The 71,156-nt window shown below is 49.5% G+C and overlaps 1 protein-coding gene across 1 annotated transcript; it reads right to left on the bottom strand.

Annotated features, from left to right (window-relative positions):
- Nucleotides 1-20,234: 20,234 nt before the first annotated feature.
- EHD3 (EH domain containing 3) lies at nucleotides 20,235-47,387 on the bottom strand. Its single transcript, XM_058682961.1, has 6 exons — nucleotides 46,467-47,387; nucleotides 37,608-37,784; nucleotides 34,264-34,361; nucleotides 26,339-26,751; nucleotides 25,518-25,682; nucleotides 20,235-22,457 (listed from the first exon to the last, which is right to left on the bottom strand). Exons 1-6 carry the CDS (start codon nucleotides 46,691-46,693, stop codon nucleotides 21,930-21,932), a joined length of 1,608 nt encoding a protein of 535 aa, XP_058538944.1. The 5' UTR covers nucleotides 46,694-47,387; the 3' UTR covers nucleotides 20,235-21,929.
- Between the last annotated feature and the right edge of the window lie 23,769 nt (nucleotides 47,388-71,156).

Below are 71,156 nucleotides of genomic sequence, written 5' to 3'. Positions count from 1 at the left end.
CATTTGGGGTGTTCCACAATTTGGCTATTGTGGACAGTCAGTAAGAACATATGTGTACAATCCTGATGACATTAAAAAAAATTTATTTATTTTGAGACAGAGAGAGAGAGAGAGCAGGGGAGGGGAAGAGAGAGAATACCAAGCAGGCTCCACGCTGTCAGTTCAGAGCCCAATGCAGGGCTTGAACCCACAAACCATGAGATCATGACCTGAGCTGAAACCAAGAGTTGGACGCTTAACTGACTATGCCATCCAGGCACCCCTCCCCTCCCGATGACATTTGGAAGATGACTTTAATGCTGTGTCTTTGTGTGTACTTTGCCTGGATGCTGTGAACCTCTGACATGTACTTCAGAGGTTAGGGGCCCAATTTTAGTCACTGGTGAGCCAGGACACTGGCAACAGTAGGCAGAAGAAGCTATATATTGAATATCCCCCATCCTGTTGAAACAGCTCCAAGTCAGCTCAAGAAGCCTGGGAGAGCGGGAGAGCACCGTCTGGTCGCAAGCACCTTAGGTTGGGGTCAGAAGGCAGGCCAGTTTTTAAGTGGTGGCCCTGCCACTCCCAGGCTGGGCAGTAGCTTGTACGTCTCTCAGGGTGTGCCGTGACCCCTGCTGGCCTTCCTCATAGTGCTGTTGAAAGGCTGAAGGACCTGTCTTCTGGAGGGGCTTCTCAAGCAGTCAAGGATCACGAATTTGTGCTCTATTATTTCCCTGTTAGATGATGTGCAAGCTGACACTTCTGAGTCACCCTCTGTACATGCATGTGTTAGTCACAAGGCGTTATTTGCAAGTATTAGAAAATGAACATGTTCAGAAGGCGACTGGGTAGCCCACAGAATTGGAGAAATGAATAATCGGGCTCACAAGGGCAGGGACTGCACAAGAACTGGGTCATTTTTCTGCTTTGCAAGGCTCCACTCAAGGTTCCCGCTCCCAGGAGAGGGTCTGGATGATGGGCTACTCACTGGACCAGGGGAGGGCAAGACTTCCTGACTGAAAGCTCCATCAGGCCTGCCCCCTGGGGGGGGGGAGGAGGTGGCTCTCCAAATGCAAACAAGGGAGCTGTTACCAGAAGGAAGAGGAAGTGAATGCTGGGAGGCCCCAGAACCTCAAATGTCCACCAGAGACAGTCTTCGAACGGTTTGTGCAGAAGCCAGCTGGGGCTCTGGTGCTGCCCTTCTGTGCCACGTTCCGCACGTGAGGTCCAACAGCTCTGCCCGAGAAGTTCGGACCAAATGGCATCTGGCAACTAAAAATACCCTGGGCTCCGGGGAACCAGCAGAAAGAGGTCTTCCGAAGCCAGCCAAGGTCCTCGATGTATGTAGGAAACTATTAATCACACCCTGTGATTCTTCTTGGCAGGAGTTGTCTTTACACTTTAAAAATAAATCAATGTGAACTGAGGCCCACTGGCCCCTCCTTTCTTTAATTATCCATGCCGGAAATAGTTGGTAACCCCCCCCCCCACTGTCCATGCCCCCCACCCTCCAGCAGGGTGCCCTGCTCCATGGGAAAACAAGAATTTCTTATCAGGTCAACAGGAAATTCTATTTTTATTGATGTTAGAATTAAAAACACCAAAGGGAGAGAAAGCACTCTCCTATCCGAGGCGGGCACTAAATTTATCCCCTCCCTGAGGCGCTCCCCTTCGAAATCGTTAACTCCCAGCGCTCAGTCCTGGGTTTGCTCCCAGGCACGGTGACGCAGGAGATGTGACATCCTGACTTGTTTTTTCCCTCTAACCTGGGGCAGCAGTGCTGCCATGAAGGTCACATGTGGCCGCAGGAGGGCCGTGCTCCATGCAGGCCATGGTCAGGCCTGGGGAGCTACGCCAGAGATGCTCACAAATCTGCTGAGACAGCTACCTCAGAGGTCCTGGCCAAGAGTGGCCCTTCAGCGCCAACACTCCCTTCCCCCAAACAGTTAGGAGAACGGCATTGGTTTGCTGTGAGAAACCAGTCTCAGGAAGATCAGGGAAGGAAAGCCAACATTTACTGAGGCCTGACTGTGTGCCGAGGATGTACCTGGCAGGGCCAGGCCTTTCGATCTTCCCAGCAGCCGTCAAGTCACATCAGCACCTTCCCCATTTTACAGAGGAAAGAGCAGAGACTCAGAGAGGATTCTCGGGCATTGGAACCTGGGTCAACTCGATTCCAGAACCCACACTCTTTTCTCTTTACCACCAATATCTTGTTTAACATCCTGCTGCAGTTCAGAAGCCAAGCTAACGGACCCAGTGGCCACTAGTGGGGGCGCTGCTGGCTGGGGGAGGGGCAGCCCTGCAGGACTCCTTTCTCTTGGAAGGGACATCTGTCTGCTGTGCAGGGAGGCTGCCTCCGCTTGGCTTTCAGTGTAGCACAAATAAGCACCTCCTGCAGAGGGTGGTAAGAAATTCTCTCAACATGCAGCTTGCTTGGGCTGAAAGTCACGTGACTCCTTATAACGCTGCTAATGTACCCTGAGCCTTTTGTCTGGGATTGGTATAAACCAACATCTTATTTGCTTGCCGAGTGGCACTTTTTGGTCTCTTCTGGGTTTTGTTTTGGTTCAGTTTGGTTTTGGTTTTAGCGGTACAGCTAAAAGAATGTTGCATAACACCTAGGCTTTAACTCCACCTTGGAGGCTGGGATCTTGATGGAATTCACTTCTCATCTTGGGGCTTCAGTTTCCTCATCTGTAGTAATAAGAGGCTGTTACAGCTGTGCCCTCAATCCAGAGGCCACGAGTCACAATTGAGTACCCTAAATATGACTCATCTAAACTGCGATGTGCTGTAAAATGTAAAACACACGCTGACTTTCAAAGATAGCGTCCCCCGAAAGAATGTAAACTTTCTCAATAGTAATTATATTGATTACCTGTCAAAATGATATTAGTTTGGGTGTAATGGGTTAAATAAAATGTATTATTCAAATTAATTTTACCTGCCTATTTGTTTTTACTAATGTGGCTATTAGATCATTTGAAATATATATATATGTGATGAGAGTGGTTCTCACGGACAGGTCGAATTACACCTCCTGGGTTCCTTTCCATCTGTGGTCTGGTCAGTTAACTTGTGCAGGTTCAGGTGGAAGGGGAGCTTCACTGAAGGCTCTTGAGGAGGCAGGGACCCCCGCCTCTGGCTCTTCCTCCTCTGCTGTTGCTCCTATGTCCTCCACGTTGCTGGCTCACAGTGGAAAGGGGCAAGTCCACAGCTGCCAGTGTCCTTGTGAACCGGTGTCTGTGGCAAAATGTTTGCTCTGACAGGCACTGCACCAGCTCGCGGGATCTCTGCCCCCAGTAAGAAGAGGTCACCCGTACTCTGAGATCCTTCCTGCTCTGGGGTTGACCATCCCCTTAAGAATGCGAGGCATGTGGCTAATGGCTGAGCGGCAGCCCCAACTTTGCCACCGTGTTCAGGAGTATGAGATAGTCTGCCACATGTTAGAACCATGATAAGTGTCTTAACTGCCAAAGAATTGGTTCTTTTTGCGCAGAGATGACCTAGAGAAAGGAGATCAAACGACAAAAGAAAAGGGCTTAAGAGCTAGTCCTGGACAGAAACACAATGACCCAGTTAAAAGGCTGAAAGTCTTAGGATACTCAAGAATGGGGGTGTGATAAGAAAAGACAAAAGAAGCCCCCTCGGGACGAAGCAAGCCCACACCTCTCCTTGTAGGGCACACCTACTGCCAAGAAACCGGTACTTTTTCAGCATCAGTTAAGGTCTGTGAAGGTTCATTCAGGAAGGGACAGCTAACGGCAGGGTCTGGTAGATGAGACCAGCAGAAGCTCCTGCCTGTGGGCAACTGTGTGAGGACCTAGAAGGTGGGAAGGGAGATTTGAGGGTGGGTCAGTGCCTCTGTGTGGCCTTTGCCCCACCTGGAGAAAGCAGTGTTGGTCATTCCCACGGGAGAGCTGGGATATGCCGAAGACCACTGTGGATCACATCGTAAGTGCCTCCTCTGTGCAAGACATGTAGTGAATGCTGTGGGGAAGATCATGCATACAGAGGGGCACATAGCAAGGCAGACTCAGAGGGGTTTTTGTCCCATGTTCTCATTCTAGAAGAGGAGAAACTGAGGCCTGTGAGCAGGAGTGACTTACTTAGGATCACATAGCTACGTCATGGTGGGGAGGGGTTGGGATCCCAGACTCCTGTTTTAGGTCCTTGTCTCACGGATCTACAGGAAGGTGTCAGGAAAGAAGCATTGGACCAGAGGTTAGGGGAACCTAGTTCTAGATCTGAGTCTCTATTAATGACGGGACCTTGGGCAAGTCCTTTCACTTCTCCCAAGCCTTAGTTTCCTTACCTGTGAAGCAGAGAATGGGACTAGGTGGCCTCTTAGGTCTCCAGTTACGGCCATCAGGACAAACTAGATTTTGCCGTGATGACAAACACCCTGCAAATCTCGGTGGCTCAGGAAACGAGGCGACTTGGAGAGCCAGGAGGAGGGGCGTGTGCCTTATCATCTAGGCCCTGAAAGTTCTGAGCAGGTCTGTGAACTTGTAAAGCAGTGTGGGGATGGCACCAGCAGTGCCAGAGAAGGGGTGGGGGAGACCAGGTAGGAGGCCACCGCTATCCTTGGAGCAGGAGGTGATGGGGAGGGGGGGTTGATAGTTGACGGTGTATAAGGAGGAGGAGGGAGAAATAAATATAAGCAGGAGGTTTTGAGTTCATATGACTAGAAGAAAGGGGTGTTATCTACAGATCGAAGGAAATCAGGATAGGGAGCTGGTCTGGAGTGAGGGAGGTGGGAAGGTGCCCTCAGCTCTAGAAGGGGGGGTCTGTTCTCTTCTCCAGGGAGGACAGAAGGCAAGGGAGTGTGTGGAGAGCCCTAGACAATTGTCGAATGTGCAGGTGGGCTGAAGCCGTCCCCCTGGGTGTGAAATTTCAAGCCAGTTTTCCCAGAACCCCCAGAGGGGATCCTCTAGCTGTCCAGCTTGGGCTGTCTGAGCATGTGCAGATGCCCTGAAGGGCACCCTGTGACTTTCCTGAGAGGGAAAAGGGGTAAGTCCGAAGGCTTGGGGGGGCTCCCTCCTGAACTCTAAGGTGAGAAGCAGGCTGAGTGACAGGAAGGATACTTCTTCCCGGTCTAGAATCATGGTCAAAGGGATGGGCAAAGTGCCTTGACAAACGAAGGGCAACCCCATGCATCAGATATCCCTTCTCACTCCCGACTGGCCATTTTGTGCATTTTGTCCAGATCTCAACTTGCCATTTCTAAAGCAATGGCCCTGAGTTAATCTAGAAAAGATGTTGACACACCCTCTCAACCTCTGCTGCTCGTGAGGATCCGAGACTCGGAGGATAATTAAAGTAATAATGAAAAGCAAAACAGGAAATTCTTATCTGTTTTGGCAGGAAATTCTTTAGCTGCATGGAAGGTGCTGCTCTGGGGGTTGGTGCCCTCCAGGAACTGTTTGGAAATGATTTATGGTTCAAGATGGTGCCAGTCCTTTCTCAACCCACCACAGTAGACAAGGGAGGGATAAGCTGGACCCTGGGAAGCAGAGCCTGCCCTATCTCGGAATGTGCGTTGCTGTTGATAACACGTTCATTGTCTCCACTCATAAGTTATGGTCCTGTTTTCGTCTTGCCCCTGGAATGGGACATGCCAAATTCAGGCAAAATAAAGATGTTCCATTTCAAACTTGTTCCTTAGTATATATTTATGAGGAGTCTGAGGTAGTATGACTTAGGCGGGGAAGGTTTACATTTATTGAGGACACATGAGGTCCACGTACTGTGACCCTTATACACATGTCGTGTTGTCTTCTCTAATTCTGGGTGTTATTTTCCCCAATCTCATGGATGTGAAAATTGAGGCTCACTGACATTAAGTAATCTGGCTTAAGTCACATAAGTAGTAAAGCTTAGAACCAGAAGAAATGATGCTTTCGGTAGACTCTGAATTATCTGAATCCACTGTGTCCACGGCACCTGATGTTATGGGCTGAACTGTGTCCCTTCCAAAATTCATATGTGGACTCACCCCCAGTACCTCAGAATATGACTGTATGTGGAGATACGGTTTTCAGGAGGTAATTAAGGTTAAATGAGATCGTTAGTGTGAGTCCGAATTCAATGTGACTGGTGTTCTTATAAAAAAGAAGCCATCGGGACACAGAGAACACAGAGGAAAGACCATATGAAGATACATGGAGAAGATGAGCCAAAGAGAAAAGCCTCAGAAGAAACCATTGCCCCTTGATCTTGGACTGCCAGTCTCTAGGACCGTGAGGATATGAATTTCTGTTGCTCAGGCTACCCAATCTGTGGGACTGCATTATGGCCGCCCTAGCAGCCTCATACCGCTAGTCTCTTTCTGTGTCTCATTACCTGTTGGGCGTTATGTCCCTCTGTTGGCTCCTTGAACACTTTTTATTGCACTTTTATCTCAGAATTTGCATCAGGACAAGGCCAGTGTTGAAAACAGTCTGAGGCTCATCTTGAGCTGAGGATCACAGAAGATCTGTGTTCGCGCCTGCCTTGTCCACAGGCCCTCGGCTCTCCCCTGACATCTGAACAAAGTGTTGCTTGTGGTCAGAAGATCTACATTCCCTTAGCAGGCCTGCCATAAACTGGCAAGCTCTTCTACTCTCTCAGCAGCTTTCTAGATCCCTATTTGTTTGCTTGGCAAAGGTTTTGTTTTTAACTGATTTTTTTTTAATATTTATTTATTTTGAGAGAGAGAGAGCAAGCTTGTGCATGTGACTTCAAGCAGGGGGGAGGGGCAGAAAGAGAGGGAGAGAGAGAATCTCAAGCAGGTTCTGCACTGTCAGCACAGAGCCCAACGTGGGGCTCGAGCCCACAAACCATGAGATCACGACCTGAGCTGAAACCAAGAGTTGGAGGCTTGAGTGAGCCACCCAGCTGCCCTGCTTTTGACTGATTTTTAAGTATCTCCCTATTAAAGGACACACATTCTCCAGCTCACCACAAGCCAGTAGGTCTATTGTCTTAGAGCTCTCTGCTTGACTTGTCTCCATTCAGGTCTACACCACGTCTGGCTCCCACAGCCTCTGTTATGGGATTCTAGGATGGTTTAGCACACAACATATACCATGTGCTTGGCCTCATAGGTAGCAGACTTCTCACGGCCAGAGCACAGTCTGCCACCATGACACGTTCTCTGTGACCAGTGCTTTGCCCCTGGTGTGCTGCCATCTTGTCTGTCTTCACACCTCTGACTTACTTCAAACTTCTGTCTTCACAAACTTGTCTCTGCTCACATTGTTTTTATACCTAGGTTAGCATTGACTGGGTTATAGGCTCTGCACAGGTCTGACTGACCTTAGCGATTCCACATTTGTCCATTAATTTATTCATCCATTCAACAGATCTTTATTGCTAGGCTTTCCAGTATGTCTTTTTTAACTGATTATTTCCTCCTGTGCTGCCAACTTATTTATGGCATGTCTAAGAATTTACAATTCCTTTTTTTAAGGTTTTCATTTTTTTTTTTTTTTTGAGAGAGAGAAACAGAAAGCATAAGCAGGAGAGGGGCAGAGAGAGAGGGAGAGAGAAAGAATCCACACTGTCAGTGCAGAGCCCTATGCGGGGCTTGAACTCACGAACTGTAAGGTCGTGACTGGGACTGAAGTCAGACGCTCCACCGACTGAGCCACCCAGGTGCCCCAAGAATTTAGAATTCTTTATAGTGTGTCTAAGAATTTTGTTTATCCTTCTCATTCGATTAGGCTGGCCCTGGGCAGTAGGTGTTAAACCCATTTTGCAGATATAGGAATGAAGGCTTAGACATCTTGAATTACTTATCCAGAGGCACATGGCTAACAGCAGCACAGCCAGGGCTGTTCCTGATTTTCTAGACACCTTGTTTTCTTCTAACTCCTGCAGGTATAAAGGGGAGAGGTTTGTCAGCTTTGGAGAAGTTCCTAAACTCTGAGAGAAGATTCACTACACAGGAATTGTGTGCCTAACCCATGCTCCTGGGAAGCCACTGTAGAAAAAAGTGGGTCCCAGATGGGAGAGGCTGAGTATGACACAGTGTCAAAGGGAGATTTCAGGATGTGGGCTCCATAGGGATGTCACCAGATGGGAGGGGAGGAAGGGTGAGGGGACATTCTAGAACGTCTTTGGGCATGCTGCGGGCCCGGGTGCTTCCTGCCCCTGCAGCATTTCGGAGAAGCCTGGCCTGGGACCTCGGCTCCCAGGAGCTGTATTTGTCAGGAACTGAGGAGTCACAGTGAAAGCCTGAGTTAGAGAGTTGAAGAGTTGGAGAGCAGAGAGCTGGAAGGTCAGTGACCAGAAGGCTCTAGATAATTCAGTGAGCCAATCAAGAGCATGAAATGAGAACTAGCATAGACACCCAGACTTCACCCTGCGCCAAACTCATTGAGCGATTGAGAATGTGTTTCTATAATTCATACACCCACGTGTCCTTTGTGCACCAGGATGCTTCTCGGTAGCATGAAAATGGGCGTATAGAGAGAATTCATTGTCCTTTTTCGGTTAGCCTTTCTGCCTCTTCCAGGATCCTATAAATCTCTCTCTCCATCCCCATACTGTCCTATTTGCATTTTGTAGGATGACTTATTTATCTGGGTTTGCCTGGGTCTTTGCCAGTTTTAGCACTGAAAGTCCCACATCCCAGGAAACTTCTCAGTTCTGGGAAAACCAGGATGGTAGGTCACCCTAAAGATCTTTCCCTCCACTGGCTCCTTCCTCACCTGCGAACAGGCCCAAGACTCCTCTTCTTTAAACAATTCTGCTTCCCCTTGATGTCCTATTCCACTCCCTTTCACCTATGGATTGCTAGACTTCTTCCACATGGAATCCATAATCTCACTATGTCCCTTTACTTTCCAGACAACTCCTGAACCTTCCCTATCGAACTTCACCAGCCCTCATTCTTGATAACCACTGGGTTCTGGGATCCCATTTTCTCCTTCTGGCTCTGAAGCTGCTGCTTCTCTGTCTCAGGTCTAGGGCATGAGTGCTCCCTCTGCTCTCTCTTTGCCTATTTGCAACACCCCTACAGGCTCAGGTCTTGGCCCTGTGCCCTCACTGATCTGCACAAATGCCTATACAGGTCGAGCAGGCAGGTAAGGTGATCTATTAGGCAGACTAAGTAAGGATAGGAAGAACTGGAGATGATGTGCTCCATCTAGAGAGGTTTTCACATTAGCAGGTTTTCATGAGAATTGGCCACCCTTGGTTTGAGTGCACAACTTTTTTTTTTTAAAGTTTGTTCAGTTTTGAGAGACCGAGCCAGACAGAGAATGAGCAGGGAAGGGCAGAGAGAGAGGGAGACACAGAATCAGAAGCAGGCTCCAGGCTCTGAGCTGTCAGCACAGAGCCTGACGTGGGGCTTGAACCCACGAACTGTGATATCATGACCTGAGCTGAAGTCAGACGCTTAACCCACTGAGCCACCCAGGCGCCCCTTCAGTGCACAACTTTTGAAGTTTGGCTATTACATGAATTAAGGAGAAGGAGACCTTATCAACCAACCTGGGAATAGAATATTTCCACCCAAAAGCATAGAAGGAAATATGGATATATCTTTGGCAAGAACTCTGAGTTTTTGGAAATCTCCTGTCCTTGACTTGAGAGAAGAGTTCTTGTCCTTACATTGGCATGAGAAGGCTCTCTCTTCACCTGCCTTTGTACCCTCCCCACCCCCAACCCCTGACAAGTAATCAAGTTCCTAATCACAAGGCTCTCACAGTACAGCCAGCACCCTGATGGGGACAGGTAAGAACCAGCTGGTCAAATCCTGGGAGCTCTGTTCACATGGAAAGCAATTCTCCTAGTTGATAAAGGCCTTTTCACTCATCGCAGGCTCATTCATTTTTCCGTTGGAATTCAGGGGCAGAACAGTGCACTCCAGTGAGTGATGATGGTCGGAAACTAATGAACAGGTAGATCACACCAAATTGCAGACATGAACAAGGTCAACAGCTTGGTTGGTTAAGCTATTTTTAGTATCCAGTGTTAAAGTCTAGAAAGGACTTTGAAGAATAGTTTGTCTATTCTTTTTGTCTCTAGTGGAGCTGTATGAAAAAAATCTCCAATTTTCTATATTCTAATTCCTATTTCTCTGAGTTCACGCCCTTTTCTCCTGAAAAAAAGACAAAAACAACAAAACAAAACAGAAAACCTCCTTCATTCTTTTATTAAGCATTTTTTTGTGTTTAAAAAAAAACTATATAGTTGGATATAAAACAGGTAGAAGGTATACTTTTTATCCTTAAAAGTCTCCAATTACAGATGGAAAGACAAGGCATACATAAGAATAACAACTCTTGAAAAGACTTCCTGTTGCTTTTCCTAGACTTGCCATTTAATGGACGTCAACTTTGAGCAAGTAACTCTGACATCTCATCTGAGACTTTTTAAGTTTCTTGCCTGTCTAATAGGCGTCATAAGACTGCTTACATTACGAGGCTGTTCTGGGGTCCAGATAGCCTGGTATACAGTAAGTACTTAACAAATGTTAGTGATCATTAATAACTTTAATTCTTACAAAAGTTCTGGGGGTAAAAGCATCATTGTCTTTATTTTATAGGTGAAGAGCACTAATATTTAGTCACTCGGGGCTAATATATGGTAGATTTGGGCTTCCAGCTTGGGTCTCTGACTTCCCCATGCAGGGTAATAGAGCCTCCATAACACCAAGAGCTTCTGGAAAGTAAACTAGAAGGCTTTTGTGCTTGGGGAGGTGAATTTCACAACTGGTCCAAAAGTAAGTGATGGTTATAGAAGTTGAGGTTATGTAGGTTTCTGGGTAACTGGAGTCTCCAGTGGGGAAAGGGAGCCACTGACATCAGGCACCAGCTTGCCTTCCAAGATCTGTCCTTGTCGCCTTTGCCTGCCTCAATTTCAGAGGATAGAAGAGGCACAAGGTTTGAGTATGGGAGAACTGGAGAACTCTCCTCTAGTGGCCAGAACCTCAGGCTTCCCAGCACTGTTGTGTGTCCCACACAGCCCTGCTGTGCTGGAAACTTCTCTGGTGGCAGACCTCCCGGGACTCAATTGTCCCAATTTGTACAGCACCAAACACCCAGCCTCAGGTTAGTCCAGGTGGTTTAGGAGGAAACAACAGGCACAGGAAACTCTAGCCTGCCTTCTGGTACCATATAGTCTGGTTGGCAGACAAAACAAAGACACTTGAGACCCTTAATAAGCAGCTCAGCTTTTTGTTATTAGATGCTGACTTTGTGGGTACTATCAAGTTCAGGAAAGGGAGAGCCACTGTGGACTTGGAACCGGGGCTGAAAAGAGGGGAAAGTGGTGACAGCCAGAGCGGGCTCATTCCCTGGCCATTTTGTGTGGAAGTGTGTCCAGCAGGCAGGGCCGGGAGGGAAGGGTATAGAGCCATGCCTTGGCCCCAGTGCTACAAAGAGGGGAGGGGGAGGAAGGCGATTGCTATTTATTGAGCACGTCTTCTGTGCAGTTCCATTGCAGACATCCTCCAGTTTTATTCTCGGGACAACCCTGTGACAGTGGGTTAATTATCTGTAGTTTACAGATGGGGTTCAGAGAAGGGTTCAATTACCTGCCCAGATGATATGCCGCAGAGGCACTGGTAATGCGCTTGGTGGCCTTGAGAGAGGACTGTTTCATAATATGTAAACATCATCCTGAATCTTCAAATTGCTCAGCTGGAGGCACTTTTCAAAGTTGCTTTTCCAAAGCCAGAATTGCTTAATAGAAGCAGGATTGGAAGGTTCTGTTACGGCATTTTGCAAAGTTGTTCCTGAGGACTCTCCAGAGCTTTGGTACCACTTAGAGAACCAGGACAAAACTGTTAACACACACATGCACAAATAAACACACACAAGGCACACACACAGATGAACACAGACTCTCTCTCTCTCTCTCTCTCTCTCTCTCTCTCTCTCTCTCACACACACACACACACACACACACACACACACACACACACACACACGCTGAATCCCTGTAGACACTGCAGTACTCCCAATACATACTTTGCCAAAAATGTTGGATTAGGGCCAGAAACTACAATAACTGAAATAACTTTGTAAGAAACCCTTGCAGCCTTGCGGGCAGTGGGAAAAGCCAGGGGAAGGGCATTAGAAGGATTCTCTTACTTTTCTTGCTTGTTTAATGTTCACAGAGAAAAGAAGCAGTCTGAAATTGATCACCCTCTCCAACCCAAGCTCTTTTTTCATTAAAAAAAAACACCAAAAAAAAAAAAACCAAAAAAAAAACAAGACAATGGTTTGAGACACATGAATGATACATTTGGTTTTCAAAGGAAATTTTATTTTTGCATTGGGAGACATTTAAAGACTTTTTTTTAGACTTATCTAGAGAGTTGCATTTCCTGAGCTGTAAAGGAAAATTCTTTCCCTTCTCGCAACTTATCTCCTTTTCTTTCAACAACAAGTCATCTTGAGTAATTTTTTTTCCATGCCCAGACCAAACGGGACCCACACCAAAGAGAAGTGACCTCAATTAAAGAACCAAAGTGGGGTGCTGAGAAGGGGGTCTGGGGACAAGGGAAACCCTGTGTGCCCAAGATGAGTTGCCCTTGTAAAGATAAGGACATTGCAGATAATTAATTAGATGAGTATCTATTTACATCTTCTCTCTTTTCTAGACCCAAATTCCTCCAACTCGAAACTCAATCCCTCACAATACCCAACAATCATGCATTTTATTTTGCCTACATGAGATAGGAAAGAGCCAGGGAACCCAGCTGGTTGACCCCAGAGTTCATGCTCACAATGTGTCTGTCAACACTGCATAGAGGTATTGAGCTCCACATGTACAGGGAGGGCCTGACTTCTTTCTTCCTTTCTTAAAATTAATAAACTATTTTCAGAGAAGTTTTAGGTTCACAGCAAAACTGAGCAGAAAGTACAGAGTTCCCATTATACTGCCTGTCCCCACGCAGACACCTGCTCCCCTCTCTCAGCACCCCACACAGCATGGTCCATTGTTACATAGGATGAGCCTATGCTGATGCATCGTCATCATGCAAAGCCCACAGTTGACATTAGCTTGCTCCTCGTGTCCCACATTCTATGGGTTTTGACAAGTGTGTATTGACCCTACTTTCTTTTCTGATACAGTTCTATGTGCCTGTTGATAAGGCAAAGTATTGTAATAACCAGATAGTGACTGCAGGAAGATATTGCATCCAGAAGAAATAGGTCCTGACATGTGGGTGGCCAGGACAGTCATAAGGTGACAGAACTCCATTGGTGGGTGTCTGAGTCTGCGTGGACACGATGATTTCCAAGGGCCCATGCAGCAACAGGTTCTGCGGTTCTACAACCTGGCCATCCACAGTCAGGAACAGACCTATGAAGCCGTATTCCATGGGGGCGCTGCTCCCCCATTCTGCCCACTCTGCCCAACAAATCTTTATCATAATGATCAGTTGGGATTCATGGTGTCCAGGCTTCTATTTGTTTGATAGTATCTTTAAAAAAAATTTTTTTTTAATGTGTATTTATTTCTGAGACAGAAACAGAGCATGAATGGGGGGAGGGGCATAGAGGGAGACTCAGAATCTGAAACAGGCTCCAGGCTCTGAGCTGTCAGCACAGAGCCCAATGTGGGACTCAAACCCACGAACCATGAGATCATGACCTGAGCCGAAGTCAGACGCTTAACCGACTGAGCCACCCAGGCGCCCCTGTTTGATAGTATCTTAAGAGGATTGTTTCTTGCCACACTTTGCAAAGATGATAAAATGATTGAGTGTATGGAATAAGATCTGCATGGCTTATTACACTATTAACTGTGTATAGCATATCATTGTTTATATAATAAGCTTCATATAATATGCAATATGGCTCCAGTATTAAATCTGATTCCCATCACCAGGGCTTTTATATCAGATGTAGGAACGTTAAAGCATCTATATGCAGTCATCTGAGCTCCCGCTTAAGGACCGCCTCTCCACCCGTTTTGTTCCTCAGGACGCATCCTTTCCTCTAATGCTTACTTCTTGAGAAGCCGGGGCTGGAGTTGCGGCCCAGGAAAGAATACTGTCTCCCCCGACTACTGACTTCTGTCTCTCTCAGAGCTGTGGCACGTCCCAGAATGCGAGGGATTTGCTTTTGGTAAGAAGGGCAGAAATTACAGATTGAGGATGGCTTGCAAAATGGTGTCATTCTGCGCAGAGTGAGAGTCTTGAGGCCTCTCACTCGTAAACAGCCTTCTGGCTGGAGCCACCTGAGGTGTAATTCCGAAACTATCTCTGGCTTTTCCCATGGCTCCAGCTTCTCCCAGTAACTCAAAGCGGCCTGCCAAGTGGGGTCTGGTGCCCCGTGGCACTCATTCCCTGGCAAGGCCGCTGCCCCTATTTACATGGTCAGCTTACTAGTCCCCGTGAGGCCATCCCGATCTGATTTGCCACGGAGGTATTGGCTGTTCAATTATGCCAACCCACATTTATTGAGGAGCTCCTGTTTGCCGGGCCCTCTGCTGTAGGTTGGGTGCCCCGGGGGAGCCAACTCTGAGATGGAGTTTAGCATGCAGGAAGTTTGTTAGAGAATGCTCTTGGGTTCAACACTGGGAAAGAGGAGGGGAAGGAGGCAGAGTGGGCGGAGGCGGTCACCCTGCTGCCGTGTGGTCACGAGGGCTCAGCTAACCCGCTGGGAGTTCCGAAGCCCGGATGGCCCAGCACAGCTATTCCAGGTTGGGGGATATTTCCTCACTGACCACTCAAGGATGCAGCTGTCCCGGGAAGAGGGTGTGGCTCCCACGGAAGCAGATTTCTGCAGCCGAGAGCAATTTCTGGGGTCAGCCGGAAGTTGAGGGCTGGCAGCTAGCAGTACTGCCTGCGGCGGGGGCAATAAACACTCCAGGACGACTTAGGGGGTGCGGCGAGGCGGCCACAGGACCGTGCTCGGCGCTCTGTGCCCTTAAGGAGCTTATTGTCTGGATGGCAGAGTTCAGTAATGCCAATGACAAAGCTAGCAGGCGGTGGCAGGCAGATGGAGGGGAAGAGGGTGGAGGGAGACGGGTCACATCTGCTTGGGGAGAGTATTTGGTCTTTTAATTTTTTTAATGGGTATTTATTTTTGAGAGAGAGCGAGACGGAGCACAAGTGGGAGAGGGGCAGAGAGAGAGGAAACACAGAATCCGAAACAGGCTCCAGGCTCCGAGCTGTCCGCACAGGGCCCGACGCAGAGCTCAAACTCATGGACTGTGAGACCATGACCTGAGCCGAAGTCAGAGGCTCAACCGATTGAGCCCCCCAGGCATCCCTTGGGGACAGCATTTGAATTGAGTCTTGGAAAATACTGCCTCGAGTTTTGTCATTACCCTGTCCAGGTAGCCTGATTGAAATGGTTGGTGCATGAAGTGGGGCTTCGTTTACACAGACCACTGAGCCCAAATCCCAAACTAGACGTGAAGTCCGTCCCTGGGACTGAGGAGTGCCGTCTGGTCCAGTGCTGCGGCTCAGAGGCGGTTTGCTTGCTTTCTCTTTATCTCAAGAAGTTCCAGGAAATGTCGCTGAAGAGTTCAGGGCTGCTGTTATCTCAGGCCTCACTTCCTGTGGCCACTGGACACACCAGGGTATCAAGAGGACAAGCTGCATCTGTTCTGGGGCCTAGGCAGCGACTCTGCTCTGGGAAAAGAGTGCCAGCTGACCTCCCTGGAGTGAATTCTGTCTTTTCGTTCCGCGGCATGTTCCTGAGGAGTAGGATTTTCTGCAATGAGGGGAATTACTGTGGAGCTGTGGAGGCATTTAGGAAGCAGATAAGATCCAGAGGGGAAGGCTGCATGTGAGCAGGTGCCGGCGTGGGGTCGTGCCCCAACACCTTCCTGACCCTGACGCTCTCACCTTCTGCGCTGCCACATTGCCAGGAACCTCTCTCACTGGGCTCCTGCTTCACTCCTAGCTGGGATTAACCTGTGCCCAGAGTCCCAGCAGCAGCAGATCCCACGGTCACACGAGCAGACCCTTGGTTCCCCAGATTGGCAGAGCGAGACCCAGAGCAGACCCTTGCGAACGGTGCGTGTGTATGTGTGCGCGTGTGGGGGTGTCGCTGGCCTGCACAGGACAGAAGCCCGGTCAGGAGAAGGGAGGTGCTCTGGCCTCCTGGGATGGGGGTGGGAAGGAGAGCAGGAGCAACAGGGAAGAAGGTGGCAGTGGCCTAGAAGGGAAACCTGGACCGAAGTCACATTTTACCAGTTTCGTCATTATGCCAATACGTGTGATATTTTCTCCAAGGTGAACCGAACCCCGGTCCTGCCCCAAGATGGGACTGGGGTGCAATGAGGGTCATCTCTCTACACTGAGCTGGCCTTTGCTACTTAAACAAGGATTGAGAAATGCTAGGAAAAGACACTGGCTGGCAGAAAAGGAGCCTTCACCTTACACAACAGCGTGATCCGGAAACTTTGTGGAGGAAGAGGTTTGCCATCTGGGTTGTGTATTCAGTGTGCCCCGGGGTCAGCTGTCACCTGTGAAATTCTCCGGTGGCCTGCAAGGGAGTCCATCATGTCGCCACCCTCCCCTGCCAAAACCCACCTGGATGGGTGCTTCTTGAGCATCCACAGCCCGCTGTCAGCACGAGCTCACGGTGGCCAGGAGGCCAGGCAGGGGCCACAGAGGGCCAGGCCTGCAGGTCCCCATCAGTCTCCCCACCCCGGGCCACCATTCAGATATGCAAGCACTCTTCTTCTTCCCCGATCCTCCACAGTCCCTCTCTTCTCTGCGCCTTTCCAGGGCTTTCCTTCCTGTCCGTGGGATTCTCACCCCTTCTGGAAACGAACCTCTTCTCACCTCTTCTAGCAACATCAACAGCACTCACACATGCGTTAGTGTTCTGGGGAAACTGTCCCTCTCTCAGCATTCCTCATGATATCTCGGAAACGTTGAAATGACCCCCACGTAAGGGGAAAGTAGATGGAGGCAGAGAGGCCACACGGCTTGTCCTGAGCTGGAATCCGGGCGTCTGTTGTCCCCTGTCAGTCACCCGCTAACCTGGCTTCAGGCCCTGGTTCCATCTTAGTGCTTCAGTACATCCCCTGGGGACGGGGTGTGAAACCACCCTGTGAAAGTGAAATTCTGAGTGAGGAGAGAGAACTGCTGTTTTTAAACATTTCTTCGGGGCACCTGGGTGGCTCAATCAGTTAAGCGTCTGACTTCTGCTCAAGTCATGATCTCACTGTCCATTAAGTTCAAGCCCCGCGTCGGGCCCTGGGCTGATGGCTCAGAGCCTGGAGCCTGCTTCAGATTCTGTGTCTCCCTCTCTCTCTTCCCCTCCCCCACTCACACTCTGTCTCTCTCTCAAAAATAAACATTAAAAATAATAAACATTTCCTTATCCTATGGTCTCAAGTGTTCTAAGTGCACACGTTCCTACTGTCTGGATCCTTAGAAAAGGATTATTACTTTGAAAGTTCCCCAGCCATCGTTCCCTCTGGAAAGCCCTGTAGTACCCTCTCCTCCTCACTTAAGCAGCAAGAACCACTGCAGTGCATCTTTCCAACACACACACACACACACACACACACACACACACCCTCCAGGAAGCCTCCCCTGCTGTAGTCCGGGTCCCCTCTGCCCATCGCAGCAGTGCTCAGGCACCATGGTTAGGTAGGCAAACACTAGGTGGCACATGGCCGATTACCACTGCTTCATCTGTCCTCACAAACAAGACTCCCAGCTTCTTGAGCATGGAAAGGTAGCTGCAAAGCCAGGAAGATGTTGTGTTAGCTGCCGGGTCTGCCTCTGGCGTGGTCCGCTTCGGCAAACTCTCCCATGAGTGTATCTGGTTGGCAGGGCCAAAATCACATCCTGAACCTGGTTGCAAGGGGGTCTGGGAATTATAGTTTGTCTCTTTCCAACCTGCACACCCTCTGCTTAGCTCTAGGCAGACAAAGGCCCTGTCAGTCCCCAGCATCTATATCATTGCAGAAAAAAGACAGGTCCCCTCAGTGTCTGACTCCATTGGTGCCAAGTTCCCCAGCCTAAATGGTGATGTTGAAGGGCCAGCAGTGATGTTCGGAGATGTTACAGAATGTGGCTCAGGCAATGAAAGATGGAACAATTCTCACATGTCTTCAGCTTCAGGTGACCTTGGTTGTTGAGAAGACAGGAGCTCCGTCTCTCAGAAGTTCTCTCCTTTACACCCACTCAGTGAGCTAAACTACCGGAAGAACTCACTGGGTACCTTGGTCATGATAGTCTAGGTTATAAGATGGGATAAATAGCCCACGACCACCAGTGTTCTGGCATTATCATGACCAGGGCTTCCATCATGGTCATGCCACCTATCCAGGGCAGACTGGTCAGGGACTTCCGAGTGCCCCAGGGCCTTGGGCTGACCCCAGCTCCCTCTTCACACCCACTCCTGCATGCATTCCTGGCGAGGCAGGAAAAATAGAAGGTGGCCAACTACACACTTGCTTCTACAAGGAAGGGACACGTTGTTTATACTCGTGTCTCCCTAGCCCAAGCAAGTCGCAGTTTGCCCAGCATCAAGGGGGTAGAGCTTCAATCTTCCTTGTGCTGGAAGGATGGAGAACCAAAGTGTAGTGAACGACACGATCACCTCTGGTGGGAGGTGGACAGGAGAGCCGTGCCTGTCCACTGTCCTGGTTCTCTCATGGCTCCAGCTGGGGCAACTTAACATTCCTCTATTACCATGTTTCTTTTTCCTCCAGGCACTGAAAAGTTCAGCTTTAAAGATACTGATACAGTTTTTTCTTGAAAATGGCCTGTGAGAAACCATCACAGTCCCCAGAGGCAAAATTCTCATCATGCTTTTCTTCAAATACATCTGTGGTTCTCAGTGGGTCATGATTTTGTGGGCTGAGAATGCTGCGTGTTTACTTTTGCATAAACACTCTGCTTATCTTTCCTGAATTAGGGAGAGAAGGTGACTGGCACGAAAGACGCAGCTGGGCCAGTTTCTCAGGTTCAGGTCAAGTGCCTCACCCCCAGCCAGGCTTGCTTGGACCACCTTCTCCCCAGCTGGAAGCCATCTGCTCTCATGAGTCCCTACGTGGCCTGTGCTCTCCCCACCCCCCACCCCTGGCACATTCTCCTGCTGCATTATCAACGTTTGTATAAATGCCTCACTTCCCCCACTAGCTCTTTGAGAGCCAGAACTTGATTTGATCCATGTAGAATTGTCCCTGCAGCACAGATGGTGTTTACTAAGTATTTTTGAATAGGTCAGAGAATGAATCTCTACCTTAGGGCTTTTTCTGCTGGACAGTCTCTGTGTCTTGTGACTCAAAGAAAGAATGGATGGATGGGTGGGTGGGTGGGACAAATGGAAGAATAAAGGATTGAATATGTATAGAGGCCAGTTAACCTCTCATAGGGAAAATAAGCAAGCCTGTTCTCTCCAGATGCTTCTGCTGATTCTGACCAGCTAACACATAAATATAGACTCTTGGAACAGAGGGGACAGGTGGAAGTGGGGTGACTCGGGACAACCTCTCTCCACTCTACAGACTGGGGCGGGGGCATAGGGCATTGCTCTCCCTGACGTTTTCTGTGGCCCCGGCTGAGTAGTGTGGGGGAAGGAGTGACACGACATTGGGTCTCTAGGGATTCCTGCCTGTGGAACTGCCGGGCCCCTGTTTTCTACCTCAGATAGTTTCCAGGCTGATGCCCGAGCCTCAGGCCCCGAAGCCTGAAGGAGGTCAGTAGGCTGAGACAGCAGGAGCCAGAGGGATGGCCCCAGAGAAAGTGCCTCTTGAATGTTCCCTCAACCATGGAGAGGAGCCTCAAGCACCATTTCCTCCTTCTCGGGAGATCGGCACCACGCCCACACACGCTCCCCTGCCCACACACTCCCCTGCCTCACAGGTCCCTCGAGGTCAGGCCGGGGTCTTGAAGAGGCAGGGAGGAGAGGCGGATATATGCGGGGCAGAAAGGTGCCCACAGGTCCAAGTGGCAAGGGGAGGAGGGGCTACACACACCCTTCTTTCTTCCGCGATAAAAAAACACAAACTTTACCTCTTTTCACTGCCTCCTTCATCTCAAAGAAAGGCATAGAGCTGAGACATGGTCCCTCTGCTGTGCTTAGCTCTCAACTTAGAGGAGGTTAGACCTCTTGGCTTTGGTCTTCCCTTGCCCTTCATTCCGTGAGAAAGTGAAATGTGCATGCAGAAGGGAATGCAGAGCTGGGGGCCATCTGCACTCCAGAGGGCAGTGGTTCCCTCCGGTCAGCCTGGACGGTCCCTGGGCCCAGAGGCTTCAGGCCAATGGGATGCTCCCTCCCTCGACCTCCCCCAACCTTCTTCGGAATGATGCTCTGTGGCCAAGCAGGTACCAAAGGATAAATGTGCTATATTAACGTGAGTACGACGGACAAATGCGCTGCAGTAGTAAGCACGTCATAGATACATAGAATATTGTCTCTCTAGTCTGAACATAGATAGAAAATAAGTTATACTTGTTTTTGTTTTCCATCACAGTAGGAGGATAGCATACAAAGTGATTGGTTCAGTGGCCACAAAGCAAGCCAAGGGAGAAACCATAAAGGAGGGCGTAGGGCACTGAGAATGGTGGTGATGTGCCAAGGACGCTGCAGTCGCGGGGGCTCCTGCAGGGAACAGGACCTCAGACCTCTCAGGTCAGCCTTCTGAGTTAGCACGAGGTCCCACTTGACGACAGCCGGTGGCTGCATCTGAGCTGGGATGATTCAGGCCCCTGGGTGGGCGGCGGAGCGGGGACGGGTGCAAACAGCATCCAGTGGGCCAGCCCACTCTCCCGCTGGCGCTGTTGGACTTCTGTGATTTTAGGAACACGGGCCGCAGAGCCAGACGGCACGGTTTGCTTCTGTGATGTGACAGATGGCCAGACTGATGGCCCACCACATGCTGGCTGGCCCTCCTCCCTTGCCAGCCTGCTCTGGGAGGCCGAGGTGCCCTGTGTGCTTGGCCTGTTCTCCAAGGTTCATAGCCCACTAGCGATGCTGGGATCCTGCACATATCGCCACAGCAGAAGGAAGGGTCTGAGGTCCTGGATCTGAATCCTCTACCACATGTGACCTCTGTGACTTCGGAAAGGTCACCTGAACTCCTCTGAGTCTCAAGTTCCTCATCTGCAAAGTCGGGGGGACTGATGCTTACTTCCTTGGGGGCTGGCAAGGGCCGAGCGGGATGCTGTATGTAAGGTGCCCAACACGGCTGGCTCCTGGCACACAGGCGGGGCTGGATACATGGGAGATGGATCTGAGCTTCCAGACATCAGGGCTGGGTGAGAAAACACCAACTTCACAAAATCCGGGGAATAAAGCCACCCTGACTGGCTTTGGGTTGAGGATTTAGGGCAATTTCTTTACCTTCTTTCCTGCCAATTTTTTCTCCCCTCTCCAGGTCTGGGATTCTTTGAAATGAAGTAGGGGTAGGGTTCAAGGGCAGGTCTGCCGAGGCAGACACAGCCCCAGCCTAGGAAAGCACACAGCTCAAGGTCGTGTCTCTTCACATCTGGGACCAGGTAGAGGATGCTTCTTCCTTCCCCGCCATCCCTCCCACCAACCCCTGCTCCCCACAGCAGCCCCTAACTCCCATCTCTCAGACCTGGACCATTTTTCCCCACTGGGAAGCCGAAGAGTGGGGGACGGCACTGAAAACAGCGAGTGCCTATTGAGTGACAAGCATTTTCCATCTGTTCTGAGCCCAGGGAATCTGGAGGTGGGTGGGCCACCCGCGGACAGGTGAACTGCCTCTGCGGGTGGTGGGAGATGGGAGGGAAAGAGGGATGGAGACCTGGGCTTGAACCTGGGGCCCTGGGAGCACTCCTGTGCTTCTACCAATGCTGAGAACTTGGAGATGTGTCCAAAGACCAGCCTGGAAGCCTGGGGCTCCCTGTCCCCTCTCATCTGCAGTGTACTTCTCAAGATCTGTGTGTGTACATGTGTGTGTATCTGTGTGTGTGTGTGTGTGCGCGCGCACGCACACATCTCATTCTCCCCCGTCCCCTCTAACACCTGCCTGCTCTGAACCTCCTCCTCTGTCCATCACTCAGCAACTTTCCTCTTGGATGGAGGCAGCAGGTGGGCGGGCAGCTCGTTGGGCAGCTCGTGCCCCTCCAGCTTGACCTTGATCAGGTGGTTGGCCAGTGCAAACTCCTCGTCATCCAGCATGCCGTCCTTGTCAATGTCAGCCAGCTTCCAGATCTTGCCCAGCACGCTGTTGGGCAGCTTGGAACGCACCATCTCCTTCTTGGCATTGGCCCCTGTGATCTTGCCATCCACCGGTGACAGGGTGTAGAAGATCTCGTCGTACATGGGCTTGTCCCTGGCCACCACCCACTCGGCGTCATCGATGCCCTCCCCAGCCCCCTCCCCATAGCCATGCCCGAAGGGGCCGTGCAGGGTGCCCTCGAACGCCCCGCCCTTCACCATCTGCACAGGCCGCTGTGTCTCCTCCTGCCGCACCAGCACCATGAGCTGGGCGATGTCGTGGGCCAACATATCATCCACCACCTCCAGCAGCTTGCTTTTCAGTGGCTGGAATTTGCTAAAGTCCTGGGCCTGCAGCTGGTCCTGGGAAGAGGAAGAGAAAAGAAGGTGAGCGTAGGAGGCAAGGGAAGGAGCTATTTCCCCTTGTTGGGGATGCTGCCTTCTGCTAATGTTGGAATGTTCACGGCCCTGGAAGCTAAGCTGATCGCAAAATAATGAAATATTGAAAGATATGAGAGAGGAGAAGAAAAAAAGGCACATTGGCTCTTGGTGGAAGTTTTCAGGAGAAGACAGTCGCAGGGTCTAGGGAAGAAAAGGAAATGGAACAAATATTGGTTTGATCCATTTATCTGGATTCCCTTTAATACGCTGGAAAGCAATTACATCTCTCTTTCAGCTAGTTTTGGCTACTGAAGGATGGTTCCTGAATGCTTTGTCCTCTGAGACCGAGGCGTATGTGTCTCTGTGCTCTAACCATGGTGGTATACTGGGGAGCACTGCAAATGCCTCACTGTGTGATCTCATTTGCTCTTCCGGGGCCTTTCTGAGGGAGGGGAATCACATTCTATCCCCATTAAGGGAAGGAAAGACGGAGGCACAGGCAACTGAAAACAAATCCTAATAGAAGCCAAGGCTCATCTCCAAACCAGTGATTCTTACTCAGGCTGCTCATCGGAATTAGCTGGAGAGTTTTCAGATACCCGCATCTCCCCTGAGGGTTCTGACACAGTAGACACAGGCGGGCAGATTCTGTAAAAGCCCGCCTTCCTGCCTTCCCGTGACACCCACACCACATGGTGGAAGAAATATGTTCCACTTGGCGCATCTCTGCGATTTTGAGGCGTCTGAGTCGAGAACACCCGGCTGCTCCTTGGCCTTTTCAGTGACAAGGTGAGAGCTTTCTGCTCCGGCCGTTGGCTCTGACCACAACAATCTCAGGACACTGGGCAGAGGCCAGTGCACAGAAATCTCAGGGACAAGCACATCGAGTTCCCGGCAGAAAAATTCAGAAAACACCCACGGCGACATTTTAAGAGCGAGTGTCAGCTTGTGCGTTTCTCACCTCCCCTCTAAGGCAGGGCCAAGCCTAGGAGGCAGGTGGGGGCCGGTGGGGGTGTGCAGGGCAGAAGCAGACTAGCCCAAGGTCCCTGGCATCTCTCTCAGCCTGTCCACGTCGAGGTGTGTTTGGTGGGCTCCCAAACGGGCAACCTAATATCTTCCAGGGGGCACAGTGGGTGCTCCCATCACCCCACATCGATGGCCCACCAGGACGGCCATTTACATGGTTGGTTCAGGGCACCGGACAACAGATCCTAACGTGTGACTGGCAAACAGATGATAAGGTGAAATCTGTATGCGGCAAAAGGATTCCTCACATTAAAAATGGGGTCGTGTGGTCCCTTTCGAATGCTGTCTTCCTAAATGTTTGCTTCTAGAGCACAACATTCTTTTCTAATTTTAATTTTTTTATTTTAGAGAGAGTGCACGCACGCACATGAGCAGGGGAGAGGGACAGAGGGAGAGACAATCTCAAGCAGGCTCCATGCCCCCAGCATGGAGCCCGATGCAGGGCTCAATCCCACGACCCTGGGATCATGGCCTGAGCCGAAATCAAGAGTAGGACGCTCAACTGACTGAGCCACCCGGGGGGGCCCCCAGATTGTTACATTCTTAACAGAAAGAGAAGCTGAAAGTTGAAGTATTCCAAGCCACAGCTGAGTGACAAACCTGAGTTATGTTAAAGTAATTCTGAAATTAGTAACTGGCTTGTGGTAGGTGGTTCCAGGAATGAATGGATACATGAACGCACGCACTATTTGAATGTCTATTTTTTTCTCTTCCTTTTAGCACATAGGAAACTAAAAATGCCTGTTTGGGACCGTACTGATGTTCTGAACCTCCAGTCTTAAACTGAGAAATGAGTTCCCAAGCCAAAGATCAAAATCAGCAACGAGAGCAAAAACAATTATTACAACTACATGTGCTGCTATTCTTAAAAAAATTTCCTAATTCTCAGAAACCTTTTATTTATTTTTTTAATGTTTATTTCTGAGACAGAGACAGAGCATGAATGGGGAAGGGGCAGAGAGAGAGAGGGGGACACAGAATCCGAAGCAGGCTCCAGGCTCTGAGCTGTCAGCATAGACCCCGACTCGGGGCTCAAACTCACAGACCACGAGATGATCACCTGAGCCGAAGTCAGACGCTCAACCGACTGAGCCACCCAGGCGCCCTAGAGAAAGCTTGTATTTTTAAATAATTACAGAACCATGAGATGCTGCAAAAATTGTACAGAGAAGTAGGTCCCCGTGTTCACCACTCAGCTTCCCTCAGTGGTGACATCTTACCTAACTCGAGGCTGCGTTTTAAGAGCCAGGCCCTGGGCTAAGCACCTTGCAAATGTTATCTCACTGATGATGCTCATAGCGTACATCTAAGGTGGGTGCATCGGAGCCTGAGGTTACAGATGAACAGTCAGAGGCTCAGAGAGGATCCAGTTAGCATTGGTGTGGTAGCTTCTCGCTTGGACTGTGGGGATAGATTCTGGCTTTTCTACCAGGAGCCTGTGTGAACAGCACACTCAGAAAACTGCCAGCCATTAATTACACAGGTCAATTAGCTTTGTAGACCTCAGTTGGCTCTTCTGTAAAAGGAGGAAGAAGAATGCCTCCCTCAGAGGACCGCTTTGGGGACTAACGTGAGAAACCAGGTGTGATGGTGCTAGGCCAAGATAGGAACCCACGGTGTACCCCAAAGAGAGCAGGCTTCAGTGCAGACTTCTGCTTCTTCATGGCTTGTGTCCCAAACTGCTCCCAAGTGGGAGCTCAGAGGTAAACTTAGGCACTCGAGGGCCTGGAGACTCTGTGTCAGGTGACATTCCATATCACGTGGCATGGCAGGGATTCCAAGCTTGTGGTGGCCGTGACTGGGGGAGGTCTAAACTGGAGGTATCGGGTCCCAAGCATCATGATACCCCAGCCTCCCTGGGAGCAGTGGGGCTCTGTGTTCTCCCCAGACCCAGGTAGGACACCTGCTGGGCCAGCGGTGGTCCAGCATGGAGGGCAGACCTGGGGCCATCTCCTTGCCTTCTGATTCTGGGCAATCGGACTGTCCCTTGTCCTGGAGCCCCAGACCCCTAGTTACCTGCATCCTTTTCAGGTTGGGAAAGTCCCCAGGTGAGATCTGGTGCTCACGCTCGATCCGGCCGTAAATCTCAGCCAGGTTGTTCACCAGCTCCTTCTTTTTATTATCCTTTCCGAATACTGACGGCATCTCCTTCTTCAGGGAGCTGATGATGTAGGCATGAACCTGAGAACCAGGAGAAGAGAGAAATCTTCCGATCAAGACCCTTGGTCCATTTCTTCCCTCCAGGGTGGCTCTGGCCCCCTCTCTTCCCATAAATCCCTCCTCCTGCTGCTACCTCTGCAATCATTTCCATCTCACCCCCTTGCTCTCTCATCGCTCGCAGCTCTGAGCTGTTTTCCTAGATCACGTGGGGAAGGTGAGACTATGGGGGGAGGTTAAGGTCAAGGCAGTTCTAGGGATGATAATTACTGGTGATGATGTTGAGGACGAGGAAGCCAGCAACAGCTAACGTTTCCTGAGCACCTCTGACGATGCCAGGCACTGTGATGGGGGCTGTTACATTCCTTGTCTTACTTCACCCTCCCACCCCTTCATTTTACAGACGTCAAAGAGGCACAGGGAGACTAAGGACCTTGCCAGGTTGGGATCACATTTCATAAACTCCAATCTGGCCACCTGATGCCAGGGCCTGTGACCAGAACCACCACACTATCCTGCCCCCAGCTACTGGGGGGGCTCAGCTGGTGCCCATGATGCAGGAGCTAGAGGACACCGACCACCCCCCTGGCCCGCCCCAGCAGGCGATAGCTCAGGGTTGCAGGCGGCAGCCCCTGACCGACCCACCCCGAACCTCCCCGTCTTCAGGGGGACAGCCTCACCTTGGCCAGCCTGGCTCTCTTGATGAGGTCGTTGAGCTTGCGCAGGGCAGCATTTCGCGGCAGACTCTGAATATCTCGGAACAGGTCCTGCTCCTCCGCCTCGAAGAGCTTCCGGTTGTCGGGGATGAGAAGGGGGTGGGACCAAAAGGAGCCGATGTAGACCCGGATCACCTCCGGGGTGTTCACAATCTTCCCCAGGGACCACATGAGGGCCCCGTACACCCGCATCAGCTGCTGCGTCTCGATCTGGTCCGCCTTGTTCAGCACCACGCGCATCTTGTCCTCGTGGTTCTTGAGGGCCTTGATGACCTCTGAGAACTCGTCAGAGATGTCCAGCTTGTGGGCGTCAAAGAGCAGGATGATGCGGTCCACCCGCTCAGCGAACCACTCGAGGACGGCCGCGAAGTCGTACCCTGCGGCAGAGGGGCGGTCAGGAGGGGGGGCCTCCGTGGCACAGGGAGGGGCCTGGGGACAGGAAGCCAGGCACCGGACACAGAGTCTAGGGAGTCATGCCTGGGTTCCAGCCCCCCCCCCCCCCCCCACACACACATGTCCACTCTTTGGCCTTGAACATGTTAGTGTTCCTGAGTGTTCTCTCACCCATAGATGGACATATTAATAGCACCTGACTAATGGAATTATAAGGACTAAATACACTCCGAGCCCAGCACATAGTTATTAGTAACATCATTATTCCCATTTAGTCTTCTCGTTCAGGCAAAGAGGCTCTTTCAGCGACAGGGCTCAAGAAAGTGCTTTGGGGGTGGGCTCTGCCCAGCAACCAGGCAGGGGTGTGGTCAGTGCCACGGAGATACGGGGGGCACAGTGACTCAGCCAAGACCACCTTGCTGGTAGGCAGCCGCTGGGGCACAGAACCCAGCTCTCCAACCCCAAGTTCAGTGCTTGCTCTGGCGGGCAAGACGTTCACTTCATGGCCCCATTTCACCCCTGCAGCATCCTTTGAGATACGCAGGATGAGGAGACTCACCCCGGCTTTTCAGAGGAGGAAATAGGTTCAGAGATGAGGTGACAGTCAAACGGCCCCTAAACGGTGGGGCCAGGGCTGGACCGCACCACCTGGGCCCTGGGCTCCCCGCACATGCGGAGGGCAGCTGTCTTGCACGTGGCCACCTCCCTGCCTCTCCACCCTTTCTCCTTCCCTCCCCAGGGCCCAGGCCCACCCAGTAGCTCCCACAGAGTCCAAGAGGCCTGTGCATTCCTGCTCCAGGCAAGCCTGCAGCCTGCACCCACTCTCCTGCTCTCTGGAGCCTGGAACTGGCAAGCCTGCCCCCCTTGGTGGCTGGGGAGGGCAGCAGGGATCATTCCCAACTGTGGCTGTGGCGTGCAGGCCTCGGGCAGGGCAGCCCAGAGAGCATGCTGCAGCTCCGTGTAAACAAATCCCAGAGCGGCCACTCCCAGTCGGCTGGGCAGCTAGAGCCCAGCACTTAGTCGACAAGGAAGCAGAGGCTCAGAGAGTGCGCAAGACCCCCAAGGGAGGGGTGGAAGCAGGGTCATGTCTCCCCCCCCCCCCCAAATCAGGCCCTCTGGTCACCCCTCCATGGACTCAGGAAAGCAAAGGGGCTGAAGAAGCTGTAAAGAAAAGAGGCTCCTGCCTCTCCCACCTCTCACCAATCCCTGATGGCACCAGCCATTCAAGGGGGGGGGGGGGGGGCACGGCAAAGGCTTGGGGGGAAGTAAGGGCAAGGCTGACCAGCCCCCACTTTGGGGTGGGGAGGGACAGTAGTAGCTCAGTGTGGCCAGAAGATGACGGCCCCTGCCCATTCCCGTCAGCCCAGTGTTCTCGAGGTAGGATGTGCTCTGAAGGGGTCGCCTGAGTAGCACTGGCCTGGCAAGCTTACTTCTAGTTTCTGTTCAGCCATTAAGGTGCTGTGTGTTCTTGGGCAAAGAGCCTTCGGTCGCTGGTCCCCGGTCTCTCTGCCTGTCAAAGCAGGGAGCTGGACAGGAAGACCTCTGAGCTTCCCTTCTCCCTGCTTCTAAGACCAGAGGGGTGAGGGTGGAGAGCAGGATGGATAAAGGGGAGACACGAGGAAGTCCTTGCCAGACAGGGAGAAAGGAGGCTGGGGGCCTCTGTCTTAAACACCTTGGGGGGCCTGTGTGAAATCTGCTCTTGCTTGAGGACAGGCTTCTGGAAACCTTTTCTGGGATTTCATAAGCACAGAGGCTTCCTATTCATCTTCCCACTTTTGCAAATTCTGCACGCTGTGACGAGTGCTATCAAACTGCAAAGTCCGTAATGCCAGGCGCTTTCTCCCGAGGTTTGGCCACGAGGACCCGAGGACCAGGTGATGAGGGCGTAGGCTTCCTCAGAAGCTCAGCCTCCTGCTCCCAGCTCTTCAGAGCCTAGCAGCCTCCAGGACAGGTAATTGTCTCTGGGATGGGGGGTGGGGGGCAGACAGTTCTTAGGCACATCCAGGAATGGGAACATCTGAAAGGCACAGATGGACCCATTAAGCAAAAGGCAGGGGACTAGCTCTCTCGTTTATCTTCCGTGTGACCTTAGCAAATCTGAACCTCAGTTTTCTCAGCTGTTAAATGGGGATGATAACACCTGACCAATGAGGGGTCAGTGATAGAGCCACGGCAATAGGATTCAAGAGCACAGGGAGGGCCCGGATCAGTCTGGAGGCTCTGCTCTAATGTCTGGGGTGATAGGTCCCCTTCCCTGGCTGGTCTTGGGAATGGCTCTGAGACCCCCAGCAGGGACTCGTGAGCACCTGCAGCAGCTCAAGAGCTTATAAGACACGAACTAGGAGGTGGAGGGAGATTTAAGCCCCGAGAGACTAAGCAGCAAAGCTGGTCTTCTCGGAAACCCTGGGATTACGTGCAGCAAGTCTGGCTCCAGGAGATCTGGTCTGCAGGCATCAGGCCCAGAGACCTCGCAGCCTGCAGCGACCTGGGGCTCTCCCCACTACCCTCCAGGCTCCAGAGGACTGGAGAGAAAGCATTTCTAAGTAATGCCAGGCAGGAGGAAATCAATGAGACAAACACAATAAGCAAGGCAACTCCTTAATCACCCACCGGCTTCCCGCATATTCTGAAGAGCAAAGCAGGGACGCTGACAGGCAGCACATTTCTTTGTATTTTCAACCACACCGTCTCATTTGATCCTCATAACTGTCCACATGCCAGGAGCTACACAGGGCACACACATCTTACAGGAAGGGGAGGGGACAGAGAGGTTAGGGGCTGGCCAAGCTCACACAGGCAGGTTGTGGTAAACTCGGGACTAGACCCCAGACCCTTGACTCGGGTCCACACTCTCTTCCTATGCATAGCCATGTGTGAGGCTGGAGCTCAGAGGTCTGAGCCCTCAAACCAGGCACTTGTGGTGGGTGCATAAAAGGTCCTATCCTGCCTCCCAAAATCCCTTTTGAGATTTAAAGACATTTTAGCAGAAGAGAAATAAAAGGGCATCAATTTTCAAAACGTGGGAAGAGTTCAGATGCCAACGGGGAACAAACACCACACTACATGCCTCCAAGAAGTAACCTTAGAAGTGGCCTGAGAGACTCATCACAGGCCTCTGATGACCATAAGGCTGCCGGCAAGCCCTTGCGACATGCCTCAGGACTCTGCTGCTCTGCCCTGGCTCATGGTGCCCACACAGGAGCATAGATACAGCATGGAGTCTGGGGCCCCACTCCAGTGAGGGTCCAGGGACAGGCCAGGGACGTGAGGCTGCCAGGACCAGCCTGGACCCTCCAAGGTGCCCCTGGGGGGACCGGAGATGAGAGCCAGCCCCATGCTACTCCCCAAGCTCTTCCTGGGCAGGTGATGATAAACCACTCAAAACCCGCTAGACTGGGTCTAAGGAGACCAGCCTGCGTTGTTGCAGCTTTATAGCCTGGGCTTTTCCCTGCTGTGGCCCTGCTGAGCTCACCCGTAAAGGAAGGGATCCATGGGGACGAATGTGAGCCCCAGGCCCAAGGGGGTGCTTTTCTAGGGTGGGGCCTGTGGGGATTCTAGCTGACAAGTAGCCAGGAAATGAGGGTCCCAAGTGTGAGGACACTCAGGCTTCCGGAGCCCCTCCCACTTCTGCTGCATTTTGCTTCTTCCCAGTAATGAGCCTGGGGCTGGGCACATCCTGTCACTTCCAGGAACTGCCTCCTCTGCTGCCCATCCCAGGTCATCTTCATCCAGAGACAAGTGCTGGCCCAGGACCTCCTGAGCTCAGATTCCCGGATGTCCCCTGTTTCCTCTCTCCCCCTCAGACACCCACCCGAGGCCTGGGCGCAGGGGCCATACCCTGAACAAGGGCCACGCTTCTTCCAGCTCTGGCCCAAGGCTGGGTGCTCCCTCCCGTGAAGCCTGAGGCCTGGGGAGCCCTTGGGAGCAGCTCACTTTCCAGAATGGGGCACCCTGGGGCCACCGGGCGAGAGGCGGCTCTGTGCAGATTTGATAATGGTGCCGCTTTTGGCTGGTGAGACACAGCACTGTGCCTGGCATGAAGCTCAGTAAACGGAGCGTGGGCTGGATTGCAGGCTCTACGCGCCTCTCAGCCGGGTGAGCTTGTACAGGGCACGACCCATGGGGCCATGTCCTGTCCTGAGCTGGCTAGAGGAAGGACAGAAACACCAGATCTGTGGTATGGCCAAACCCAGAGCTCTGAGGGCCCCAGGCAAGAAGCCGCACACAGAACATTTGGTTCTGTGCACACACGGGTGTGTATGTGTGTGTGTGTGTGTGTGTGTGTGTGTGTGTGTGTCTGGGGGGGGGATAGTGTATATGGAGGGAGTGGTGGGTGCGTGTAGACGTCGGGGTGTATATGTGTGTAGGTATAAACCGGAACTGCCAGGTTCTATGGCGGAGAAAGGATGAGAGAGGTTCTGCATACTGGAAACTTTCCTGACACCTGAGGGTATCTGATGCCCTTTCATTCCTGGTCTCCTTGGAGCGCTGAGGGCAGCACTGCCCGGGCTGGCGATACAGTGCCAGTACCCAGCTCTGGTTTTTATTACAGGCTGCAGGGAAGGCAGAGGACTGACTGGCCTGTGTAGCCATTCGTGGGCCATCACTTCTAGAGGTCAGTGTGGGGTGGGAGGGGACAGGAAGGCAGGTAAGGAAACCAAGCACCCAATTTGCTGAGGGCAGCCACTGAGGTCCAAAGATGAAAGCAGGCAGGAAAATACAAGAACAGGGAACAAATGGAATGGGACAGGAGCTGAGGAAGGCAGGAGTCCCTAGAAGTAGGCTGCCATATACAGCTGCACAGGCTGTGCACTGCATTCATAAGGGAGGCCATTCATACAGATTACTCATTACTGTATAATGGACAACCCTGGCTAGCAGATAAAGGGGAGAGAAGGGAGCTCACTCTCATCCAGGCCCAGAGCTGATGTCTGGGTTTCCATTACCATCTGTAGGCCTCACAAGGTCCTATGATAGGTATCATTATCCCTTGTTACAGAAGTGGACACAGGCTAGGGGAAAAAATGTGGCCTGTTGAGACCCATACTGGTTCTAAAAACCAGGGCTTTGACCTCCCAGTCCAGTGCCCTTGGAAATCCCAGAGGCTGAAGTCCTCCCCGGGCCTACCTGCCAGGCTGCACTGCCTTACAGGTCTATGTGCCACCTCCCCGCTCCCCAGCCCCCAGGTAGTTCAGATTGAAAAGTCATGGCTCTCCTGAGCCTTCCTTAAGGACACCCAGGCGGCTAGTGTGAAACAGTAAATCCCCTTTAGGCCTAAACTCAGGATGGGCCCAGATGAAACTGGGGCAGGGCGGGGGAAGGGGGGGGTGCTGGTAAGGAGGGAGGGGAGTATTTAGGGAAACAAATAGAAGCCACACGGAGAGCCACCAGAGCCTCCCCTCCACAAGGGTTGGACCCGAGCACCGCAGTGCTCATGAAGGTCCAGAGGAGAGGGTAAGTGAGCCTGTCTTCCCAGGGCCGTGGGCTCTATGTCTCCAAACCAGCTCCGCCTCAGCCCCAGCACCACCCGGAGCCCAGGCTCCCCCACTGACGTCCCACTGATTACATGGCGTGTTCACACAAGGCCCCTCTTTTCTTCTTTGCCCCTCGTCCCAGGTGTCACCTCCTCAGTGAAACAGGAGGGAGGGGCAGGGCATTTTTGCTGGGGCCTCTACCTACCCCTGCTCCCACCTACTCCAGACTGAGGTCCTGACAGCAGGCTCTGTCTTTCCTGCAAGACAGACCGGGGTCCAGAGGCCCTGGAGCGGGCTGCTGACCTGAGGGCCTCTCCCACCATCTTCCCTGTCTACCCTCTGTCAGGCTGGCTGTACCCACCCACACGGCCATGGGGGACACCCCCCCTCCCAACGCCCAGGGCTGAGCTGGGTCCTGCCACCCCAGAGAGCGACCTGTTCCCCGCAGAGAGGAAGCCGGGCCAGCTGGCAGGAATGCTCAGGGAGGCACAGCTCTGAAACTATGGGCCTGTACCCAGGCCAGCACCAGTGGCACTTGGACCCCCTTGGTACAGACCTGGGGGCACTGGCTTGTTGCCGGTGAGGCAGTGGGCTCTCCTCCCGGGGGGCCCGGGGCTAAGCGGGTGCCGGCGCCTGCAGGCCATGCCCTTGGAGGAGGTTTCTGGGCCCCACCATGGCGGCACAGACATGCTGCAGGACAGACCTTGGCGGGCTGCAGAGCACAGGGGCCAAGGCACAGGCGGGAGGGAAGCAGACAGTCACCTAAGGCCACTGCCCAGAGAACCTCTCTGCCAGTCCCAAGACTTCCCTTCCCGGAGGCTGACTTCTGAGTGCGGACTTGGCTCCAGTCCAGCTCCTGGCTCCAGTACTGGGGTGGGAGTGGCTTGGCATGGCTTGCCAGAGACACAGCCCAGAAAGGGCAGGGGGGCTACCCAGGGCACACAGCAGGAGGTGGTGGGAGAGGCTGCGGTGGGGCGCCAGGGGCAGACTTTTAGTTTTGTACAGCATCGTCTAGCATTTTAGAGCTAGAAAAAAACCAGTGATGATGATGATGATGATGTTTATTCATGCTTACTGGGCACTTGCTACGTGCCGGGCAGAGGGTTTTTTGTACCTATATTATTTCTTTTAATCCTCAAACAAGCCTATAAGTAGAGAGAACAATTTCCCCCTATCTTACAGAGGTGTAACTGAAGAACCCTGCCCGAGCTCACGCAGCTAGGACGCGGCAAGGCAGGCTCGGCACGCTGGCCGTCGGGCACCGAGGTTCCATCCGCTAACTGCCATGCCTGGGGACCTCCCTTAGTGAGCAGTTACCCCATATCTGTCTGGAGTTTTCAAAGTGCTGTTACATACCAGCTCCCCACTCTTAGGCCCAGAACATGCTCGCCTCCCCACGTCACTGGATGAAGTTCTCTGCAGGCATATGCCTTCCCTGCAGATCTCCCCAGGCCAGGGACCACAGGACCTTCAGAAGCAAACCAGGTCTGGCCCGGGGGTAGTGCCTCTTGGGGAACGAATCAACCTGATGAGGTAAATAAGGCAGATAATTGCTGGATCCTTTTACAGAGGAGGAGACGGAGGCTGGCTGTCGCCTGAGCCATAGTGGACCCAAACTGTCCCCTGGCCCCTGCCTAGGACTGTCCCCACAGCATACCAGGTGGTGCCGGCTCATCAAGGTAGGGCAGGGTCCTGGGGGGTCTAGCTCATATATATATGTATATATATATATATTTAATGTTTATTCATTTTTGAGAGAGAGAGAGAGTGCACGCAGGGAGGGGCAGAGAGAGGGAGACCCAGAATCTGAAGCAGGTTCAAGGCTCTGAACTGTCAGCACAGAGCCCGATGCGGGGCTTGAACCCACGAACTGTGAGATCACGTCCTAAGCTGAAGTCGGACGCTTAACCGACTGAGCCACCCAGGCGCCCCGGGGTCTAGCTCATAGTACGGAAGCAAGAGAACATACCAGAAAGGACACAGCACAGAGCCAGAGTCCATCCTCACAGGTGCGTCGCTTACCTCGGCTGATCCTCTGTTTCTCCCCGGAGAGGATCCCTGGGGTGTCGATGACGCTGATGCTCTCCAGCACCGGGTTGGGCAGCTGGGCACACACAAACCTGCGCGGGGCAAAAGCAAACCCGTGCTGTCCTCTCACTGGCTCCCGCACACCCTCACACGTGCAGATGCACGCCAGCCTTCCCAGCCCTGGGGGGGGTGACGTCCAGAAGCCTGGCTGCCTTCTGACGCCGACCCCCAGGCTCCAATCCAGACTCAGCCTTAGCACCAGGCCCGGGACCTGCACTTTGAGGAAGCTCCCTGGCTGATCCTGAGGCAGCCGTGGTCCTGAATTCGTGCAGCCCTGCTATCAGGGACACTAGGATGTCCAAACCTCAGTCTCTGCCCCCACGGCGCACAGTCTGGTGGGGAGAGGAGGCATGTGCGTGGGCCACCACAATATGAGGTGGGATGGGACCAGCACGTCAAGGGGGGTCAGGTAAAGGGCTCGGGAAATCCAAGGTGCAGAGATGGCTTCCAGGGACGGCTTCTTGGAGGACGTGGCACGGGAGCTGGCCTTGATGAAGGAGTCCCACCACCCGGGAACATTTATTTGGGCTTCCAAATGCACCGCTATCGAGATAGTAGTCAAGCCTTGTGAAAGGAAATATTTCTAGGGCTACATCCTGAAGTTTCAGAACACCAACTGGTAAACCTAACGTAGGCCCTTCTTCAAGGCCCCTCTCTTACACGCCGTTTTTGGCAGAAGCCAAAAAGGGGTCTTACTATCTCAGGTTCAGTGGGCCTCTGCTGCCCAGCGAGATGGCAGAGAGGCAGGGTAGGTGAGGAGGCTGGAACACGCGGACGGGGGCATTAGGGAGGGCTTCACAAAGGAGGCCAGAGTGGCCAGAGTGGGGCCGAACAGGGAGGCAGGGTTCACATCACGGGGGCCTTGAGAGGTCTGAGTTTTATACTGAGGGCAACAGAAACCCATTTATACTGAGGAACATTTTACGCAACAGAGTGACTCAGTCAGATACGACGGTTGTCAGATACGACGGTTGTCAGCAAATCCGGTTCAATTCGTCAGATCTGTATGGAGTGCTTGCCATCTGTATGGAGTGCCGGGTGCTGGGCTAGATGATGGGCTGGAAGAGAAAATGGCATGGCCCCTGCCCTACCGAAGCCCACGGCTCCTCAGGCTCTATGGCACACCCAAGTATCCTACAAGAAACCCCACATTTTGCTGAAGCTGGCCTGAGCCGGGTTTCTGTCACTTGGTGACCAGGTAGCCGTGTGCATGGGGCTGGTTGGGGGCGAGGGCTGTGACTGAACCTTCACCCAAGCTGAGCTCCTGGAGTGAGAAGGGCAGGGGGCTGAGGGTGGGCCCCACTGAGGGGGACACTGGGTCACAGGAGCCAGAGATAAAGGGGACAGAGCCAACAGGGAGGCTGCAGGAGGGCCAGAGAGCTGAGAGGGAACAGTGGCTGAGAGAGACCCATACCAAAGAGAGGCGGGGTGAGGTAATGGTGGGAAGTGTCTGCTATTCACCATCACTGAGAGGTCATGGTGACCTTCACATGGGCAGCTGTGATGGGGGAAGCCATGCTCCCCAGGTGGTGGGGGAAAGGAGGAAATGAGGAGGTCTAGTTAAGAAACTTGAAGGTGGTAGGGTCTGCTCCAGGGCTGTCAAGAGGAGATATTTCTACATGGGAGAGGGGGGAGAGGGTGGTGTCGTTGGAAAGAGGGAATCCCTGATGGTGCGGTCCCTGAGGAGCTGGCCCAGAAGCACCTGTGGGGGGGAGAGGAGATAGACGCGGAGCGGAAGAGAGGACGCAGCTCTCTGCAGACCGGTGGAAGGGGGCGGGGACAGAGGCAGGGGAACACTCCATGGATCCTGGCTTCCACTTTCTCTAGAAGAGGAGGCAAGGCCATCTGCTGAGGGAGAAGGAGGCTACGGGGGTTGGAGCATGTTTGGAACACGACCCCTGGGCAGCACTGAGATGGGAGCCAGACGTCTGTGGTGCAGCCTGCCTGGGTATGGCTGCAGGGAACTGGAGGTGCCTGGAAGAGGGCTTCCTTCTTCCCTCGTGTCCTTCCAATGGACGTGGCTGGCAGGTCCCCCTCCAACATCAGTCTAAACACCCGTCCTTTCAGCTCCTGAGTGCTCCGGGAGGAAGGCGCAAACCTCACAGTGCTCGGTCTTCTGCTCCTAGGGCTCCTGCAGCGAGCCATATTCTTCCATTCTTCTCTGCTCACTGGGGTTTCTCCCCCCAGTTTTCTCCTGCCTGAGATGTCCTTTCTTCCCCACCCAGACCCTGGAAAGGGCCATTTCACTCATCACTGACCAACCCATGTCAAATGCCAACTTTCCCCCAGAGGCCGTGTCAGTCCTCTTGCCTGGGAGAAGCATATTACTCTTAGCCTATTTTACAGACGGGAAAGGCGAGGCATAGAGAAATTAGGTAATTTGTCTAAGATCCATAGTGCCGTTTTGATAGGATTTGGGCCCAGATTATCTGATGTCAAAGCCCATCATCTCTGCCTTTACTCTAAATACCTCCTATTAAAGAAAGTAGTTCAAATTGTTTAAGTACAATGCACATGCGAAACTGTGGCGTGGCTCTATATGACAAGCGTGATTGGGGGGCAGCCTGCATTCTGGTTACGTAGAATAATAACGGGAATGTTGGGCCAGCCTGCCAAGCATTCCCTACAGCTTTTGCCACTCACATTGACACAATACCCCTGGTGACTGCAGGCTTACCCTTGTCCCAGGGGAGGGGAGGTGACCTGTCCAAGGTCTCGCAGTGAGTTTAGTAAAGAGGCAGTGCTCAAATTCAGGACTTCCACCATCAGCCCACGGTTCCTTCCACCCAGTAAGAACAACGTCCAGGAATAGAGAGGAACCTTCCTCTACCTCTTTCCAGTTGGATGCAAACCCCTTCCCTAGTACAGTTGACCCTGGAACAATGAGGGTGTTAGGCGCGTCATTTCCCCACCCTGCTCGGTGGAAAATTCGCATATAAATGGACCCACGCAGTTCAAACCTGTGTGGTCAAGGGTCAGCTATATAGACAAAAGCTGGGAACTACCCAGAATAGCCCTCTCCACTTTCATTGGAGGGAGGTTTAGATTAGGGGGGAGGTGATCTAACTCTGGTACCCTTCCCTGCTCCATGATCAGGAATTAGCCCTATATCCCTAATCTGTAGTGACCGACTCAGTTACACTCCCAGCAAGAAAGGAGCAACCAAGAGACGCTGGGTATGGAAAAGGCACCGAGCCTCCCAAACCCCTCCTCTTCCTTCCCATACTCTAGGAAGAAAAATAGAGAACACCCAGGACACGTGCTCCCTGAGCACTCACCTGTTCAAGAAGGCATTGCCAAAAGCGTTCAGCTTCCTGAAAGGTTTCTTAGGGTCCACCACCAGGGCGTTCCCAGGGATGATCCCCTCCACCTGTCCGTGCATCACGGCAATGAAGGAGTCGGTGGTCGGCTCGGGCCCAATCCGCATGCCTGGGAAATCCTGTTCCAGTAGGTACCTGGCAGAAAGATGCACGGTCGTAAGGCAGGGACTCTGTTCAAGCTGCACGTCTGCCACAGGCAGGTGAGGACGTGAGTCGTGGCAGAGGGGCAGAGAGACTGCGACAACATTTCGCAGTAGGGACGCGTTTTCACGGACGGAGAATCCAAAGACCTCTCGTGGAGGAAGTGGGATTTTAGCTGCACTTAAAATATCTAATCTGTCCCCCTGGTCTTTACCTCTTATCCTCTCGGAATCAGTAGTTGGAGGGCAAGGAGATGCAAGATTTGGCTCAGAAACAAGGTGTGGGTTGACACGGATTCCTGCAGGGGGAGCAGTGGATTTTACAGGTGGAGGCAGCCAGCTAAGATACCGGCAGTGAGGCTAGGTAGGAAAGAGACCATCCACAGACCGTGCGGGCTTTCCGTAGGTCCATATGCCAGCCATTTAATATGAGACATAAAGACAGCTCCTGCATCACCAGTGTGAAGGGACACTGCGCCAGGCCCATCTCCGTGTCATCTACGAGCGCTGGTCCCACTGTCTAGCGTCACTATGAGGCTGTGGCCTGTACGTACATCTCTTTGCTCTTCTTCAGGCCTAAGCAGTGAGAGCCCAAGGCCACTGCCCCTCTCCACAGCCCCTTTTAGAAGTCAAGAGCAAAGGCACACAGCGAGCCAGAGAATGAAGAGAAGGAACATGAAGGCCTCCTGGACCAGTGGTCCTCAGCCCTGGTGGTGCGTTTGAGCTACTGTGTACCTGTAGCCAGTGGTGCCCAGGCCCCAGACCGGAGGTCCTGTCCCCCCTGGCTCAGGGGTGGGGCCCGGGCCACCGGACGGTTCTAGGAACTCCCTTGAGGATTCTAACGTGCAGCCCGGGGGGTACATCCTGCTCTAGACAAACCTTCCCATTTCACTGATAAAAAACCACTGACACCGGCACTCAATAGCATTTCCACCTGCCAGATACTACACTCATCACTTGGAGGACGTCATCTTCGACAGGCTTCACGGTGGCCCTATGGGCAGGTACTGAGGAAGCCGAAGCTTCGTAGGGTTATGTGGCTTTCTCCAAGTTAAACAGCCAGTAGTACAGCTGGAATCCAAACCCCTATCAGTCTAACACCAAATCCTTTGCTCTCCGGCCGTCTTCCGCCCTGACAGCAAGCTGATCAAGGCCCCACAGTTTGGGGCAGAGCTGGGACCGGATGCCATGACTCCAGGGCCTGAGCTCTCTGCCCACCTTACACCTCCCCAGAACGGGCCTGGGGCATGGGTCCTGCTCTGCCCAGCAGTCTGGTAGCCGAGGGTTTCCTCTGGCTCGTTGACATCCTCCTTGTGCCTTCGGGAAGTGTTCTGAGCTACTCGTTTACTCTGAGGCACAGGGCGGTTCGAGCCGGGTTGCTACGGGCTCCCTCCCCAAGGAGCCAGCAATGAGCTGCTGCCCAGGAGGCCACCCCCGCCCGCTCTGGACGGTTTTCTGCCGCCTTGGGAAGCCTCTCATCTCCCTCCCAATAATCCAGGTGTGAAGGCAGGATTCCCTCCCGTCAGAGGACCATTTTGAAAGCTGGCTCCTGGGTTGTGCTAACAATAAATGACAGCAGCTGCACACTTGGACAGTGCATCTGGCTTTCTCAAACACACCTTCTTCGGGGCCTCAGAGGAGAGGTAAGGCATCTTAGCAGCCCAGGGCCAGCGACCGAGTCTCTCTAACTGCGAGGGACATGCCCTTCAGAAGGTACTTGCCCTCTGCGAACCTCATTACCTCGCTCCATAACCTGAGAGATTATGGTTCTGGTTTATGAAGCACCTGCCATATGCTAGGAGATTTTCTAGACTTTCCGTGCCTTATCCCACTTCATCTTCCCATCTCTGATGTGAGCACCATCGTCCTTACCATCAAATGGGCCTAATAAGAAAGCCCACCTCATAGTGTTGCATTAGATACAGATGCTAAGCACTTAAACAAGCACCTGGCACCAAGATTACCACTCATTGTAAAAAGGAGGAGACACGGTCACACAATGTGCCCCAGGATATGCAGTCAGTAAACAGCAGAGCCGGGATTTGAACCTGGCACGTGGGCTTAAGAATTCATGCTCCTAACCACTACATTCACTGTTTCCGTTCCTGCCTAAGGTCCCTCGACCAGGAAGTGCAAAAGGGCTGAGCCCCCCTAGGGGACCAGAAGGAGGCGTGGAACAAGAGGACCCCAAGGGGGAATGATCTGGCAGGAGGCTGGCCAGGGGCCAAGCTTCGGTGCTCACAAACCCAGGAACATACTCTTCTCCTGAACACCCACCGCTGGGGTTCACCACCCAGTCTCCATGAGTGGGATGTGGCACACAGAAGCGGCTGCTATCGGGGACCAGAGCAGGGCCAGGGCCACTGGCTCTACAAGGCCATTCTCGGAACCTGAAGCTGCTTCATGAGAGTCAAGGCTGTGCCTGGGAAACCCCACCCATTCTTGACTGTGCTGGGAAGGGGGCACCTGTGTGGGCCTGGGTCCTGCAGGGAGTATGGCAAGTGTGAATTCTGAGGCTGGAGGAGGGTGCCAGATGTCACCAAAGGCCTCAGGGACAGCCGAAATAGAGACGGACGGAAAGAAACATTTCTGAGGCAGCCTCAAGAATGCCCAGCCTGAAGAGGGCCAAATGCAGTGACGAAGTATCTTCCTGACACAGGCACCTCAGATTCCAGCCCCGAGAGAGACGTGGTGTACCAGCAGATGAACAAAGGGTGACGCTTCCCAGCATCACAGAGGCCACTTTCCAGGATGTTCCAGAGCCGCAGCCTCAGGCAGCCAAGCGAGGGCCTGGAGGCTGGGCCCGCTGTCCTGGCGTCTCGGCTAAACCCACATGACCTCCAATTTGCTGACCACACACGGGTCTGGAGAAACACAGAATCCCACGAAGCCACCAGCAAGTCCAGGGACACAGTCAGGCCAGGCAGAGAACCCAGGGCTTGGTAAATTCTCAGGGACATCTGCATATGGCTTGTAGCAGCGAGCGCCCCCTTAACAAAGCCACCACTGTGTCCAGAAAGGAAAACCTATTGAGAGAGCTCATCACTGCTTCTCTATGGGGAGTGATACAGATCGCCTCTGTTGCCAGGCAAAAAACATTCCCACAGTAGTGTAAGAAAAGAAAAGTGAATTCAAGCCTGGGTGGGAATGGCTGAGATGGGGACACACAAGAATCAAGAGGTCCAGGCTGGCGGGGTACCCGCTGTGGGGTAGGTGTTGTTCTGGGACCTTTACCCAAATGACTCCACTTAATTGGTCCCAGACGCACTATGGGATGGCAGCATTATTTCAGTTCCACAGTTGAGAAAATTGAGGTAGAGGTTGCTCAACTTTGGGGCCAAAGAACACTACTGAGAGGCCCTAAGAGCTGAAAAGATTTGGGTAGCCCTCCTCCCCCCAGCCATCCCATGCAAAATGAATAAATACTAAACCACAATATAGGTGTAAGGAAGTCCCAGGAAATTCTGATTTTTCCCAGGAGGATGAGTTTTCTTCATGTTTTTTTTAAAGCAAATTATTTTCTAACACTTTCCTCATTTGTTTGTGTCCTGCTTGGCTGGCAATCTAAGCATGTGGCCTGCTTTACTGGTGACCTAAGCCCCCAGGGTAAAGGCATGGGGCCAAGAATCTTAACCCGGTCTGCCTCTGGACTATCCATGTCTGCAACAGCGGGGGCCAGACCTCAGGCTGCAGCTCTTACTTTACAGACCTTTAGACTCGAAAGGCACATGTCACTTTCTGCTCTGTGTTCTAGGTATCTGTGTTGTACATCTGTATCTTTGGTCTCAGTCTCAGGGTCTGAGCTTTTGAACGGGGTAAAAACAGTAATACTTGCCCTATTGGGTAATACTGGCCTCAGGAGGTTTTAGGGACACCGGAAAGCACCCCATAATCACAAAGTGAGGTAGTGGATGGTTGACCCTCGATGGCCGTGTTGAGGGCTGAGTCGGCTCTGTGCTCCACGGAGCAGCCACCCCTGTCCCCGCCACACAGCAGCCTCTGCCATGGGACAAAGCAGCCCCAGCACAGAGGAGACTCGTGGCTGGGCTTTCGAGCTTCCCATTAGCCTCCCCTTGCCTCTGTCCACCCTGCCACAGGCTGACCCACCCAGTCCACGACTAATCCAGCACTGCCCACAGGATCCCCTTGCCACCCCTCCTCCAGCCCTTGGAGGTAGAGGCAAGATCCTCACCTCCAAAAGGGCTTCCCCCACCCTCCTGAGGGCCGGTCTCTAGGCCTCTGCGTATAGAATCAGCTTGAAAGGGGAGAGCAAATGAGAAAGCCCTAAGCACAATGCTTGGAACATAACTGGCACTATATTGGTTCTTTCCCTTCCTAACTGGAGAGTAGTACTACGAGGTGTTCGTTGCGATTCACATGTTAGAGGTGAGGAGACTGAGGTTTGGACAGGTTAGGCCTTCCTGACAAGGCCTCTTAGCTAGGACTATTGGAGCCTGGATTCTGCTGAGCCGGACTCTGCTCTTTCCATGGCCTCACTCCATTGTCAATGGGAATGGATGGAGGCCTTTCTCCAGAGGTCCCCTCCTGCCGGTGAAAGCTTCTCTTGATGACCTCCAGACACCTGACTTTCAAGGCAGATCTTAAGCCAGACCTGAGGCAGGTGGCCTAGGGCTGTCTACTCCCTTGAGTAACACTCAGGCCTTATAAGAGGTGGGCAGATTTCCACTCTGCCCCACTGAGGGACCAGCAGACCAGAGCCCTGATGGGAAAAGATGTCCCCTGACCTCAGCGGGAGGATAGGAGTGAGGTGTGGCAGGCACTGTGGCTGGTAGGATAGACCTTGCAGAGGTCACTGGGTCTACGTGGAATGGTGGCCCCTGTCTCTAGCCGTTTGGCTTTCTGGAGGATCATCTTTCTCGTGGTGGTGATGCTATAAAGCTGGGGATGAGGCCTGGGCAGGGGGGATGCCAGGGCTGTGAGGAGAGATGGTGCAACACAGCCAGATGCTGAGTCACCTTTGTGGAAGGATGCAGAGAGCCCCCTGAAGAAGTGGGGGAGTCCAAAGCGCCAACTGAGTAGCCCCTCACCTCACCCCTGCAGCCCCACCACGCGCTCATACTTCAGAGTCTGAGTCTTGTTGTAGAAGGGCCGCGGGATCCTCAGGACCAGCCCAGACCTCCCTGTGCAGACCCAGGCAGCTTAGCTCTGCCAGCCTCAGGCCCCACACTTGATCCCATAGTCCTCTCCTTCAGCTCCGCGGCCGCCCAGCCAGGCCTCCCTTCTAGCCCACCAGAGCACCGGGGTCTTCCTCAGCCCCCGGGGCGGCCCCAGATGCAGCTCCAGGACTGGGGGCGCCAAGTGTGCAAGGGAGCAAGGGTTGGAGGCTGCCAGGGCCAGTCAGAGGAAGAGCGAAGGGAGGGGATCAGCAGAAGCAGGAGGAAGGCTGCCAGAGCCAGAGGGACACAGGGCTACTGTATCGAAAGAGGCAGCCTGTGTGGAGGGAGCAGCCGCTAGGCCAATTGATTGTTTATTTTGTGAGTCGGGGTTGCCGGGCCTTAGGCCAGGGAAGTTATTTCAGGCAGAGAGCATAGCACATTAATTAGTTATTAGAAGAATGTCCTTTTCTGCACGTTCTTCCTGAGATGAGAAATAGACCCTGTGGCAAGTACATATAAATGAAAGTGGATGGACACTCAGGAGGCAAAAGGCCAAGGGCCAGAGAATGAAGAGGCAGGTCTGTTTCCGAGGGAAACATCCCTCACAGGTCCAGGCCTGGCCAGAGCCTGTGAATCACGGTGCTTCAGGCAAGAAGCAGAGGGAGGGAGCACCGCCTTAGCTACTCCAAGTGGAGCCTTCTTTGCTCTGGGGAAGGGGTGTGGTCTCACCTTACCCTCTTGGAAGGCAACTCAGAAATAGGATTCTTAACACCAAAATTAAACATAAAAAAATTAAAAACAAAGCAAAACTGCACAACCCTTGGCCTAGTGATTTCACTTCTGGGACTCCCTGAGAAAACAGTGCAACGTGTGGAAAAATATTACATGTAGAGCGAGTCGACAATAGCAAAAAATTAGAGACAACCTAAAACATGCAAAAGGAGCGGACAGGCTAATGAATAATTTGCATATACATATAGTGAAATATCATGCAGCTCTTAAAAATATTGCTTACAAAGACTTTTGAATTTCCATAAAAAATGCTCCTCCAAGTGAAATAAATTAGCATATAGAATTACATTATGGCATGAGCTCAACGGTGTTATAAAATAGCTAAAAATACTAGAAGGATAGATATATACATATGATATTTAAAATGGTCTCTCCCGAGTCATGGGATTATGGGTGATTTTTTTTTCTCCTTCCTCAAATTTATTCTTGTCTCCATTTTCCAATGGGGGAAAAATAGCTGTTCAGTGGATTTAATGAAAAGGAAGGAAAAGATATAATTTGGTTTTGGAGGGATTCCCTATGCTGTAAACCTTGCTACTCTGCTGGTGGGCTCGCCCTCAAGGCGGGTGGCTTTGACTGCAGGAGCTAAATTCATTTACTACAAGGATCCAGGAGGGAGAACTTTTGTACTTGGGGGATAAGAAAGCGAGGGAACTGCCTCCCCCCACCCCCCTCCAGCCTTCCTGTCTCTCTTAGATAAGGAATAATCCTTGGGCAACTCGACTCTGCCCCTCTCTTAGGCCCAGTTAACAGCCAGCATGACTCAGGCAAAGCCAGGGGAGTGTCTCAGTCAAGAGTCACTTAAACCTGTAGGCTGCTTCAGGATCCTGCCCCCAGGGACACTTGCCTTTTCCCCCCCTCACTCTCCCCTCCCACTCCATGAACCTCTACTGGGAGCCTCCCATAGCTGAGACCCCAGGCAAGGCCTCAGGGAGCGAAGGCACAATAGCAAGTTCTGGTGCTACCAAAGGAGAAGCTCTAGATAATAATAACGTACTAAGAGTTATAACCGAGGCATGTCCAGAGGGCCAAGGAGGGCTGTGCAAGGGCAGGAGTCATCTGTAAATGGGAGGACGTGGGCTACAAAGGAAACCTTTGTACAGAACCTAGGTAGCTCTGAAGTGCCTTTGGCAGCAACTAAGGGAAATGGATCAGATCAGGGTTCTTGCCCTGAGATTACATGCAAATTTGTGTATGTGCATTTTTCTACAGACAGGGCCAAAGCTTTTGTCAGAATTTCAAAGGATCTACTGACCTTTTAAAAAGTTGAGAAAGCAATGGATTAGATTCATTGCGAAGAGCCCTCGGGCTCTAACAATGTCAGCTACCCAAAAGCCAGTAGCTGCCCACCCCCTACCTCCTGTACTTCTTTAGAAATCACTCAGCCCCTCAAAGCCGCGGAGCCCAAGGCTGTCCACCCTACAAAGAAAGGCAAGCCCGATCTGGTGTTCTGTTCCAACAGGACATGTTAGCACGGGGCAAGCCCTGCTCCCAGGCTTGTGTATAAGCTTCGTTGTTAGGGAAAATTGGTAGCTAGAAAATTAGGAAGCTGACTGTTAACTTTTCTGCTCTCCTTGCCAAACAAAGCACAGTGCTTTGCATGTTGCAGGTGGCCCAACTATAGTAAGATTTGATTTGAATAGAAACAGGACCCCTGCTTTGAAACCTGCAGGAGATGAGCACCACTGATTTGGGGAGGCCACTGCACCCACTGCCTCGCTAGAGGGCTCTGACTCAACACAGAGGGCCAAGGAGCACCTGCAGCAGTTTGGCAATGGCTGTAAATGAGGCCAAAGAAAACCTCCTGGCCTTGAGAATTGTGTGGACTGAGGACTGGGGAGGAGCCTGTCCTGTAAAGATGGGGAAGACTGTCATTACTCCGGTGAGCAATGCACAGAGCTCTCTGAATGCAGGGTGGACAAGCTGACTCCCCGAGGATCCCTCCGGCCCTAGGATTCTGTAACTCAAGGGAATAGATGACTCACCATCAAAGCCACAGGCATTTAGCCAAGCGCGTCCTCCCATGCATCTAGGACCAGCCTTCCAGGTGGGCCTCCTACCCAGTTAACACAGCATGGGACCGTCATTAAGCCCTCTGCCTCAGTCATTTCACCTGCCGAGTCAAGGGGCTGGCTGAGACGATCACCAGTGTCCCTTCCACCTCTAGAAGACTTTAATGTTATTACTAAGCCATTATGATCAAACAAGGGAAAAGAAAAAGGCATTCTGCTTCTGACACTGCTTCTGTCCAGTCTCTGAGAGACAGATGTAGGTCTGCTCAGAGAAGGAAACTGGTAAAAAGGACAAGTGGCACTACCCAGCAAGGGCTCCAGAGTCCCCAGCCCACCTCATCAGTGGCAACTACAAAGCCCCCAGGGGAGTGGCTGAGCCCTCTAAAAGGCAAGGGAGGTGGTCCTCGCCACCGAGGACATGTCCCTAAAAAGAGAGGGTGTGAGACTCCCCCACCAGCAAAAGGTGCTCTTGTGACCAGGAGCTTTCTCACTTGTGCCTCCTGGACCTCAGGTTCATCATCCATAAAATGGGGAGAATAGGGATGACTCTGAACTTCTAACACATCAAACCGACCTCTTGAGTGAAGGGCAGGGAGGCACTAGGTAGGGGAAGGGGCGGGGGCAGCATTGAAATCGTGGGGGTAAAGCTTTGGACACACAAACACCAGAATTTCTTCAGCGCCCTCAGCGGAAGGCTTCCGGTTTTTCCCCAGGCAGGAGGGGTCACCGGGAGGACCTAGGCGCAGGGCGGCTCACCTGATGAAGGTGGTCTTCCCAGTGGAGTACTGGCCCACCAGCAGGACCATAGGCTTGTTGTCGAAATCAGCATCCTCCAGGGCGGGCGAGTGAAACTCGTGGAAGCGGTAATGCTCTTCCAGGGGCAGCAGCTTGGTCTTGTAGAGTTTCTTGAGCCCCTCGCTCACCGTCTGGAAGACCTCGGGGTCCTTCCTCCGGCGGTCGTCGGAACCCAGCCAGCTGAACATCGCGGCCGCCGCTCGCCCCCCGCGCTCAGCCCCGCGTCGGGCGCCCTCGGCTCCTGGGAGAAGGGGCCCCGCAGGACCCACCAGCCGCTGCGAGCCGCGCCGCCGTGTCACCCGAGCGCGGGGCTCGGCCGCACCATGGCCGGGAGCGCGGCGCGGGGGTCCCCGGGGCGACGGGAGCGCGCCCTGCCCAAGCTCCTGGAGCCCAGCCCAGCTCCCGCTTCAAGCGGCGACCCAGGAGCGGGGTGGGGGGGGGGGGGGGGGTGGAGAAGAAATTATCTGCGCCGGGCAGAAGGGCTGCGATCTCGGAAATGAAAGTCAAACCTGCAATTAAACTGCAAGATGCCGGGGTGCGATGCCGGGTCCCCGATCTCCCCCCCACACCGCTTGCCGACCTCCCCTGACCGGGCCCTGGTGCAGCGAGAGGATGCTTCGGCTCGGCTCCTGCGCGGCCGGCCGGCCCAGGGGAGGAGGAGGAAGCGCTGGCCGGCCCGGGGACAGCTCAGCATCCGCAGCCGCAGCCCGCAGCCCCAGGCGCCGGTTTAAATGCCAGCCGTGCAGGAAGCGGGCTCGCGGAGGAAGTCCCCGAGTACTGGCAAGGCCAGCCCGGCCCGTCGGCCTCGGTGCCGAGAAGCTGAGCAGGGCGCCGCCATGTGTGTGGGCAGGCGCTCCGCTGGGGACCGGCGACCGCAGCCTGGGAAGGGAGGGATGCGGAGTTCTGTGGGAACGCTCTGGCATTTCAGTCCGGGCCTCTGGAGGTTTGATTTGGGAACAGCGCCCTCTCCGGGACAGCTGCGAAGACAGAGCTGGCCCGCTCCAGCCTCTCCCAGCTTTTAAACAGCCCTTGCTTTAGTTGCAAGAAGCCGATTCCTTAGGAAGACCGGCAGGTACTCTAGTATTTGGGAACATTTTCCTTGGGGCATGGAAACAAAAGAGGCCAATATCAGGTTACACAAAAATGACCAGAACTGCCACTACCCAAACTTTTTGCTGGATCTAGGGTGAAGTCAAAACCATTCCCATTCATTCATTCATTCATTCCAATAACACAAAACAAAAGGAGCAAAACTGCCCCCAAGCGTGGAGCCGGTGTTATGGGGGAAGACACAGTTCTGGTGACTGTGGATCCGAAGTCAATCACAAAGATCAGCACGGACTCTCCCTTCCGGGGAGCTCCGTGAGGAGGCAAGAGCAGAGGGTGCGCAGGGACAATCTTTTTGTCTGTATAACCTGAGGAAGGCTTCCCGGAAGGCATGACTATGTGCCGGATCTCAAGTGATGAATCAGAGAAGCAGGGAAGACATCCCACGCAGGGTAAAGGGGAGAGTCTAGGGATCAGGAAGGTGGAAGGGAGTGACCCAGGCCAGGACAGAAGGCTCAGCTTGCCAGAGCAGAGATCATGTAGGAGATGAGGAACCATAGCACTGCTGTTACTCTTACTTGTTAACTAGGTGCTTACCGTGTGCGGGGGCCTGGGCTAAGTTCTTAGCAAGCGTGTAGCATTAAACTTGCACAGCAGCTGTGATGCGGAACGTATTATTTCCAGTGTCACACTGAGGAGGATGGGGGGTGGGAACACTTGACCACGTGTGGGCAAAATTCAGTACGTGCCTGTACGGAATTTAAACACCATAATAAAACCAAATCGACGTCATCGGCTTTATACTGGCTCCACTCTAAGCAGTGCCAGGGATAAACCACTCCTCCCCACCGGGGCAGATGGCTCCCATACACTGCCTTGCCACAGATCAAGACCCAGCAGGCTAATGGTCCAGGCTGGACTGCTGATGCAGGCAGCGGTCAGGGAGGGGCCGGAGGAGCAAAGGAGGCGGGAGGCCAAGAGACTGGTTTGGAAACTTTTAAAAAATTTACAAGACAGCGGCAATTAGGATGGGGAAAAGGTCGTATGCAAGAGACTTGTAATGGCATAGAACTGACAGACCTTGGTAGGCAATAGAGGAAATGAAGGTAAGGCTGAGTCTGGGATGACTTCAAATTCTCTACTACAGGAGATAAGACGGTTGGAGATGCTGGCCCACCAGTCAGAGGAGTCGGGAAGGGGGCAGAGTTAGCATTTAAAGATGATGTGTTCAGGGGCGCCTAGGTGGCGCAGTCGGTTAAGCGTCCGACTTCAGCCAGGTCGCGATCTCGCGGTCCGTGAGTTCGAGCCCCGCGTCAGGCTCTGGGCTGATGGCTCGGAGCCTGGAGCCTGTTTCCGATTCTGTGTCTCCCTCTCTCTCTGCCCCTCCCCCGTTCATGCTCTGTCTCTCTCTGTCCCAAAAATAAATAAAAAACGTTGAAAAAAAATTAAAAAAAAAAAAGATGATGTGTTCAATGACTGGATCATATGGTATTTCTATTTTTAGTTTTTTGAGGAAACTCCCGACTGTTTTCCACAGTGGCTGCACCAATTTGCATTCCCACCAGTAGTGCATGAGGGTTTCTTTTTCTCCACGTCTTCACCAACACCTGGTATTTCTTGTCTTTTTGATTCTAGCCATTCTGGCAGGTATAAGGTAGTATCTCATTGTAGTTTTTGATTTGCATTTCCCTGATGATCAGTGATGTTGAGCATCCTTTCAGGTGACTATACTTTTCATGGCGAGCAGTGAGTAGTGCATAGAATTGTTGACTCATGATCTTGTATACATGAAACAAATATACCCCTGTATGCTAATTGTACTCCAACAACAACAAGAAATTAAATAAAGATGTGTTTAATCTGAAATAGGTTGTGGTCGCAATAGCCATGGGAGCTCTGAGTGGAAGAGTCTGGTGGAACTGTAGGGATTTGGGTGGGGCTATCAGAGATGGGTGCTGGCTAGAATCTCTCCAAGTACAGCTCAGATCTCCTGGCTCCCTCCTTGAAACCCAGAGCCGATTGCTTCTTTGCAGCCCTGTTGGAGTAACCACTCAGGTGAATGTTTTGCCCTGGGTGTTGATGTTAGCACTGGCATCTGAGCATAGGGGCGACTTCCAAAATAACAACTCACATGGCTGGCGTGGGAATGGAGCCATCAGAATGGAGACACCTGGGGCACCTGGGTGGCTCAGTCAGTTAAGCGTCCGACTTCAGCTCAGGTCATGATCTCACAGTCCTTGAGTTTGAGCCCCTCATTGGGCTCTGTGCTGACAGCTCAGAGCCTGGAGCCTGCTTCAGGTTCTGTGTCTCCCTCTCTCTCTGCCCCTCCCCTGCTCATGCTCTGTCTAAAAAATAAATAAAAACATTTAAAAAAATTAAAAAAAAAAAAAAAAGAACAGAGACACCTGACTTCCCAGAAGAGCCTAGCCTAAGGTCCCGTGCTGTGCTGGGTGTAGAGATACAAAAGAGAGCAAAAAGATATCACAGTACATAAAGCCAACATAACAGCATCTATATAGTTAATGCCTGTACATCTATAAGAAAAAGGAAAACATTCGAATAGAAGAACCACTAGGAAAAAAATGCCAGAAGACACAAAAATTCCTTCTACAAAAGTGTTTACGTGAATGTCCTATAGAACATAAGAAAAGATGTTAAACCTTATTAGTAGTATCTGGAGCTTGGGGAGGTCTGGGTCTGTCCAGGATGGCCAGAGTGCTGGGGAAGAAATCAGGGGATTCCACTGTGGAAATATTTCAATATTTTAGTAACTGGCACAGCCACACTGTTGTGTGCCACTGAATGTCAGCCCCGGGTGTCTAATTTCCTGAGTACCTGTTGACACGTCTAAGTCTAGCTCTCAATCCTGCATGGTTATTTGGGAAGGAACAGAGCTGTGAGGCAGCATTCCTATGTACTAGCAAGAGTTACAAAGGAGAATCTTTTCAGAAGATACAGTTTCCAAAAAAAAAAAAAAAGGAAAAAAAAAAAGCTTAGGGATAAATCTAACAAAAGATGTGCAAGAAAATGATAAAACTGAATGGAGAGACCTTTAAAGAAGTTCTAAGTAAATGGGAGAGCCGCACCATATTTAATTATGAAAAGATTCCGGGTCTCAAAGATGTGAATTTTTTACAGCATAATTGCTAGATTCAATAATTGATAGGATTTAAATTAAAATCTGAATAAGGTTTTCCCTGGAAGATAACAAGGTGATTCTAACAATAGTCCAAGAATAGCTAAGGTATTGAAGAAGAAGGAAGAGGAAAGAACTGAAGGAAGAGGAGGAGGTGGAGGAGGAGGAGGAGGAAGCAGAAGGAGCAGAAGACAGTACCATGAATAGAAAACAACTGGGTGAAGGGAACTTGCCCTAGTGGACGTCATCATCAAGTTGCAGTGGTGAAGATGGTGTGGTTTGGGTGCAGGGATAGACCAAGAGAACAATGAGCCAGCAAATGTGGAAACCTGATATGCAGAGAAATTACAATAGAGGCCACACGTATATTGCTACAAGGTCAGGAGAAATGTTTTCAGCAAAACAGCAGAAGTATAAACTGCAAAGGAAAAGATTAATAAATTTGACATTGGTGAATATAAGCACTAGTATTCAATTGAATACACAAAGACTGTGAACAGATATTTACAACACATAAAACCTTGGGGCACCTGGATGGCTCAGTCAGTTAAGCATCTGACTTGGGCTCAGGTCATGATCTCACAGTTTGTGAGTTCGAGCCCCACATTGGGCTCTTTATGTTCAGCGCAGAGCTCCCTTTGGTTCCTGACTCCCTCTCTCTCTGCCCCTCCCCAGCTTGTGCTTTCTCTCTATCTCAAAAATAAATTAAAACAAAACAAAATGAGAAACCTCATTAGTAGTTAGAGAAACGCCAAGCCACCATTAGATAACACTTTACACCCACCAAAGTGGCCAAAAATAAAAAAAGTTGGATGATACCAAGCGGCAGCAAGGATGTGGCACATTGTGTGATGCGTAGATTGGCACAAACGCTTTGGGAAACAATTTGGCATTATCTGCGCAAAGCTGATAATGTGCACGTCCTCCACTCTGCAACTCCACTCCTAGTTGTGATCTGGAGAAACTCTGCACGCGCACCCAGAAAGATCAGTATGAGGCTGTTTATGGCAGCTCTGTGTGTGGCAGTAAAATATTATAAACAACTGAATTTCCCTGACCAAGAAGGTGGACAGACACATTTCGCCGTGTTCATTTCATAAAATAAATTTCTTACAAACAAAATAGATTTCGTATAATAAAATAAATATGACACAAAAGGGAAAATGAGGGAACAAGGGCCACCGATGAGCAAACACAGCGCTGAGTGAACAGAGCAAGGGGTAGCCTGTTATGTGTAGCCTAACGTCACTTCTCTCAAGTTTGAAATCTCACAAAAACCACAGTGAGTTGTTCATGGATGCGTAGGGGTTTTTGAAATGTGCAGTGAGGAAATATAAAACAGTCAGGAAAGGGGTGTCCTCTGGAGACTAGGAGGGGAAAATGGACCCGGAGATAGGCACACGAGGGGCTCCAACTGTATTTACAATGTTTTATTTCTTAAGTTTGGAAATGGATACTTGGCTGTTCGTTTATAATTCCCCTAGTTTTGAAAAAAAAAATCTGGTCGTTGGATGCACAAAATTCGATTTGTTTCATAGTCTGTGCCTTCAGATAAACTCTTTGTATCTGGCTTTTCCAATGCATTTTTTCTTTCTTTTACTTAACCCATTTAAAAATAATATAATGAGGGGCGCCTGGGTGGTGCAGTCGGTTAAGCGTCCGACTTCAGCCAGGTCACGATCTCACGGTCCGTGAGTTTGAGCCCCGCGTCGGGCTCTGGGCCGATGGCTCGGAGCCTGGAGCCTGTTTCCGATTCTGTGTCTCCCTCTCTCTCTGCCCCTCCCCCGTTCATGCTCTGTCTCTCTCTGTCCCAAAAATAAATAAAAAACGTTGAAAAAAAATAAAAAAATAAAAAAATAAAAATAAAAAATAAAATAAAATAAAATAAAAATAATATAATGAACACCCGGTAAACCCATCATCCAATCCAAGGACTAGGAAAATAAGCGATAATTCACACCTACTTATGTGTTCCTCCCCTATGCTGCTTCCAGCCCACCCGGAATTTGGTGTGTTCTATTTATTTGCTTTGTATGTTAATGTTAGCACACATATATGTAAGTCTAAACAACATATTGCTGATGCCCAGGGCTTTGGAACTCGATAAACAGTGTACCAACTGCACACAGTCTCCTGGAACTCAGTTTTTTCCTACTCACCATTACGTCAGCAGGATTACTTTGCAGCCCTCTCTGGTTCCTGGGTGCCCCTCTCCTGCCAGTGCCTCTCCCAAACCCAACACCTATTTCCTGTACTCTGTCACCCCGCTGGTTCACGGAAGTTCCCAATCAGACAACACAGAATCCTGGTCCCCCAACATCCTTGCCATGTGATCTTGGGAAAGTGGCTCCACTCTCCAAGCCCTAGCTCCCTGGTCTCTGAAATGGAAAGCATAATAGGATTTTTCAGGATTGGAGGAGAAAATGGATGTGGAGTGCTTAGGGCAGTGCCCAGTCCGTTGAAAGTGCTCAACATACACTGTTAGCTCTTCACATGATGGTCACCATGACTTTCAGTCACCGCGTGTGCGCTGCCCTGGGTTCTGGACCTGTTTAATAAGCAAGCCCATAAGCCAGTGGGTAGTTCTTTTGGTTCTTTTGTATCTTGACTGAGGATGGCTCACTGACTCAAAAGAAAACAATTGCTAATAGCAGAATCTGTGGCATTCACTGTAGGTTCTTGGGAGCGATACTATCAAATCAGGGAGTTTCCCTTCTCTTCCCCTTTCTCTGTCCTTTCTCACCCAGATCACCAAGGTCTGGCCAGAAGGAGAGGGAGAGAGATGGAAATTGTAAGGGCAACTTGGAATAAAGGTTTGAGTGGCTCGGGGAGGCTGGAGGAGTTAGGATAGTTCAAGTGAGCGCCCAGTGTCCACAACCCTAAAACCCAGACCCCTCTCAGGCTGGCCCCTGGGTAAACCATAGTTCATTTTGTTGGCCTCCATTGGAGGAGAAAGTTCATTGAGTCAGCCAGTTCCTAATTGTTGAGAATTAGCCAAAGCTATTTAATCTCTTTATGATAACATCATCATCTGTGACACTAGACCTAAGAATGACACAGTGCTATTGTGGGGATGGAATAAAACAGTGTAAGTTGGGGACCTAATAGTTTTGTGTTTTTACATCTATCTATTTATAGATATAATTCTAGACTAGATATACAGCACTCAGTAAATAGTAGTTCACTTCCCCCCTTGAATGAGTGACACCTGAATACACACAAGGACAGGGAAGTCTGGAAAAAATAAAGAGATTAGCAAATCATGCTCCAGAAGTTTATAAAAAGAAAAGGAGCTGAAAAATAGGATCAGGATGAGTGCAGGTGTTCAGTTGTCCAGGAATTGCTTTCCACATTCATGCCATTACTGCCACGTCTACTTAATTGCTGGGACCTGTGTCTGTTGTACACGGGAGCTCTCATGGGCAGGAGCATAGCTTCATCCTTCAGTGTATCAGGAGCAGAGCTAATCCAGAAGGTCCAAAAACCCCAAGAAGAAAGCCCACACCATAGAGCAGTGGTGTATGCCTGCTTGATGAGCCCCCATGGTTCAGTTTTCTTCCTGAGAACCTCATCTCCCAAAGGCAAGACATATATAACTTGCGAGATGTGAGCTGTAGTTAGAAGACCTCCCCACCATTACCTTCAGCCTGACTCTGCTTGTGTAGCACCTGTGGTTGGAGTAGGGGAAGGGGAGTGGGCCAGGAGGGGGCATTACTCTTGCAGCATCTGGTCCTCACAGCAATCCTGAAAGTGAAGATAGGGATGTTTCCCAGAGAGGGGCACTCAGGCACAGAGAGCTTGAAAGCTTTGCCCACCTGAGCATCTTGTATGGACCTCGCTATCATCCTACCTACTTTCCCCTCAGTCCACAAAATGTGTGAGGCAGCTTACCCAAATCGCTGGAATTCTAAAAACTAATTTAACCCTTGAGGCAGTAGATAGAAGGAGAATGAGCAGGTAGGTGGGTGGTGCAGGGAGAATGTTGGGGGATGATGAGTTCATCCCAGGACTCCTTGGAAGTGAGGAACATGGGTGGCTCCCAACTCCTTGATCAAAGCAAACACGGAAGCAAGTTCTTGGTCCGCACTCAGATACATCGATCTTTCCCTACCAGCAGCATTGGGCCGCACCATTCTGCTAGACAACCTCCCCGGGGTGAGAAAGTGACAAAGCAGTGAAACACCAAAAACACAAGAATCCAGAGCTGAAGAAGCCTGGTACCAGCCTGAGTCAGGAGCGTCTTTCCCAGGTAGTAAGTCTTGTCCGTCTGTCCACTAGGGGGAGCTAGAGGAAGCTCTTGGAGGAGGAGGGTTGGGCCTGCATCTCTTAAAACCTAGCTCGGGTGCTCATGGCTGGCTCCGTAGGTAGACCACGCAAGGTTTGATCCTGGGTTGTGAGTTTGAGCCCCATGATGGGTGTAGAGATTACTTAAAAAGGAAAAAAAAAAATCCCTAGCTCAGGGGTAGCGCTGGCCCCCAAACCTGACTCACCATGGCAGTGGCTCTTGATGAGCAGAGACTAGAACTATGAGTTGCCTGCAGCTGGCCAATGATTATAAGACAGTAGAGCCATCACCATCACAAAAGATGCAGGGGCAGAGGGAGTCTGATAAAGGCAGAAGATATAAGCGGTCATTATTTTAAAACACGTATTTAACAAGCAGACAACAGTGGAAGTTATAGCCTGCTCATGTCTTTAAAAGTCGGCTACTCAGCAGCTAAGTCTTGTTTTTTTTCACTATTTAAAATTGTACGTGTTTTAATTTTATTTAGTTTGCATTTTGCTAATTTTTTTCTATTAAAATTTTTTTTAATGTTTGTTTACTTTTGAGAGAGAAGGAGAGAGACGGAGCATGAATGGGGGAGGGGCAGAGAGAGAGAGAGACCACAGAATCTGAAGCAGGCTCCAGGCTCTGCGCTGTCAGCACAGAGCCCAATGTGGGGCTTGAACTCATGAACCGTGAGATCGTGACCTGAGTTGAAGTCTGATGCTGAACCGACTGAGCCACCCAGGTGCCCCTTGCTTTCTAATTTTGATTATATATTTTTTAACTTACTGAAGTTTACCATTGTTTTATAGTAAAAGCTATTGATTTTATTATTTATGATTCCTTCTATTACTGCACTAAACTTAGAATTATTTTGCTCAGAAACCTAAGAATTTTTTTTTCTCCAAATTGTTCTGTAGTTTGACATTTTTATAGGTAACTTTTAAATTCATCATTATCTTCATTGTTGTTGTTGCATAAAGAGATGGGATGGTTCTAGATGCTTTAGCAGTTCTTTGCTAAATAATTTTCCATTCTCTCTTACATGGCAAGTCTTCTTAAAGATAAATTGGTACAGGGGCACCTGGGTGGCTCAGTTGGTTAAGCGTCCCATTCTTGATTTAGGCTCAGGTCATGATCTCCGGGTTCGTGGGATCTAGCCCCACGTCAGGCTCTGCGCTGACAAGTGTGGAGCCTGCTTAGGGATTCTCTCTTTCCCCACACCCCTCTCTGTCCCTACCTTGCTCGCTCGCTCTCTTTCAAAATAAGTAAACTTAAAAAAAAAAAAAGATAAATTAGTACAAATGATTGAAGAACATAAAGCCTGTTTCAGAATTAACTGTTTTTATTCAGAATTACCTGTTTTACAGAAATTTGTCTGTTTTTAGTAACATACCATTGAAATCACTATGATCTTATGATACATTTTTATATCTTGTAAGAATATCCACCCTCCCTTACTTACGTAGGTTTGAAATTTCTTAGATATTCTCTTTCCTCTTGTCCTCACTGTCTTCCTCCTCCCTCTCTCTTTCTTTCTCCATGTTTTGTTTCTTCTAACTGAAAAGTAATTGTGAAAAGTAGCTGTGCTGTTTTCCCCAGTCAACATCATACCTTGAGTATTTCACATATCCTGGAAAATTATTCAAATCATTAAATTGGAATGGATGCTAATATTCAACTACATGGAAATTTCATTAGTTGAATTAGCCATACTCCATGATGGACATATAAGTCATTTGCAGAATTATCGTCAACAACAATAAAAGCTCTATTTCAAAGTTATCTATTCTGTTTTAATGATCACCAATGAAAAAGGAGTATTTTTGTGCCTATATCTTCACCCATGGTTTTTTTTACTTAATACATATTTATAAATGGAATTATTGGGAGGCGCTTAGTCAGTTAAGTGACCAACTCTTGATTGCGGCTCAGGTCATAATCTCATAGCTCATGGTGAGTTCGAGCCTTGGGTCAAGTTCCATGCTGGCAGTGCAGGGCCTGCTTGGGATTCTCTCTCTCTCCCTCTCTGCCCCTCCCCCGATTGCTCTGTCTCTCTAAAATAAGTAAATACACTTTAAAAAATGGAATTATTCAGAACATTATCAGTGCTTTTGGTACTTACCACCAAATTGCTTTCCAAAAGAGGTACATTAATTTATATCCCTATCACAATGATATCAGAGTTCCTAGGGTTTTTTTGTTTTGTTTTGTTTTTTACCCCTTTAGCACTGTATATCATTAGTTAAAAATATTCACCAGTTTGGGAAGTGGGCAATGATACCTCATTTTTAAAAATCAGTATATGCATCATTACAAAAAGTTTGGAAATTTTTCGTGTGTTTAGTAACCATTTATATTTCCTCCATGATTGTTTATTTTTGTTTATCCTCCCTTTTTCTAAAAACATGTAACATTTTTCTCATTGTTTTGAAAAGAACTCCTTATTTACAATAAGGACATTAGTCTGTCATGTGTTTATTCACCAACAACAATTTTAAAGAAGTTTTGCCAATGAACTTCTCTGTTTCTTCACCTCTCTGCCAAATGGAATCCTTGGGATTTTTACAATCAAAATCTCATTAAAGCCATAAATTAATTTTAAGAGGATAAATGTCTTCTTAATATTTACTTTTTCCATCCAAGATGGTATGACTTCCTATTTATTCAAATGTTTTCTACATCTCTGTACACTTTTTGTAGTCTACATCAAATGGGTCAAATCATTTCCTTTAAGATTATTCTGCTATTTTCTATTTTTATTGTCACTCTGGATAAGGTATTTCTATTATGATAACTGCTAACTGCTTATTGTTGTATACAGGGACGTTGTTACTCTTCGAATATTTGTCTTAAGTATGGTTATCTCAGTTAATACTCATTAATATAATAATTTCTAGTTTATTTTTAGGCTTTCTAGTTATATGAAGATCATCCAGCTAGTGTTTTTCTTCTTTATTAACACTATTTTGGTTTATAATTATATTTCATGTTTTGGCCAGAATTTTCAGAACCATGTTGAAAATTTAAAAAGGAACATTCTTGTTTTGTTCCTGGTTTCTAGATGCCTGTCTAGATTTTTCTTTCTTTGCTCCCCTAGCTTGAGAGTTGTGATCTCTAACAGCACTCTTTTCTTTTTGGTCAGATAAAAAATATTCTACTACAACAGAACATCTAGGATGTAGCATCCTAGTAGTTAAATCCTCTCAAATTTAACAGGCGCATGTATTTGTGTGCCTATAGAATCCTACACACCTAGTTACATGTATACGTATGTACTCCAAGTGTTCTTTTTTAGAAGCCTGGGTAGCTGGTGATGCATTAATAGAAATGAGATCCCAGGAGGAGCTTGGGGAGTTATCTAGCTATAGTGACCAGGACACTGAAGCATTGTCCCAGGATCTCCTCAAAGGGTCTTCCTTTACAGGACGGGCCAGAATTCACATGGTGAAGAGACATGAGATTTAACTTATGGAGAACTCAGTGTGAGTCAACACTTAGATGTGGTTGCCAAAAATAACCAGGACGTTCTAGCTGCATGAAGACAAACATGGGGAACGATGACTGTCAGTACTCACCAATAGCCTGATACATATGCTAGGTGTGCTCACACAGATGACTCATGTCATTTTCTCGAGGCCAGTTCGAAGTGTCAAGGGAGAAACCGAAGATTAGTACCTAAAATGAGGCAGAGCAGGGGACGTGCCATGGTTTTGATGAAGTCTAGGGCCTGGAACTGAAGCAGTACACCCAAGATAGAGCTTGATGTGGCACGTTCAACAGTGAGGGAGCCAGTCCCTCCATTGTGTTGTGAGGAATTTAAAGCACTAAAAAATTGAAAGTTTTTTGGAAGGGCTATCACATGAAGGGCAAACGCTATGGATATAGAGTGAGCCCCAAACAATCAACCTACTCCTGCACTATTACTTGCTTGCAGATTTCAATTACCATCTTTCTTCATGCTGGTTAATCATGAACTATCATATCTGCAGCCCAGGCATGCCCTGGATGTCCTGTAGGCAGCACCCTCAGTCTTGGGGGGTTGAGGGCTTCTCAAAGGCCCATCTGGAAACACTGAATCCAATCATATGGAATAATCATAATCATTATTTTAGTAAAATTTGTTGAGTGCTTATTATGTACTAGCCACTGACCTAAATACTTTGTATTCATTACAAAATGAATGTTGAATTCTTCCACTCATCTTACCAAGTACATATGGTTACTACCTTGCAGAGAATTTGAGCGAGACCCTCAGAGGTAAGTTAGTGTCTCAAGGCTAGCTATCTGCCTGAAACCAGTATCCAAAGGGTTAATAAGACCAATAAACACAGCTGCAACTTTTCACCCTGGCCTTTCCCATTTGCCTTTAAAGTTGCCTGACTTTCCTGGAGGAGGTAGATTTGGGGCAGTGTCCTCTTGTCTCCACCTCTGGCTTCCTTTCAAATAATCCCTTTCCTTGCTGTGTCCTCAGGGTCCCAGTGATAGTCTCTTCTGTGCATCAGGCAGATGAACTTGGGTACAGTGACACAACCAGTATATGGTGTAGTTGGGTTCAAGCTCCAGGTTTCTCTGGCTCCAAAGGTAAGCTCTTTCTAGGACACAAACACCACAGTTCCAGAGAGGGCAGATCAAGGTAGGAGGCACCGTGCACTGGGGAAGCCCAGACACGAAGGCCCTCTAGGTGACTGATGTTTTAACAGCTGCTGCCTCATTCCAGAAGCCTATCAGAAGTATGCTTTTCAGTTAAAGGGGTGTTTGGCCTTTTATGTTTTGAAAGGCACTCACAAACCCTTCCACGAAACTGTGGGAGGACAACCTGTTTCAACAGAAATCCCTGCCATGTTCCCGTTGAAGGCTTTCGCCCACACAACTCCATAAAAGCCTGTTGTTTTCTGGATGTAGAGAAACCCTTTTATTTCAGAGAATGCGAGGGTGAGGATGGCTAACAGACATAATTGTTAAGGTTAGGAATTCCTTTGATTGCAGACCCTGCAGCCTCCACGATAGAGACACTACTTTACATGGTTATACACACGACAAAACTCTAAGGAATTACAGCCACCATACTGGCAGATCTGCTGGAGTCATCACCCATCTGGGATGCTGCAGACTTCAGGATGTTCCCCGCCTTCCTTCTGGGATCTTCTGGGCATTAGGCACCTGTCTTACTCATTTTTGTATCCCTGAGATTAGTCATGGTTTATTCACCATAGGACTTCTTTCCTAACAGAAACCTTGCCATCACCTCTCGGAAGGAAACGTGGAAATTGTGTTGTTTCCCCCAGCTGTCAGTTTTCCCTATCATGACCATGACAGTGGCAAACAAACTTTCTGCCAAGAAAGATAGGCCAGGTCACAAGTCAAAAGGAAAATAAACAAACCAACCCAAACAGATACATAAGTAAAGGTAACATTATAAGACACTCAGGGGAAAATGATGTCAGGAACAAAGTAAGGAGCCGGGAAAGGAATGGTTAGAAATATATTCCATAGATGTGTATCGATTTGGACAGGTTTAATAATGCCAAGAACACAATTAAGAATAGAAGCAGAGAAAAACATGTCTACAATGAGACACTGAGAGAAAAAAGTCTAGACAACATTTTTTTTATCTGTTAGAGAACCAGACTTAGAGCCAGAAAAGAAATGAAAACAAATCATATTGTAGACCTTTTAAAAATTTTCTGTCTTTTGATGTTTTTTCTTTGCAGGAATAGCCAATAGCTTCATGATTGTGTGATTTCTGGGTGTGCTAGGAAGGCCCATCATGCTATTTGTTTCCTTCACCTTGAACAGAGGTGTGTCAAATTCTCAGGAGTGTCAAAGGAGGAAATGGCCCCTGGGCCTTGCCCTCTTCCACACAGTTTATGACGAGCCCAGTGACAACCTAACAAAAACAGCTCTGATGCAGAGTGACCCCAACCCTGCACTAGGTATGGGGCAGTGTACCCAAGGCTGAGAAACAGCCCCAGCCGGAAGCTCCTGAAACAATGACCGACAAGTGAGGGAAGATCAGTGCCAAGGTGAGGAGATAAAAATGAAAACATTATGTCTGAGACATAACTTGGAGACTAATAATAACAACAGTCCTCTGCATGCGCATTGATCCCTGCAGTTTTTATAAAACATTTTCACAATCATGACATGATGTACCATTAATAGGGTTGAATCATTATTCTGATTTTTCAGAAGAGAACATTGAAGTCTTCTTAACCAAACAGGATTTTATCCCCTGTCTGATGAGTCCTAAGCCCACTACCCCTGCTGTCCACACAACACCTTCAGACCAAATAATGTAAGGATGGACTGGCTGTTTATTTATTATTATTTTTTAAAATTTTAATGTTTTTATTTATTTTTGAGACAGAGAGAGACAGAGAATGAGCAGGGGAGGGGCAGAGAGAGAGGGAGACACAGAATCCAAAGCAGGCTCCAAGCTCTGAGCTGTCAGCACAGAGCTTGATGCGGGGCTCGAACTCACGGACTGTGACATCATGACCTGAGCTGAAGTCGGACGCTTAACCGACTGAGCCACCCAGGTGCCCCTGGGGTGGCTGTTTAAACACCAGATGGGGCAAGGGTTCAAAGAACTCTGAACTCAGGAGGAAAGCCTTGGGTTTTACCTACCTGTGACAGAAAGACATGGTTTCTTGATCAATATGATGAAAAGTTAGTGGACCATGATACACCTGGGACTGAGTTCCTTCTCTGCTGTTTACTAGCTGCGGGTCTCTTGGCGAAGTTACCACTCTGTGCCTCAGTTTCGTTTTTGTAAAATAGGGACAATAGTACCATCTCAAAAGTTGTGCAGATTCAGTGAGATTCTGCATGTGGTGTACTTAGCATTGTACCTGGCATGTCACAAGTGTCCTATAAGTGTTGGAACGCTGGCTATTGTCTTAGTCTGCTCAGAATGCCATAACGAAAAATCATAGACTAGGTGGCTTAAAAGCAGAATTCTTTTTTCTCATAGTCCCAGATCAAGGTCTGGCAGGGTCTGTTTCTGGTGAGATCTTTCCTTCTGGCATATGGACAGCTGCCTTCACACTGTACCTGCATATGGTATGCACACATGGAGAGAGAGAGAGAGAGAGAGAGAGAGAGAGAGAGAGAGAGAGAGAGAATCTCTGGTGTTTCTTCTATTGGTTTGCATGTTACCATGGCCTGATTTATTTCTTCATTTAATCCAAATACAGCTACACCAAGGGGTTGGGGCTTCAAGGTGTCAATTTTCTGGGGAGACACAGTCAGTCCATCACATCTATTATTACCAGTGTTATATATTTTCCTTTTCAGTACTAATAAAATCAGTGAGGTGATAGATAGTTGCACAAAAAGATCAAGGTATGAAACATTAGAGTCAGAGCAAAGACTGCTGCAGAGACACGGAAAGAAGAGGAGGAAGGAGTTCTAGAAGTGAGGGACTCTTTAATTCCTCTGATGGTACTGAGAACTTACTAGGCATTTCTATGTCCTGGAGACCCAAGGAGTGTAAGTGTGGAGTCAGGCAAGTGAGAGCCAACTTCTTCTCTGTGCTGAGCTCTGCCTGAGCTGTGCTGGGAGACGAGCATGAGGGTCCTGCGAGAGCCAAGAAATCCTCATTGAAGGGCAAATATGGGAGTGCCACGAAATGCTTCGAGGGAAGAATAACCAGCGTGGAATGCAAGAAAACCATCAATAGAGATCATTTCTAGCCCTGACTGGCTAAAGACAAGAAGACAAAACGGACAGAAACGGGGACCCAGGAAGTAGGGTTGGGAAAGAAGAGGGAGATCTCTCAACAGCACAGAGGAATCACAGTGCTCCTTTTCAGCAGGAAACAGCCCTGAGGGCTGCATCAAACTCCGAAGACCACACACACAAAAATAAACATTGTATTATTTCCTGTAATGAAATAATGTTCTAATCAAACCTCCAAATGCCCTCCCTTATCTGGAAGTGAGAAGATGACTAATTCTCTCTTGTCAAGGCATTACTGGAACAAGTTCTGTCTGTATGGTTTTCTAAGAAAATAATTGGATTTGTATAATACCTTCACAAAGCCTGGATGTCCCCTCCCTTCCAGAGAACATACAGTAGGGAGGAGCCAAGGCTCTGGGAGCCAGGAACTCAGACTCACAGCTAAGCACATGTGCTTAAAAAGGCCCATATATAAGGTTGGTCTTGGGCAGCAAGACTAGAGCCTGTCCATTTGCTTAAAGAAGCAAGATCTTCAGTGCAGGTAAATTTCTTTAGCTCCAAGAGTGGATCCAGTTTAGCCCAGAGCCCCTGGGGACCTCCAGAGACTCTGGCTTCAGAAGATGAGGGAAAGGTAGCTGCTTCTCTTGGCTTGAACTTTGCAGGTTAGAGTGCATATGGAAAGAGCCGTGGAGTCTGTAGACCTGCATTTTGTTCTCAGTTTTGCCATTGCGAATCCGTGTGACCTTGAGGAATAGACTTCAGCCCTTTGGCCTCCGTCTCATCATTAAAAGAAGGGGGTCTTCGGGCCTAGGGGGTCTCTGAGGTTCCTACAGCTTTGATTTCTATCCATGGTTATTTGTGGAGTGACTCATACTTCTAGGTGCTGACATTTCCCAGGGCTCAGAGCATTCCAGGTGGCTTCAGAGCTTCCTTGATTTTGGAAGGGGTCAGGAGGTGACTGGTTCCTGTCTGGAGCCTTGTGAGATCCTGATGTTCTGGGAGGTAGGCTCTTCTCTGGGTGCGAATAGGGAGGCTGGTTTGACTTCTGTGAAATCAGATGTGAAAACTACAACAGTGATGCTGTTCACATTCTGTGAGAGAGAGATAGTTCCTGAAGGAAACCAGAATGTGCCACCCTAAAATGTGCCTCTTTGTTATAAAAATTATGTTGAGCTGAAGGCAATTGAGCAGCAGTAAACACAGAAAAAGTTCTCCCTTTTCTGCCTACAGTCAGGAAATAAATTCTCCTTTTATTGGAGACATGCTCTTACAGGCCCAGAGAAGGCAATAGACAAACACACCTACTTAAACTAACCCTTATCTTCCTTGTTCTTGTCCTAGATAAGGAAGTTCACGTCTTAAAGAGGTTTAGGACTAATTAGTTTTAGTTGGGCTACCACTAGCCCAAACTCCTTTGTCTGGTCAATTATTCTGATTTATTATTTCTTTGTCTAAAAGGTATGAAAGCTTCCTGCTTTGGCCACTTTGGGTCTTTATCCCGTGTTCCCACATAAAGGCCCCTATGTTCATGTAAAAAGTCAATAAATCTGTGTGCTTTTCTCCTGTTAATCTGTCTTTGTCAGTTTCATTTTCAGACCCAGCCAGGACCCTAAAAGTGTCGAGGAGAACTTTTTCCTTCCCTACATCTCTCACAGAGTAGTTATCTGTATGGTGCTAGAACTCATTTAGACCAGAAATCTAGAAGTCACTGTGGTTGGAGCCATTTGCTGGCCTCTGGACATTAGAAGTCACTAACTGAAGCTCTGGATGATTCTAGAGGAAGGGAGTCAGCTCTCAGCTCAGTTTGTCATCCTTTTTTGTGGTTTGGGGTGGGATGCACCCTGGATATGGGTTAAACATTGTTCCAGAATGCCAGGTGTAGTCTTCAGGAACTCAAGGCTAGGACAGTGATCCTAACCTTGAGCCAGTGGAGTGGACCTACCTTTTTTGATCTGGGGAATCTCCCTGACAAGATAGGGTGAGAGGGTGTCTTTGACTTTTAGAATGAATATTCTTGGACTTGGTGGGTGCTGACCATTATACAGAGTGAGCACCCTGCAGTGAAGACAAGAAGGCCCTCCCTAGAGGGAGAGCTTGGCCACTGATCTTGATTTCCTTGTGGGCAGAAACTCTAATTCATCCTGTACTCCTATCATCAAGGGCAATGCTGGCCCATGTAGAGGCACTCAATAAAGTCTTGTTTAAATGAGTTGAATCTACCACTTTTCAATCTCCCTGTAAATCTCTCTACTGACCAATCAATAGAAAGGAATAGAATAGATTCATCTATTAGTGGCATAATTGGCTTTGTGATAAATGTGTCCACCCCAAGGGTAACCAGTAAACTGATTTCTAACACAGAGATTGGTTGTGCCTTTTTTTGAAAGTTACGTAAATGTCATCATAGGGTCGTTGTGCCTGGATTTTTTTCACTCAGCACTGGTGTTTGTGAATTCTATCCGTATTGTACCAGGTAGTTCTTGTTTGTTCATTCTCAATGCTGTGTGGTATTCTGTTGTGTGAATGTAGCCCAATACTATTCATCCATGTTCACAGGCATATGGGTAGTCCATATCCAGTCCAGGCCTAGTTTGAATAATGCTGTTATGAATGCTGTTGTATATGTATTTTGGTGCATAAATTTAAGCATTTTTATTGGGTAATATCCAGGGATTGTTGTATCATAGGATGTGTATATGTTTAGCTTTAGTATTTGTAGACAAATAGTTTTCCTAAAAGATGTTTTTGATGGACTTACTTTTTCTAAAGTTCTGTCTTAGTTTCTAACTACACAGCATGATATTCTAGAGTAGTATAAATCATAACTGAAGATGTGGGGCTATCATTCCTCAAGTCTGGGACTGAGCCTTTGTGGGGGCAGGGAATGCTCTTACTCAGCATCCTCCTACCCTGTTCACACACTTGAACAATGGTCAAGTAAGCGCTAGGTCATGACAGATTCAGGACTGTCCTTTCCAGGCAGCTCCTTTTACAATGGTCTCTGTCGCATAAGATCAGAGACCCTTAGAATACCTTTTCTAAGGTAATACACTGGTACATCAGTGAGGAGACTCACCTATGAGGAGAAGATCAAGTGTGCTGGAGGGGCAGAGAGGACTCTGGGGAGGAAGGGAAACTTGGGCTGAACTTTGAAGGATGGATACATTGGAACCAGAGAGAGCAAGAAAAACCCTGTGTCTGTGTGCACATAAAAAGATAAGTTGAGATAGAGGAGTGTGCTGCAGGTTGTTTACACAGAAGGGGGCCAAAACACCAAGAGGTGAGCCACTTGCTTTGAGGCTATGGACTGTGTGGATCTGAGGGGAGTGGTGTGGAATGGCCACTCAGAAGCAAATGTAGGATCAGTTGGAAGAAAAACTGCCTCTGTCAGACCAGGTAATGTAGCACTAAGTCTTGGACGCTTTTAAGATGTAAATGCTCTGGAAAAAATAAGAGGAACTAATTTAGATCTGTTTTAAAACTGATTCTTATTCAAATGTGTTTTGAAATGTTCAGAAAGGAGACAAATCAAAGGGGTTGGTCTATTAAAAGTGTGGACGGTGGTGGAGAAACATGGGCAGGGACTGACCCTGGGTGGGTGCTGTAAGACCAGAAGCAGGCTTGAGGGAACAGAGTGACCCCACTTGGGTTCTAGATGAGGGCCTCACCCCCATAGGGCTAAACAGGCTGAGGGCCCATTGAACTTCCTCAGATGTCTCACGTGTACACAGAGATGCTGAATGGGGTGACCACTAAATTCCTTCTAGCCTGATATTTGGTTCATATGCAATGAGTGACATCATTCCACACAGGCTAAGTCAATATTCCTAAGCCCAAGGAAAGCTATCTCCCCAAAGGTGTCTGTACTTCTACGAGGCCACACATTTGTGGCTGTGCAGTGTCCCATGGAATCAGATGGAAGATGGGGCAGTTGGGAGTGGTAGAGAGCTCCAAAAAAGTTTAACATTTCCAAATAGGCATACAGTCGGCCCATAGGAACCTTCAGCAACACTAGCTAAGCAAGAGGCTTTCTGCCTCTCCTCCTCCCAATCTACCCCCAAGGTGTTTGTTCCCTTTGGAGACTCCTTTCTCCTTGAAGGCTGACCTTAATTTTACTTTGTTCCCCAGGGTGCTTTGCCTTAGAATCTGCATAATTCCTCTGGAAAGTAACCCCAAAGCCAGCATGGATTAGAAGGGAGGGCTGTTAATGAAGCCCCCGAAAGCAAACCTCAACCTAAATTAGTCCTTAGGGATGTGATCAGAACAACAGAAGAGCAGCCAAATAATTGACGGCTCAGAAAAAAAATTTCACATTTTATATCTCATTTAAGCTTCACATCAGGAGGGGCAGGGAGGGCAGGCTTTTATCATTCTTTATGTTTTGCAAATGAAGAACCATCCATTTGTTCATTTAGTCAGCCTGTCAGCAAGCATTTATCAAACATCTGTTTATTCGTGATATATTGCCTGGCTTTGTTGAATCCAGAAAAAGATATATACCATTCTTATCTTCAATAGCTCATAGTTGGGCCACATTCCTCATTGTTTCCTCAAAGACAAATGTCTCCTCCAATAAATAAAGGAATGCTTGGGGTCTTCTGTTAAAAACTATATCTAAATTAGACATATCTAAATAGTAAAAAATTTCATGATCCTTTCAAACCATTAATTTTGCTGTTGGGGAGGAAAACTTTACCCTCCCAGGTTCTTTTGCCTGGTCTAAGAATTAAATTGACATGAAACAGATTAACAAGAGAAAATCAAATTTAATTATGTAAGAGGGGTCCAAAAGAATATGGCAATCAGGCAATTGAGGCTTATATGCCATTCAAAGCTAATGAAAAGGAGGTAGGGTTGAGGACTTGAAAGGGAGACAATCCACAGGAAGATGAAAACGAGTAAATGTTTGGTAAACAAATGTTTGCTGAGCCTATAGCAACAATGGGAGACAGAGAGGAATTTTAACCAACAGACTTTTCTAGGTCCTACCCTGTCTACCACACCTAATTCATACTGTACTGTAGTTATCTACGGTAATAGCTCCTTTTCTGAAATAAGTCCTCTATCTAAACTCTCTTACTTAGGCAGTCAGGAGAGAGGCAAAAAAGGAAACACTTCTTGAGTCCTCCGTTTCTTAAAAATAATCAGCCTAAAATAGTTCACATGCCAAAGAGACAGTTTAGGGTGGCAAATTTTGCTCCCCTACACTGCAAAATAATTTTCTCTTTTACAAACAGGTCATGATCTGTTCATAGAGATGTGGGTTTTCCTATTCATAATCAGTACCCGCAAAACCACGTGAAACCTGCCCAGGAATGTCTGATGTCATCACATCTAAAAAAATTAATTAGAGACAAGACTTTAGCACAGAGAAATGGCAGGCCACATCTTCAAGTCTTTTTGAGACACAAATGTAACTGCAAATGCTAAGAGTCTATAAAAAAGTAATGAATCAATTAGAGATAAAATTCTGTTGCATTAAGATAAATTCTTCATGATGGACCCAGTTAATCACATTTTATTCTCTGAATTCCTACTTGGAGCCTACCCCTGTGCAATAACAGTCTATGTGAATTACACAGTGCTTTAAGCAAACTTCTCTACAAAGGGCCAGCCAGTAAATATTTTAGGCTTGTTGAATATATGATCTCTGTTGCAACTACTCAACTCTGCTGTTGTAAAGTATGTTGCAGAAATAGCCACAGACTATTACCTTGTACAAAAACAGGTAAGTGTAGCTGTGTTTCAGTAAAATTTATTTACAAAAACCAGTGGTGGGCCAGATTTGGCCCATGGGCCACAGTTTGCCAACTCCCGCTTTAAAGTTTTTTTCAAACTACTTTACACAGTTATCTCTTTTGAGTTCTGAGAGGGGACACAGTATATGTGATCTCCATTTTACAGGTAAGGAAACCAACTCAGAAAAGATAAGGGGTCTGCCCACGGTCACACAGGTAAGAAGGGACAAACCCAGCCACGTTCTGGGTGTTCTAATTCCACGTCTAGTGCTCCATGACCACTGTACCTCGCCAGTGACACAAAAGAAGTATAGTCCCTGCCCAAGATAAATCAGGCAGGGCCGACACGTAGTCTTGTTCTTTTGTTCCAGCTGCTGAGAGCCTGGGATTGATCATGTTTCCAATCCGATGCTTTTTATCATGCAGACAGACCATGGTGCGAGAAGCCTAGGTTTCTTTTCCAATTTTACCTCTGACAGCTTGGTGGGTTGTGGCAGGATGCCAGAGTTCTCTGGCAATCAATCATCCCCTAAGAGGATTCTTTAGGTCCGTAGCACCTGTGAATGAAAATGTGGTTCTTCTTTTGTTTCTTTTCCAGAGCCCCGTCTCTACCCTTATGTGAGTTAAGGGCTAAGTGTATGTGCCTAGAGTAAGTACAGTGTTTGGCACAGTGTAGGTGCTCAGTAAACATCTGAATTCACTGAACATCAGGGCAGGGACTCAAGGCATGGAACACTCAGGTGTCTCACCTGGTCATGCCCCTCAGTGTTCACCAGCCAGTTAGCACCCAAAGGCCTCATCTGGATTAGGAGCACGAGGGACACCCCATCATAAATGTCCCTCTTGCCCCAAACGTCTATCGCGAAGTCAAGGACAGCCAATGTTCACAAGTGAAGGTGGAGGCTTTGAGTACTTATTTGCTGAGTATGAGTGAACCCTGACATGAAGAACGTGACAGAGGAGTCTAGCACCCTCTGGGGAGGCAAGGAAAGGACGTTCAGGCATGTGGGGGGGGGGTGTCTCTAGGCTGCGCACTTGCATATCAGGTGCCCTGGTCACCTTTTCCACATTCATTTGCATAGTCTTATGCTAATGGCCTGCTGCAGCACTGTCTACTTACAATAGTTAAAATTAATTTCCAAATACAACCAAGATGCATCTGGCCCTTTGCAGATAGCTGTGGCAATCTGAGAACAAGCTGATTTCACCCACAGCTTGTAACATACAGAGGACATATAAGAATCGCCAACTGCCCACATCTGGGTGTAGACTCTCCTTCAAGTGCCTTAGGAATACTTATTTAAAGGCAAGATATTTGTGTGTGTGGCTTCATTCTGAAGTTTGAAGGGTGAGAGGATCTTGTGTTGGGCACTTTATCCTCTGAGCCCCACAAGGCACCAGGACTCGTTATGTGATGGGATGTTTTCGGGCATGGGGAGAGATCTGAGTGTGACCCAGCCCTTGGGAAGGAGGGCACGAGCCTGGGTCAGCTTCTGAAGCTGAGGGACCTGTTATTATTTGTCATGTCACAAGCTGTGAAGGATTGCCACTCAGGCTTGAAGGGACAAAAACAGCAAGATTTAGCCTCTCTGTGGCTCTGTGTTTGTTTATAAGTGTAAGTGTGGTGCAGGAAGCTTCGCCTGATTGTCCATATCAGTAAGCAACTCGCGGAGAAAACACAAGGCCCCAGTAACAGTGTTTGGATCCCTGTAACCCCGGTTGGGACGGGGCTGGGTCTTCCCCCAGGAAGCATACCTGCAACATAGAAGAACAACCGGGAGTCAGACTAACCTCAGAGAGAGGTAAGGGTGTGAGACAAATGGCATTCCGCTGGCGTTAATCCTGTGGGGGATGAAAACGGGTGTTAGACAGGTGAGGTTTCAGTGTGTGAATCACTCAGAGCAGAGCCCGCAAGGGAATACAAGGACAAGGCCGTTTTGTGAACTGGTCCCTCACGGCGCTTGATGAGCTAAATACAAAACCAAAGGTAAGTGTTCAGGAACTTTTATAGCAATGGACCAAATAATTGTGTTTCTGTTGAATCTGAAAAGAATTTTTAAAGGAAGGCTTGTATTTTATATATCTGTTTTTTAATTTCATTTTTCTGATAATTTATATTCATTAATTTGTGTGACAAGTTGAAGATAAAAGAATATAGGTACTTCGCTAGTGATAATTTGAGAAGCACCAGTTAGAAGCACCAGTGTCCTAGGTGGTAGGCAGTGGGTCAGTAGACAGGCAAGGTGAGGGGAACTCAGTGAAGATTGGAAAGTCAAGGAAGGCTTCCTGGTGGAGGAGATAAAGTTGGACTTTGGAGGATGGGTAAGACCTTGACAAATGATGAGGACCCGCAGATCACCCTACCACTGTGAGGGAGTACTTGTACTTGGCATAGACTTGATGGCAGACTGCTTTGAGTGCATATACAATCTGTCCCAAGCACTGTACTGGCGCAAATGAGAGCTGTTCGCATTGAGGGCTGAGAACTGTTATGGGGATCAGGGCCCTGGGTTCTGGATAGGGCTCTGGTGAAATTTTCCCATGCAACCCTGGGAAGATCATTTGATCCCCACTAGGCTGGAAGAGCCATAAAGGCAGGGACTGCCTCTGGGGAATGATGCTTACCTAGCTCAAGCCCACCAGATGACAAATTCCCAGTAAAATTTTTGATGAGCCAATGGATGAATGGGTTTTGGTTTTAATACTTAAAAAATGAGTGGGGCTAGATAAGACTGGTGGGTTTCAAACCATAAAATGAGAAAACTTGTAAAGATGCACTG

The sequence above is a fragment of the Neofelis nebulosa genome, chromosome 9, assembly GCF_028018385.1.
Source record: "Neofelis nebulosa isolate mNeoNeb1 chromosome 9, mNeoNeb1.pri, whole genome shotgun sequence".
Lineage (NCBI taxonomy): Eukaryota > Metazoa > Chordata > Mammalia > Carnivora > Felidae > Neofelis > Neofelis nebulosa.
This window is presented reverse-complemented; position numbering and strand designations above follow the sequence as displayed.

Excerpts from the sequence above, each read along its gene's own strand:
- EHD3 (XM_058682961.1), bottom strand. The coding sequence starts at position 46,693 with ATGTTCAGCTGGCTGGGTTCCGACGACCGCCGGAGGAAGGACCCCGAG. Across the intron at positions 37,785-46,466 it reads GGGAAGACCACCTTCATCAG|GTACCTACTGGAACAGGATT; the intron begins GTGAGCCGCCCT and ends TCTTTCTGCCAG. Across the intron at positions 34,362-37,607 it reads GGCAATGCCTTCTTGAACAG|GTTTGTGTGTGCCCAGCTGC; the intron begins GTGAGTGCTCAG and ends TGCCCCGCGCAG.